Below are 72,089 nucleotides of genomic sequence, written 5' to 3'. Positions count from 1 at the left end.
TTTCAATATATTTGATTTTCTGTTTATTTGGGATAATACTCAGTCTATTTTATCAAAGATGGTTTACATATTTAGGTATTTAAAATTTCGGGGTCAAATAAAAGGTTTCAAAAAGATATTCAATTCAGTGTTAAAGTGTCTGTTTATTTTGACCCAGTGGCTCTTTAAATAAAGCAAAGTTAGTTCTCTCTACTGGGATCTCTCTCAGCTGACACAGTAAAGCTTCTAATTAAATAAATCTCTTTGGCACTCTTTAATTTGTTTTACTTGATATTCTCCCAGGATGCTCATTCTCTGACCGTCCATGGACTGGAGTGCACAGGATAATTTCTTTCTTATGTATTAGTAGCATGATAGGATGCTTTTAACTGAGCCATCATTCCACTGGCGGCCATCCAACACTGATTCTAACTATCGCCTTCTCTATTATGACTGCTGCCTAGGGTCGATTTATAGGCTAAGCTCCTGTCACAATTTCCTAAAATTACCTTTAGTTGTAGGTTTCTTTATCCAAACAAGAGGTAGCCCATGAAAGAGTTGTAATAAATATTCTGATAACAAAAACAAGTTATCAAAAAATATATTCTAGAGCATTAATTTCCACCAGACATCTAAGCACACCCCAACCTTGCTCTTGTAAACATTAAATCTAGTTAAAACCAAAATACTCCTCCCTCAAGTTAACACCTCTCTGCCCTCTCTTCCTTTCCCAACCCAAACCATCAGAGTTACTTTCTTTTAGTCTGAAATGCTTTTCTTAGCTTTTCATAGTTACGCTAAAGTAATAAAATATTTACCTATTTGTGATTGACTAAGATCACTTAGCTCGCTGTTCTCCAGGTTCATCATGTTATGAGATGTTTCACAGACCCTTTGGTATTCTATAAAATTTTATAGTACTCCACTAGGTGTATGTAAGCAAGTATTTATCCATTATTCCACAGATGGATTTTAAGTTACTTTACTCACTTTTCTTCTTGTGTTATGTGGTGAATATGGGCACGCAGATCTCTGCTGAGGCCACAGCTCTTGTTACTTTGGGATGTATACCAACTATATATACCAAAGGATTGCTGGATCCTATGATAATTCCATCACCAACCTTTTTTAGAAATTTCCTACTGCATTACACATGCATGTTCCCTGTGAATCCATTAAGGCCTGAGAACTCTTGAAGTTCATGGGAGAGCCCTGATGACATATTTGGCTACATGGTGAGCTGCTAAGCTCAGGGTCAGGGATTTGAATGCACATGTTTCTGTGAAGGAGAAAGATGAGATTGTCATCAACCATAAAGATAAACTCTCAGAAGCTCAAAGGAGTCTTTCATCTCTCACTCTACAGGATCACTATGGGACAAAATTAACAGGATGTCAGTGAGGTTTTGAATTTAAGGTGAAGTAAGTTGATTCTGAGATAATTCCAGGTTTTATAGGAGGCAAAGTCTAGGACAAGCATATTTCACTCTTATGGCACACTTTTCCTTCAAGATTCCAAATGTGATTGTCAATTTATACTATAAGTATATTGGTTTCAATCTAAAATTCCTCCTATAGAAAAAATGTTTTTTCCTATTATCAAGTACATAGAGATTTGTAAGAGTTTAAAATTATCTTCAACTTTATATTTAGTACTGGGCAATGTACACAAATGTAAATAAAAGTATTGCTCTAGTTTTCCATTTACATTTATTAAAAATGTATGTTGAGAATGTTGTCACATGAGGGCCAGGAATGGCAAAACTGAGCTACAGTAGGTACACATCTAAATGTAACTATGTTTACAGGAATTCTAAAGTCTCATAGTTTTAACAGGGTTATATTTTGCATACATAGATATGTTCTGAAACACAGATGTATATAAACATTATTCTGGGATCCTAGAATGACTGCTAGCAAGTTCTATCAGTGAAACAATTGTCTCAGTCTCTTTAGGGCACTCTATAAAGAAGGTTCTGCTGACAACCGTGTTGCCAAAGGGCACATCTGGTCCAGTTAAATTCAAAGCATTGGCTTTAGTCAGATGATTATGATCATAATGTTTGGGGATTCCAAAATGGCGTTCCTCATAGACTTTTCTCACATAACACAGGAAAATATGGGGGCTTTACATGAAAGTGTTTCAAATGGCATTGGTGAGACAAAGTCCAGGAACATTGTGCCAACTAAATACTTATTCATGACAATGAACTCACTCATTATTCAATGGGAGCACAATCTCTTACAAAAATTCCATTGGGGAAAATTACCTCATTCACCCTCCATCCATAACCCTAATCCTTCTGAGTTCTTATTTTCCCATAAACTCAATGATTGTTTGAAAGGAATATGATTTCAGAATCCCACAGGGTGCCTAAATTGCTATTTTGGGGGTTAGTGTAAATATATCAAGAAAATTGTTTCATATTTTGATATGTTTAAAAAGTTCTTTAGGAGTATGTAGCAAAATATTTGTACTTACTCTCTTATGTTTTCACTTTTAACATACAATTGTATAAAGTATATCGTGATCATTAATCTATCATATTTCAATCATTTTATATGTTCTCGATATATATAGATTTATCTATCCACTTATCATCTATCTATCTACCCATCTATCATCTATCCATCTATCTATCTATCTATCTATCTATCTATCTATCTATCTATCTATCTATCTATCTATCTATCATCTGTTCCTCCATGAATCTGTGGGAGAGGGAAACTCCTTAATATTATAATAAGATAGAGTGATGGTTGATGTTGATTGAAAGAAAGATATTAGGAATTATAATATCATAAATTAAAGGTGAGCAATGAGTTTCTGTTGAGAATGGTGTCACATGAGGGTCAGGTATGGCAAAACTGAGCTACAGTAGGTAGGTACACATCTCAGACGTAACTATGTTTACAGGAATTCTAAATCTCATAGTTTTCACAGGGTTATATTGTGCATACATAGATATGTTTGGAAACATGAATGAAAAACTAAAATCAAATGATAATAATGCATGGGTTAAAGACAGCAAACAAAATAGGTGGATCATATGCTTTAAAATAAATATCGGGTACAGTCCTTGAGGAGAATATGCATATTTTTATTAATATGTAATCCTAGAGCAGGAAAATCTTTGAGTGGTATGGTATAGTAGTTAAAACATTTCTAAAAATAAGCAATATATATTTTTAAGACGTGTCCTTACTACAATTTTGTAGCAAGAAACACTTTCCTCAAATTTAAAAACAACTGCTTTTGAGTTAATTCCAACGTATAATGACCCTGGAGGACTGAGTACATTTGCCCCTGTGTGTTTCTGAGGCTTTCAATCTATACCACAGCCTCATCTTTTTCCTAAGAAGTGACTGGAGAGTCCAACGTACTGATTTAACAGTTAGTAGCCCAATGTGTAACCCACTATGCCACTAAAAACTTTGAATATAGAGCACAAGTGTGTAACAACACATCCATTTTGTCACATTAAAAATAAGCAAACATGAAAAGTATAGCAATATATATAATTTTTAAATGGTGGGGATAATTATGAATGTAATTTCAGAGAAAGTGTTACATTTTCTTATAATTAGACCATTATTAAGTGTGATAGATGGTGAAAAATGCTAATAGACAAATGGACCAAATAAGGAAACACAATGTAAATAGAGAGCAGCATAACGTGAAAATTTTCAAAATGAATGAAATTTTAAACCACAGATAATTAAATTTATTTAAATATAGGCATCATCTTGGGAAAACATGCCTACTTTACACAGTGCTTGGAAATGTCAGAAGTATCTCAAGTCCAGTGGGGAGGAATTGGACACTACCGACTAATATGGCAATTGTGCCGTGGCTTTAAGGACTCAAATGGTTTGCGCCCCATCACTAATCTAATGATATGCGAACCAAACCCAATCTACAGCGCAGCTGAGCAATAGTCTATTGGTCTCCTCTGTCATAAATACGGTCAAGAAAACCCAGTAAAGCAGTCTTATGCTATAACCTGACCTCATCATAAATAAAATCAATATGAACCCAGGATTTTTTAGTTCAAAAATTAATAAAGCAACCCATCTGAAATTCTTCAATACATCTATATTCAGCATTGTTTGCTATTGTAAAATATTATAAGTAATCCAAATGTGATTCATTATGTGGGTTTTCTTTCTATGATTTCATGAATTATAATTTTAATAATTGCATCATACATCTTTACTTTCACAGTTATCTACATGATGCATTCAAAATACTCTTTAAAAGTCTATCCAAACCCCTTTGAGTAAAGGATCAGGTACAATGACAGGAACTCACTGAGTCTTAGCCAGAAATGGAAGTTCTGATGCAGTTTACAATGTTGAAAACTATATGAGCATACCCCCTCAAAACAGAATAAAAGGCTGGCTGTGTGGAGCATTTGTAGCATGCGCTTTTCCCAAGAGGTGAGCACTGAGCAACTTGCTCTGAGTTAGTGCTACCACGGTTTTTGCCAGAGATGATTCACTCTGGTCACTGAGAATTTCTCCCTGAAAGAGTTTTGCTTGAATCTTGTTGTGTGTGTGTGTGTGTGTGTGTGTGTGTGTGTGTGTGTGTGTGTGTGTGTGTGTGTGATTTAAGAGAGTAGCATGCAGCTGAGAAATTTTATTTCCTGCTTGGGAAAAATGCTGCAGAAACTGTTGTTAGGTTGAACACAGCTTACAAGGACAGCGCTGTGGAAAAAACTCAAGTTTAGGAGTGGTTTTCTCATTTCGCAAAAGGTGAATTGTTGCTTGATGGCAAACATTTTCTGGACATAAACCTATTTCCATAATGGACCAATATGTTGACTCCTAGTCCATTTGTAGTTCATTCCACCAAGTCAGACTGTTAATCATGCTTTCTATTGAGAAATTCTGAAAATATTGCATAACAGTGTGTGACTTAAAAGAGCCTGATTTGTGGCAGACAGGAGGCTGATTTTGCCACCATGGAAATGCACCTGTTCATGTGGCCATCTCTGTGGGCCTGCTTTTGGCATAAACCGGCCTCCTCCTCTTGCCCCAAGCCCCATACTCATCTGACTTCATTCCATATGACTCCTTTTTTTTTTTCTACAAAAGAAGAGGGGCATGAAAAGACAGCAATTTGACAATGTAGCTGAGGCAAGAAAGAAATGAGGGAGCTGCTGCCAGTCGTCCAAACAAATGAGTTTGAAAATTGTTTCCAAGAATGGAATCACAGATTTGACAAATATATTTAATTTAATGGAAAGTACTTTGAAAGTGATAAGGTGGAATCTAAAAAATATTGAATACATAGCCTTGAAAAAAGGAAAATCTGGTTTGGCGGTACACACACTAGTATGTGACTATACTTTTAAATGTGATATATCGTAAGTATATTGGTTTGTTTCCTCAGAATAAATAGAAATAAATTAACGTTTATCAAAATACCTCAAAGGAGTTAAAAGTGAAGTTAATAAATTGGAAAAGTGTTTCAAGATAAAGAGTTTCAATATCTCTAATATAAATTAGAATATTAATGATCTGAGAATAAAGGTACTTAATTCAAAAGAAAACAGATCAAATGATACCTGAAGATACTTTATACATGAGTGAATTCATATTCTTATAAAAATAGGTCCTACCCAAACAACAACAAATACGCAAATGGAAAGTACACTATATCTTACAACAACTTAAGGAGTAAAAAGCATAAGGTATATTGAGTGGCTGCCAAAGAGTGAAACAACACCGAAATTTTCAAGCTTTGTTGTTGTTGTTTCCATCAAGTGCCATTGAGTCATGTCCAACACAAAACAACCTCGTGCACAACAGAAGGAAACGCTGCCTAGTCCTGTGCCATCCTCCCCACTGTTCCCATGGTGAGCCCGCTATTGCAGTCACCATGCCAACCCTTCTCATAGATGCCTTTTCTTTTTGCTGCCTCTCTACATGATCTCCTTCTCCAAGCCTTGCTCTGTCCTGACGATATATCCAAAGCATGTAACATTACTATAAAAAATGTAAATGAATGCATCTGCAATCAAATATTTAAGCTCTCAATAAATGCCCAAAATTTTACGTTTAAATATGTCCCTGACACCCACTCAGCAAACATTTAAAACCCATTGCCACTGACTCAATTGTTCCTTCGATCCACCTTTTTCTAAAAAAAATTATAAATCATTTTATTGAGGGCTCTTACAGGTCTTCTAACAATTCATATATCAATTGTATCAAATACATTTGTAATATGTAGCCATAATCATTTTCAAAATATTTTTCTTCTACTTGAACACTGGTATCAACTCCTCTTTTTACTTTCCCTCCCTCCCGCTCCCACCCTCCGACTCTTGGGAACCCTTGATAAATTACAAATTATTATTTTCATGTCTTCCACAATATGCTGTCTCCCTTCGCCAATGTTTCTGTTGTTTGCTCCCCTGACGAGGGTGTTATAGGTTGATCATTGAAACCAGTCCCCCTTTCTCCCCATTCCCCCCATCTCCCCTCTACCCTACTGGTATCTCTACTCCCATTACTATTTATGAGAGGTTTCTCTGTCCTGGATTCCATGTGTCTAGGAGAGCTCTTATCTGTACCAGTGGCATGCTCTCATATAGTCTGATTTAAGGTAGAATTGGAGTCATATAAATGGAGAGAAAGCATTAAAGAATTAAAGGATGGTTGTGTGTTTCACTGGTGCTATACTCCACCCTGGCTTACTCGAACTTTTCTTGTGACACTTCTGTGAGGTGATGTCCAATTGTCTACAGATGGGCTTTGGGTCTCTACTCTGACTACAGATACACTTTGGGTATCTACTCAGCCCCCTCATTCTCATTGATATGATTGTTTATTTTGAGTTTTCTGATGCCTGATACCTGATCCCATCCACATCTCATGATCACACAGGCTGGTGTGCTTTGTCCATGTGGGCTATGTTGCATTCTTGTTATATGGCTGCTTGCTTTACTTCAAGCCTTTAAGACCCCAGATGCCATATCTTCTATTAGCCAGACACCATCAGCTTTCTTTATCCCATTGCTTATGTACCCATTTTCTCTTAAGCCAGAGGTTTTCAACCTCCTAATGCCACAACACTTTAATACAGTTCCTCATGTTGTGGTGATCCCAACCATAAAATTATTTTCATTGCTCCTATATAACTGTAATTTTTCTACTGTTATGAATAATCATGTAAATATCTGATATGCAGGATGCATTTTCATTGTTACAAATAGAACATAATTAAAGACTAGTGATTAAACACAAAACAATATATAATTATATATTGTGAAATATTTATTTTCAATTACAAATAAATGAAATTTTGTCTTGAAGCATGGTGGAGCATGGATAACTGTCTTCAGCCTGGGTATTCCTATGTGGGCGTATCTGCATGTGGGCAGACCCACCTGGAGACAGATTGAGGAGTCATGTATTGGTTTCTAAGATCATCATAAATAGGTGTCTCCTGATGGTTTATGGCAACCCCTATGAAAGTGTCATTTCACCCCCAAAGGTGTTGCATCCCACACGTTGAGAACCACTGTCCTAAGCAATAGTGGAGGGAAGGTGAGGATTTGGTGGCTTTTCCCGTATGCTCCTTGTGCTTTTTAAACTTACCTCAGTGGACTCGCATTGTGCTTACCTTTTGCTTCTGTCATTCTTCACTAACATAATTTCCTCCAACTCTTCTCATGAGAAAATGTGTTTCAGGCATTCATCACTGATTTTTAGGGGTGTGTAGTACTCCATGGAATGTATGTAACAGTGTTTTTAAGTCCATTCGTCCATTGATGGAAAAGAAGTTGTTTCCAATTCTTTGTGATTGTGAACTGTGCCACAATGAATATTGGAGTGCAGATGTCTGGTCGTGGTCTGCTTCTTAGTTCTTCTGAGTATATATACAATACGGGGATTGCTGGGGCATACAGTAGCTCAGTTCCAATTTTTTTAGGTATTGCCAAATATGTTTCCATAATGACTGCACATACCAACAGGTCCACCAGCAGAGGAGGAAAGTTCCTTTCTCAGCATAACCCTTCAAACCCTTGCTGCCTTCTGATTTTTTGAATTGGGCCATCTTTGAGGGTATGAGGTAGTATCTCATAGTTGTTTTAAGTAGCATTTCCCTTATGGTTAATAATCAAAACCAATTTCTGATATGTTTATTGGCCATTTGAATTTCCACCCTTGTGAAACTTCTGTTCAAATCTTTTGCCCACCTCCTCAGTGATCTTTTTTTTTCTTACTGTATATAAGGCCTTTGTCTGCTATGGCATTGCTAAAGATACATTCCAGTCTGTGGGTTTGCTTATTACTCCCTGGGCAATGTCTTTGGATGCACAAAGGGTTTGTTTTGTTGTTGTTTTAATCTTCAGTATATGCCAAATATCAATTTGTACTTCCTCTGTGTTTCTGTCCTTCTTTATTTCTCATAGCCTATGCATTCCCTGTGCCTAAGTTACCAGTTTTAACCTAGTTCTTTCACTGATGACCCTTATAATTTAGGGTTTTAGCTTGCGGTCTTTGATCCACCTTGATTTTTTATTGTGAATGGAGTAAGATAAGGGTCTTGCTTCATTTTTCTGCAGGTAGATAATCGTTTTTTCCCCGAAACCACTTGTTGAAGAGGGTATCTGCTTCCCATTTGATTTTTTTGGAGCGTTTTTCAAAGATCAATTGTCTGGATAGTGGTGATTTCTTTTCTGGGTTTTCAGGTTTTTTCCCCCCATTGGTCAGAGAATCTTTCATGACATCAGTACCATGCTGTTTTGTCGCTGTGGCTGTATAATAGGTATTAAAGTCAGGTAAAGCAAGCCCTCTGATTTACCCCTTCTTCTTGAGTTCTCTGCAGGTTCTGAGATGCTTCCCTATTCATGTGAAGTTGGTCATTCTTTGAAGAAAGATATTGGTATTTGTATTGGGATAGCATTAAACTTACCATATATACTCATGTGTAAGTTGAGTTTTTCAGCACATTTTTATGCAGTTTTTGTGGTAAAATTAAGTGTCTTGGCTGATATAGCGTCGGCTTATACTCTGGTATATATGGTATGTATACAGTACCTTGGGTAGGACTGACATCTTTAGTATATTGTCTTCCAATCCTTCAGCATAGGGTATTATTTCACGCAGGGAGGTCAGTTTAGGTTTCCTATGGCAGTTTTTTGTAATTTTCCTTGTGCTCTTTGAATGTTATTCTGACTACACTTGGTCAGCAAGGATTTTTTTTTTGTAGAGGTGGGTTTCTTTTAACATATTCTTTCAGTTTTTCCTTTTAAGAGAAGAATCCTACATTTCTGTCTATCTTAATAGATAATTTGGTGGGTAGAAGATTCTTAGGTTTGTATTGTTTTCTTTCAACTTTCAAAAGATATTACTCCATTCTTTCCTCTTCTTTATTCTGTCTATTGATAAGTGTCAGCATATTCATATTTGGATACATTTATGTGACTCTCTTTTTCCCCCTAATTTCTCTTATTGTTTTATTCTTTCCCTCAAAGTTATATAGGTGGACTATTATATCCCTTGACAAATTCTTCATGGGATTCAGTCTAGCTGGTATTTTCTCTGCTTCCTGAATGCCTACCTGAATCTCATTCATTAGCTGGGGGAGTTTTCCTCTAAGAATCCCCTCACTATTTTTGTCATTGACTTCGATGTGTCTTGTTCTGGTAATCCAATAATTGTAATGCTGCGCCTATTCATAGCATGAGACATTGTTCTCAGGTTTTCTTCAATCTTTCTCAATATCTTCTTTGACTCTCTTTCCCATTTGTTGAAGGCTGCCTTGTTATCCTCAAGGTCACTTGTAGTATTCTCTACTTATTCTTTCCTGATTGTGAGCTCTGTTAACTTATAATATGCTTTTGTTACCACATCCCTAACTCTTGTACTTCAGTTTGTTGCGTGCCCTTTATCTCCTCTATGGTATCACCGTTTTCTTGTATTGATTCCCTCATATCCTGTATAAAACTAATTAGCAATCTGATGATTTCCTTCTGGGATAGATCAACTCCTGCTTCTTCTATGCATGTTGTTAGGTTCAGAATGTCCTCTGACGTTGTGTTTTATTTCTCCTGCATTATCTTTGAAGTTGTTGTGTCACATTGCTCTCAGAGTGTTATTTTGGAGGAGCTTAACATCATTTTCTGCATTGTCAAAGAGCCATGAGTTTCTTTTTGGGAGGCTTTTAGGGATACTTCCTCAAGTTGCCTTTAGCCAATTGTGCTGGAGACCGGCTACCACTCTATTCGTCTGGGACATTCCTCTCAATATGGCCTCCTGGAATTCTACTATTTGGAGGGTGTTTTGGATGGCTCTATCAGGGGACAATGGCCAGCTATGTGGACCACATGTGTGACACTTTGTAGACCATTTGGGTGAGGAGGAGTAGTGGTTTGGTGGTGAGCTTCAGAGGGAGGCTGGGGGTCGGGGGGAGGAAACTGAGGCTGGTACTGGCCCAGGGATGGCTCACAATGTGCATGTATGTCCAGGGGCAGCCTGCTAGCAGTTCTGTTAGGTGTTGGGTCGCACCATGTGGAATGTATGGACTGGAATGTTCCTGTGGAGGTTTGGTACAGTTGAGGACTATCAGGGCACTGTGTGTGTGTGTGTGCGTGCATGTGTGTGTGTGTGTGTGTGTGTGTGTGTGTGTTGGGGGGGAGATGGAATTTGTTCAGGCGTTCAAAGGAGTCATGGGTCCAAGAATGACCCAGTAAGGGGGGGTGTAGGGATCTAGCTTTGGCCTGCAGTGGGTTTTCATGACCCAGATAAACCCTGGGGGAGGTCCAGGGCCAAATGCAGCGAGTGGGGAAGCGGGAGAATCATGAGTGGCCTGGTGGAAGAGCCACAGGTCCAGATCATTCCCACAAGGGAACTGCAAACCCAGGACAATCCTGTGCAGAAGCCCCAAGGCTGGGGCTAATATCAATCCTAAAAAGTAGAGTGGAACTTTTCTGTGGGGCTGCTGAGGCTATAATCATTATGAGAGCAGACTGCCGAATCGCTCCCTTATGGTGTGATTGCTGTGTCTGAACCACCAACCATTCAGCTGATAGATGAATATTTCACCCAATGTGCTGACAAGCCTTGTTTTAAGTCCTTACATAGGTACTAGATCACCTTGACACCTGTCAAATTAAATCCTCACGTAATTGTCAAAAATATCCTTGGTCACTCTGCAAGCCTGGAACCAAATTAACTCCTATAGTTAAATTTTTAGCCAAACATTAGGGAGATCTATAAGTGTAACAATAACATGAGTGGGTCACACACACCTTAGAATAACCATTTGCTCAAGATCAAAGAGGCAGCATTTTCTGAAGAACCATGTTCAGAAGTGTGAGGAAGAAGGAAGGATGGAAATCAGGAGCACAAAGAGCAAGTGGGACAAGTGATGTTCTATATGGCGTCCAAATTTGCTAGATACTAAAAATCTCATGAATAATGAGAACATTGTCAACATAGTTGTGGCAGTAGATTCCCATGTAACGATTGCGAGGCTAAAGCAGGCCAGGCAGGTTTTCTTTTGTTGCAGTTACGGTCATTGTTAGTCAGAGCAGACACTGCGGCACTTCACAACAAGAATTTCCGAATGCAGAGCTGACGACTTACTATGTCGAACTTCACCCAATTCATGAAAAAATTTAAAAGAGAGAGAGAAAAGGACAGTAATTACCTTGTGCCTTTTCCCCTCTTGTGTCTTTTTCTGTACATTTATTTAGGATATGAACATTTTCTTATGAACATATGTATTTACAATATGCAAACGAAATTAATGGATTGGCCTATTAACCAAATAACAGATTCTATTTTTTTAAGAGTGTTGGATTTATAGACCAATGATTCTCAAGGGCAATCTTCATCCATCATCAATATAATTCACTGGTTGAAAATTGCCAAATATGACTTTTGAAAAATATGTTAGTGTGTATGCAGGCTAGTATATATACATATGTACATGCAACACACAGACATGCACACACATATATCTATAATCTTTCTATAGATATTGCTTAACTGTCAAGATACCAGATATACAAAATGTGAATATATATGTATATATATGTGTGTGTGTATATACATTTATATATATAAACACTTTGGTTTGTTAGGTTTATTGAATTTTTAGAATAATTTTTCCAGAAATTATTTCTTTTCATCATTTATAATCTAATGTTTCTTCCTATTTCATGCTTTAACTACAACCCTTCCTCTGTTTTATCCAATTCTGTTTCTATATATATGCTCTACAATAATTCTTTATTAGTGAAAAAAGATTTATTTTAGATTTTGTATTGTTTGGATTTAATATTTACATTGTATCATTCTATATTTCATCAAGTGAAGTAAAATGTAAAATTGCTAACACAATCCATTCCAAACATTCTTTTTCCACATGGACTCTGTGACATCCTATACCCTTTACCACCGCCAACCCACCATGGTACCCAACGGCCTTGGACCCTCCTATTCTACTGCTCTCCCTACAGGTTTTTATGAAATCACTAAGGTAACTTTTTTTTCTGTGGAAGAATAGCATATTGATACCTGAAGCATATAACATGTATTGATATAGTTTTATGTCTATATATAAGAGGATGCTTTCCTAAGAGGAAGTGTAAAATATTTTACCATTATACTTCACATTATTTTTAAGTTCAGTTCCATGACTATAAAAATGTATTGAGGTTTTCTTTCTTTCTTTTTTCTCATTCAACTGCCCATTGGGTCCTATAAGTCAGAATGGACTCTTCAACACCTCACCACAATATTCCAAACTTGTAGCCTAATAAAGACTGAAATGGATTTCCAAATTTCCCTGACACCACATACCTGCCTAACATCTCACAGCCTGCACATGTGTTCCATACACAAACACCGATAAGCCCCATAGGGTACAAATAAATCTCTGTGTTTATGGCTCTGAAAATGAAGGGAGCTAATTTAGATCATTAGCAATATTGCAGTGTTGAATAAGACCAATTCTGAGAAACATTATCAATGATTCATTTCCCTTGTGGCAGGCTCACTTCCTAGACACAGAATGATAATTGAAAATGGAAGCTCTGATTTTCTCATTTTTCCTTTTCTGCAAAAATTAGACTAACTCCTGTCTGGTAGAGTTTTGAATACTTTGAAATGATTTTCCCTTTGCTTGTTGTCTCTCATCTCTCTCATTGCTCCACAATCCCCAGTGGAAGAGTGGGAATGAAAGGACGTCTCAGTGTCTCTCTGACCCCACTCCACATCGAATAATAGCTTCAGGGGGCACCCTAATCCTGCCTGTAAAATTCCCGGACATTATCTTTTTGTTAATATTTTTACATGTGTGCTATTCTTCTCTGAGTTCTAATCATTTCTATTAGATTTTTCAGAATTTTTGATACGCACATATTCTGAGAAGTGTGGTTATACCTCTTGTTTCCTTTGATTTTTGTGCAGAGCAGGATTTTCTCTGATTTTGTAGGTTTGTTTTTATCACAAATGCTCCACCTGCTCTTTCTTGTTCTGAAAGGGGGTAATTTCTGCACTTCCTTCCCCACTGGAAGCAACATATATACATGTAAATGTGGGTGTAACCTGCTTCTCTTACTAATGGATCTAACTCTTGAAAGCAGATGAAATCCTTAGCTCAAGCTTTTAAAACCATATGTCATAGTGATAGATATGATTTTTTGGAGTTTGTTTCTCTTCAACTATGACAATTTTCAATACAAGCTTAAAATCCTGAAAAGCAATAGGTATTAAAAGCAACATAAAGGCAGACACAACATAAGCAAGTACTACTAACACCTGTATTATTCACATGAGTGCTGATTTGTTTCCTATTCTTGATTACATGAATAACACAGGTTCAGTGTAACAGCACCAAAAAGTTGGAAACATGAAAGTAATAAAATAAAACCTTATATCTTAAATATTATATAATTACCATTTGGTGAAATATTCCCCTTCATTATATTCAATGTATGTGCCTGTGTGTATGCTGTTTACAAGAAATATTCATGCTACTGTTTTAGTTGTTGTTATTCTTGTTGTTGTTAGGTGTTATTGAGTCAATTCAAACTGAGAGGGAACCCTATATTTATATTTTTAAATGAATTACTTCACCCAGCCTCTATCTCTAGAAAACAAAAAAATGCAAAACAAAGGAAATTGAAAGTTCCTCCATATACTCACTATTAGCTTGCTATATGAAAATATTTATTAATAATATATCTTTGCACAACATATGACAATATTATAGAAGAAACTCTATTCTGGCATGCATAAAAAAGTATGCCTAATATTCAAATGTCATTGGTTTATCATCATAAATTATTAAATTAGTCATCACGGAAAGGTCCTATGCTTTCCCAAAGGAATGGTTCCTTTGGAGAATTCTGTGAGGCCAAAATGTTCACACAGTTTGAAATAAAGTATCTTTCCCACCTGGTTTTAAAAGTAGGTGTCATATAATTGTATGACCAATCATGGGAATAATGACATGACTTTCAATGAGTACTTTTGCAGATTTTTTATCATAACTGACTAAATTGCCCTGAAAAGCTGCTATTGAGGGAGACCATAAAATTATAGAATTACTGATAGAATGAGTTGCTATTGGTTGATACATGTATATACTTAAAAATATCCATCTGCTGAAATTTATTTGCATAACAACTTTCTGAGGGCCATTATGACATCCTTATTCCTTAGACTGTATATGACGGGGTTCAGCAATGGAGTGAGTATTGTGTAGAAAAGGGACAGGACCTTGTCGGTTTCCTCTGTGTGACTGCTCTTAGGTCTTAAGTAGGTGATACTTCCAGATCCAAGGAATAAAACCACCACCATGACATGAGAGGAGCAGGTGGAGAAGGCTTTGGAGCGACTTGCAGCGGACGGCAACTTCAGGATGGTGGAGATGATTTTACTGTAGGAGCCAAGGATCAACAGAAACGGAACGATGACAAACAACACGGCTACTATGTAGACCAACATCTCATTGACAGAGGTGTCCACACAAGCCAGCTTAAGGAGTGGGGGGATGTCACAGAAGAAGTGGTTGATTTCCTTAGAGCCACAAAAAGGCAGAGAGAAAATCTGATATGTCTGCCCCATCTGAAATGGAATGCAAGTTATCCAGGAGCCAATCACCAGCTGGACACAGAGCCTGTGGTTCATGATGAGAGGGTAGTGCAGAGGGTGGCAAATGGCCACATAGCGGTCATAGGCCATGACTGACAGAAGTAAACACTCAGTGCCTGCAAGCTCAAGGACGAAGAACATCTGTGTAGCACAGGCAACTAAGGGAATTCTCCTTCTCTGGGTCCCCAGATCCCTCAGCATTCTGGGCAGGGTTACGGATACATAGCACATTTCAAGGAAAGAAAAATTTGACAGGAAAAAATACATTGGACTCTGAAGAGCAGGATCCAGCTTGGTTATTAAAAAGATGATGCCGTTGCTCATCAAGATAAGAATGTAGATGCTTAAAAACAACCCAAAGAGAAACCACCGTAGATGGGGCTTATCGGCAAAACCCAAGAGAACAAATTCCAACGATGCTGTTACATTTGCTTCTTGCGGTTTATCCTGTGATTCATCCTGGAAAAGATACATTTATATGTGCATTTCCCTTGACCTACTTTCGTGGATCTCTGCCTCTTCTCTTATTTGAAGCTTCAGGATTGAATTTCTTGATTTTTGTGAATATTTGCATGTTAAGAGTGATACTATTTATGTACGTCCCCCATCTTCCTGTTGAATTTCAGGAAACTGTGCTGTCATATACATTGGAAGAGCATTTCTCTATGTTCAGTGCAGGCCTGAGAAAGTAAAGCTAAACAATATTCTGCAGAGACACTAGAACAACTCTTAATTGCCTTCCTCTTTGCCACTCGATGACACTTTGAATGCATTATACCTCCTCACAATGCTTTTGTTGAGACTGTGTTTTATCAGTCAAACCTTTGAGACTCAATGACATTAATTTTTACTCACATTCATTTTCAACTGCCCTTGTGAGTGTTTCACTCTCCCTTTAATTCATCATTTTGGGCACAGACACTCCTATTGACACGTCAGTTTAAGTAGCTGAGAAAGGAAATTGGGAAATATTTCACTTTATGTAGGGAAATAAAGAAAATATATATTGGTAGGGTATATAATGGACAAGGCAAGAGATTTTCATTCAGAGAAAAATATATACTGGACGATTGATTCAGTGGTGAAAAATAAAAGTTTTCACTTCAAAAACAGGAGTAGCAAATAGGTCACCTCTTTCAGGTGTTAAAGAGCAAGGATGTTACTATGAAGACAAAGTTGCTCCTGGCCAAGCCATGGTACTTTCAACACTTATGTATGTGAAAGATAGACATTGAATATGAAAGACTGAAGGTAAATAGATGCATCTGAATCATGGTGTTGAAAAAGAATGTTGACAGCAACATAGACTGCAATAAGAACAAACATTTTTCTTGTGTGATGTCAGCCACCCATACAGTAAAGTTGAAACCTAACGATTATAGTTTTAACATAGGTAAGTTGTAACTGAGAAAGAAATATAGGGCAACTTTAAGCTGGTAATTTTAAAATGTAGATTAGCTGGACTATTTCCCAGGAAAACAGGTTTAAAACTAACCAAGGAGGTCTGACATCTGAGAGATCCCTAAAGGAAAGTCATCACCCCACTGCCATTGACATTATCCTGTGCATAGAGCATTTCCTTCTATAGGAGTTATGAAGCTTTGTGAATATGTTTTTTATAAATCATTTTACTGGGGACTTGTATAACTCTCATCACAATCCATCCATCCACCCATTGTATATTCAAGTACCTTTGTACACACATTGACCTCATCATTCCCCAAACATTTGCTTTCTACTTGAGCCCTTGGAATCAGCTCCTGATTCCCACCCCCACGTTCCTGATGGACAGTGCTTTGCTCTATTAAACACAAGGGTGCTATAGGTCTAAACCAGCTGGATGGCATGTAACATAACAACATGTGAATGTGTTTGGGACAGGAGGAAGAAAGACACTGGTTGGTTGTGACATCATACTGATTATGTTTGGTGAACCCACTATTGTTTTTGTTGCCATCAGTGTAAGAATAAAGTTTTAGGGAATAGTGTCTAAACTCACTTTTCTTTAGATAAAAGATATTGAGACTAAGACTAAGCGTGGATACTTTTACTTACTGTGCATAGGTTTTATCCCTGAATGTCAGTACCTTTGTTATTCTCATTCACTTTTTTTTTAAAATTGGACTCAGCTATTAATGTTCAGTTTGCTGCTAAGCACATATTTACCGTTCTTAAGGTTAATATTTTTGACTGATATAAAATCACTTATCTGTCCATTTCCTACTAGTTACTGTTTGGTTGTGGTCCTAGGACTTTCCTTGATTTCATATTTTGTTTAGGCAAGGTTGCATGTGGTGGAGTTTTTGAGGTCTTAATTTGACAATTTTTGGGGGGTGGGCTGCTGTTCTCTTTCTTTATCCCCAGAATAAGGACAAGCCAGTGAAGCTCCATAAGTACACATCTCAAGGAGGCATTCAAGGTACTTGCACAGTCATGAAATAGAATGCCTCCTTAAATGTCAGACCAGGGAAGCCTCTTGTCTAACCCTGTCTTTCCCATCTCCATGCTAATGGATTTATACTTTGCCCACTATGTAGAGTGGAAGTGTGGGGTCATTGTTTTAAAATGAAAAGCTAAATGCCTAGCTACTGAGTCAATTGAGACTCTATAGGACCAAGGGCATAATAGGGTTTCACAGGCTATATGTCCTTTTAGGGTTGCCAACCCCACATATATCTCCTGAAGATCCGCTGATGATTTTGAGCGACTCACCATTTGATCTTTTGATTAGCAGATTAGAGTTTAGTCACCAAACCATGGAGATTTCTGCCATGGTTAAAGAACAATACTTTCCTGATGGACTCTTTCTGAATTATAGCTCCAAGAACATAACATGTGATGATTTTACATAAGTGAATCCTCCTGTATCACGGTTTTTTCATCTGGAAAATCACAAGCACACCTATATATTTACTATTGTTTTATGATTTAAATCATTTAATAGATGCAAAACACTGTGAAGAAGTCCTGGCATTGTGGTCATTCGGATTGCTAACTATTATTGTTGTTGTTATTGCTTTTACCAGTTACTTATTATGATTATCAATAATGGTGCACACAATGTGGTACCCTAACTTTTGTTCTAAATTGCAATATAAGAATTTATATAATCATAATGAAAGTACTATGTCTTAAAAGTTAGATATTTAAGACTCCCACAGGGACTGATGAGTGAAATTTTTATGTATTACCTTATAAAAGACATTTAAAAAACTCATTGCGAAGTTTCATCAGTCAGTTCCAAGTTCTAGCGACCCCAAGTACAACAGAATGAATTACATCCTCACCATTGTTTCATTTGAACTTCTTGTTGCAGCCACTGTGTCAATTCATCTCATCAAGAGTCTTCTCTTTTTAGTGCCTCCCTGCATTACCAAGTATGATGTCCTTCTCCATAGATCGGTTCTTCCTGCTAAAGAGTCCAATGTTCATGAGATGCAAGAAGGAATCTAGTCAACCCCCCTCTTAGGGGACATTCTGGTAGTACGTATTCCAAAATAGAGGTGCATGTTCTTTAGACTGTCCATGGTATAGTCAACATTCTTCTCCAATACCGTAATCTAAAAGCATCAATGAATTGTTCTTTGACTTCCGCATGGACTGTCCTGCTTTTCCATGCAGGTGAGGGGATTGAAAATCAAGACACAAAGTTGAGGTGGATTTCAGTCTTCAAAACATCTTTACTTTTTAATACTTTAAAGAAAACTTTTGCAGAAGATTAACTTAAATGAATGTGCTACTCTTTTTGCCTGTCATGTCCATACTTTTGAATAAAGATCCAATTACAACAAATCCATTAAAACTTCCATATTTTCTCTTCAAAATTTTGCTTATTAGTTCTGCTTTTGTGGTTCTTATGAATGAATAACTTTTTCACAGTCTCCAATTTACCTAGATTTTAACCTTGCTTGTACTTTTTAATGTATAACACAAAATAAACCTGCAGTCTAGACACATAATAATATGAATTTTGAAGCTTAAAAGATTATTTTTAGCATACATTGTCTTAAAAATTATTTCATATAAAATAAAAATTTCTAGAATCCCACAGTGATTTTGTTTTGGTCTCATGGATTGAAATATCATTGAAATACTTTTTATCACTTTGAAAATATCAGAACTAAAATATAGAAATTTAACTTGCTAAAAATAAGTAATGATTTGCCACAAAGTTTTTGCAGGGAATTCAGTTCCCTTATTATATAATTAAGTATTAGAAAATAGTAATTCTTCTAATTTTCATTGTTTTTAAATAATTTAATATCACTATTTAAAAGCACTGTTTAAGGGAAATTCCTTGAAGTTAATCAGAAAGATATAGGAAATGGTTTAACAATGTAGCATAATTGTTACTCAGTATTAATTATTAATTCTTATAACATCATGAACTGCATTTGAATATGAACATTAAAAGGCTCATATTTACCTTTACTCTCTGGGAAAATGGTAGCCCAGGCAAAACAATGTTTAAAGCCCCCGGCTGCTAAGCCAAACTTCTCTGGTTCCAATAACTCACTCCGCAGGACAAAGTAAGGCAGTCTGCTTCAGTAAAGATTTTCAGCTTTGGAAACCCTATGAGGTGAATTTATTTTTTTCCTATAAAGTTGATATAAGTTAGAATAAACTCAACCAATTTCAATATATTTGATTTTCTGTTTATTTGGGATAATACTCAGTCTATTTTATCAAAGATGGTTTACATATTTAGGTATTTAAAATTTCGGGGTCAAATAAAAGGTTTCAAAAAGATATTCAATTCAGTGTTAAAGTGTCTGTTTATTTTGACCCAGTGGCTCTTTAAATAAAGCAAAGTTAGTTCTCTCTACTGGGATCTCTCTCAGCTGACACAGTAAAGCTTCTAATTAAATAAATCTCTTTGGCACTCTTTAATTTGTTTTACTTGATATTCTCCCAGGATGCTCATTCTCTGACCGTCCATGGACTGGAGTGCACGGGATAATTTCTTTCTTATGTATTAGTAGCATGATAGGATGCTTTTAACTGAGCCATCATTCCACTGGCGGCCATCCAACACTGATTCTAACTATTACCTTCTCTATTATGACTGCTGCCTAGGGTTGATTTATAGGCTAAGCTCCTGTCACGATTTCCTAAAATTACCCTTAGTTGTAGGTTTCTTTATCCAAACAAGAGGTAGCCCATGAAAGAGTTGTAATAAATATTCTGATAACAAAAACAAGTTATCAAAAAATATATTCTAGAGCATTAATTTCCACCAGACATCTAAGCACACCCCAACCTTGCTCTTGTAAATATTAAATCTAGTTAAAACCAAAATACTCCTCCCTCAAGTTAACACCTCTCTGCCCTCTCTTCCTTTCCCAACCCAAACCATCAGAGTAACTTTCTTTTAGTCTGACATGCTTTTCTTAGCTTTTCATAGTTACGCTAAAGTAATAAAATATTTACCTATTTGTGATTGACTAAGATCACTTAGCTCGCTGTTCTCCAGGTTCATCATGTTATGAGATGTTTCACAGATCCTTTGGTATTCTATAAAATTTTATAGTACTCCACTAGGTGTATGTAAGCAAGTATTTATCCATTATTCCACAGATGGATTTTAAGTTACTTTACTCACTTTTCTTGTTGTGTTATGTGGTGAATATGGGCACGCAGATCTCTGCTGAGGCCACAGCTCTTGTTACTTTGGGATGTATACCAACTATATATACCAAAGGATTGCTGGATCCTATGATATTTCCATCACCAACCTTTTTTAGAAATTTCCTACTGCATTACACATGCATGTTCCCTGTGAATCCATTAAGGCCTGAGAACTCTTGAAGTTCATGGGAGAGCCCTGATGACATATTTGGCTACATGGTGAGCTGCTAAACTCAGGGTCAGGGATTTGAATGCACATGTTTCTGTGAAGGAGAAAGATGAGATTGTCATCAACCATAAAGATTAAACTCTCAGAAGCTCAAAGGAGTCTGTCATCTCTCACTCCACAGGATCACTATGGGACAAAATTAACAGGATGTCAGTGAGGTTTTGAATTTAAGGTGAAGTAAGTTGATTCTGAGATAATTCCAGGTTTTATAGGAGGCAAAGTCTAGGACAAGCATATTTCACTCTTATGGCACACTTTCCCTTCAAGATTCCAAATGTGATTGTCAATTTATACTATAAGTATATTGGTTTCAATCTAAAATTCCTCCTATAGAAAAAAAGTTTTTTCCTATTATCAAGTACATAGAGATTTGTAAGAGTTTAAAATTATCTTCAACTTTATATTTAGTACTGGGCAATGTACACAAATGTAAATAAAAGTATTGCTCTAGTTTTCCATTTACATTTATTAAAAATGTATGTTGAGAATGTTGTCACATGAGGGCCAGGAATGGCAAAACTGAGTTACAGTAGGTACACATCTAAATGTAACTATGTTTACAGGAATTCTAAAGTCTCATAATTTTAACAGGGTTATATTTTGCATACATAGATATGTTCTGAAACACGGATGTATATAAACATTATTCTGGGATCCTAGAATGACTGCTAGCAAGTTCTATCAGTGAAACAATTGTCTCAGTCTCTTTAGGGCACTCTATAAAGAAGGTTCTGTTGAAAACTGTGTTGCCAAAGGGCACTTCTAGTCCGGTTAAATTCAAAGCATTGACTTTAGTCAGATGATTATGATCATAATGTTTGGGGATTCCAAAATGGCGTTCCTGATAGACTTTTCTCACGGGACACAGGAAAATATGGGGGCTTTACATGAAAGTGTTTCAAATGGCATTGGTGAGACAAAGTCCAGGAACATTGTGCCAACTAAATACTTATTCATGACAATGAACTCACTCATTATTCAATGGGAGCACAATGTCTTACAAAAATTCCATTGGGGAAAATTACCTCATTCACCCTCCATCCATAACACTAATCCTTCTGAGTTCTTATTTTCCCATAAACTCAATGATTGTTTGAAAGGAATATGATTTCAGAATCCCACAGGGTGCCTAAATTGCTATTTTGGGGGTTAGTGTAAATATATCAAGAAAATTGTTTCATATTTTGATATGTTTAAAAAGTTCTTTAGGAGTATGTAGCAAAATATTTGTACTTACTCTCTTATGTTTTCACTTTTAACATACAATTGTATAAAGTATATCGTGATCATTAATCTATCATGTTTCAATCATTTTATATGTTCTCGATATATATAGATTTATCTATCCACTTATCATCTATCTATCTACCCATCTATCATCTATCTATCTATCTATCTATCTATCTATCTATCTATCTATCATCTGTTCCTCCATGAATCTGTGGGAGAGGGAAACTCCTTAATATTATAATAAGATAGAGTGATGGTTGATGTTAATTGAAAGAAAGATATTAGGAATTATAATATCATAAATTAAAGGTGAGCAATGAGTTTCTGTTGAGAATGGTGTCACATGAGGGTCAGGTATGGCAAAACTGAGCTACAGTAGGTAGGTACACATCTCAGACGTAACTATGTTTACAGGAATTCTAAATCTCATAGTTTTCACAGGGTTATATTGTGCATACATAGATATGTTTGGAAACATGAATGAAAAACTAAAATCAAATGATAATAATGCATGGGTTAAAGACAGCAAACAAAATAGGTGGATCATATGCTTTAAAATAAATATCGGGTACAGTCCTTGAGGAGAATATGCATATTTTTATTAATATGTAATCCTAGAGCAGGAAAATCTTTGAGTGGTATGGTATAGTAGTTAAAACATTTCTAAAAATAAGCAATATATATTTTTAAGACATGTCCTTACTACAATTTTGTAGCAAGAAACACTTTCCTCAAATTTAAAAACAACTGCTTTTGAGTTAATTCCAACGTATAATGACCCTGGAGGACTGAGTACATTTGCCCCTGTGTGTTTCTGAGGCTTTCAATCTATACCACAGCCTCATCTTTTTCCTAAGAAGTGACTGGAGAGTCCAACGTACTGATTTAACAGTTAGTAGCCCAATGTGTAACCCACTATGCCACTAAAAACTTTGAATATAGAGCACAAGTGTGTAACAACACATCCATTTTGTCACATTAAAAATAAGCAAACATGAAAAGTATAGCAATATATATAATTTTTAAATGGTGGGGATAATTATGAATGTAATTTCAGAGAAAGTGTTACATTTTCTTATAATTAGACCATTATTAAGTGTGATAGATGGTGAAAAATGCTAATAGACAAATGGACCAAATAAGGAAACACAATGTAAATAGAGAGCAGCATAACGTGAAAATTTTCAAAATGAATGAAATTTTAAACCACAGATAATTAAATTTATTTAAATATAGGCATCATCTTGGGAAAACATGCCTACTTTACACAGTGCTTGGAAATGTCAGAAGTATCTCAAGTCCAGTGGGGAGGAATTGGACACTACCGACTAATATGGCAATTGTGCCGTGGCTTTAAGGACTCAAATGGTTTGCGCCCCATCACTAATCTAATGATATGCGAACCAAACCCAATCTACAGCGCAGCTGAGCAATAGTCTATTGGTCTCCTCTGTCATAAATACGGTCAAGAAAACCCAGTAAAGCAGTCTTATGCTATAACCTGACCTCATCATAAATAAAATCAATATGAACCCAGGATTTTTTAGTTCAAAAATTAATAAAGCAACCCATCTGAAATTCTTCAATACATCTATATTCAGCATTGTTTGTTATTGTAAAATATTATAAGTAATCCAAATGTGATTCATTATGTGGGTTTTCTTTCTATGATTTCATGAATTATAATTTTAATAATTGCATCATACATCTTTACTTTCACAGTTATCTACATGATGCATTCAAAATACTCTTTAAAAGTCTATCCAAACCCCTTTGAGTAAAGGATCAGGTACAATGACAGGAACTCACTGAGTCTTAGCCAGAAATGGAAGTTCTGATGCAGTTTACAATGTTGAAAACTATATGAGCATACCCCCTCAAAACAGAATAAAAGGCTGGCTGTGTGGAGCATTTGTAGCATGCGCTTTTTCCCAAGAGGTGAGCACTGAGCAACTTGCTCTGAGTTAGTGCTACCACAGTTTTTGCCAGAGATGATTCACTCTGGTCACAGAGAATTTCTCCCTGAAAGAGTTTTGCTTGAATCTTGGTGTGTGTGTGTGTGTGTGTGTGTGTGTGTGTGTGTGTGTGTGTGTGTGATTTAAGAGAGTAGCATGCAGCTGAGAAATTTTATTTCCTGCTTGGGAAAAATGCTGCAGAAACTGTTGTTAGGTTGAACACAGCTTACAAGGACAGCGCTGTGGAAAAAACTCAAGTTTAGGAGTGGTTTTCTCATTTCGCAAAAGGTGAATTGTTGCTTGATGGCAAACATTTTCTGGACATAAACCTATTTCCATAATGGACCAATATGTTGACTCCTAGTCCATTTGTAGTTCATTCCACCAAGTCAGACTGTTAATCATGTTTTCTATTGAGAAATTCTGAAAATATTGCATAACAGTGTGTGACAAAAAAGACCCTGATTTGTGGCAGACAGGAGGCTGATTTTGCCACCATGGAAATGCACCTGTTCATGTGGCCATCTCTGTGGGCCTGCTTTTGGCATAAACCGGCCTCCTCCTCTTGCCCCAAGCCCCATACTCATCTGACTTCATTCCATATGACTCCTTTTTTTTTTTCTACAAAAGAAGAGGGGCATGAAAAGACAGCAATTTGACAATGTAGCTGAGGCAAGAAAGAAATGAGGGAGCTGCTGTCAGCCGTCCAAACAAATGAGTTTGAAAATTGTTTCCAAGAATGGAATCACAGATTTGACAAATGTATTAAATTTAATGGAAAGTACTTTGAAAGTGATAAGGTGGAATCTAAAAAATATTGAATACATAGCCTTGAAAAAAGGAAAATCTGGTTTGGCGGTACACACACTAGTATGTGACTATACTTTTAAATGTGATATATCGTAAGTATATTGGTTTGTTTCCTCAGAATAAATAGAAATAAATTAACGTTTATCAAAATACCTCAAAGGAGTTAAAAGTGAAGTTAATAAATTGGAAAAGTGTTTCAAGATAAAGAGTTTCAATATCTCTAATATAAATTAGAATATTAATGATCTGAGAATAAAGGTACTTAATTCAAAAGAAAACAGATCAAATGATACCTGAAGATACTTTATAAATGAGTGAATTCATATTCTTATAAAAATATGTCCTACCCAATCAACAACAAATACGCAAATGGAAAGTACACTATATCTTACAACAACTTAAGGAGTAAAAAGCATAAGGTATATTGAGTGGCTGCCAAAGAGTGAAACAACACCGAAATTTTCAAGCATTGTTCTTGTTGTTTCCATCAAGTGCCATTGAGTCATGTCCAACACAAAACAACCTCATGCACAACAGAAGGAAACGCTGCCTAGTCCTGTGCCATCCTCCCCACTGTTCCCATGGTGAGCCCGCTATTGCAGTCACCATGCCAACCCTTCTCATAGATGCCTTTTCTTTTTGCTGCCTCTCTACATGATCTCCTTCTCCAAGCCTTGCTCTGTCCTGACGATATATCCAAAGCATGTAACATTACTATAAAAAATGTAAATGAATGCATCTACAATCAAATATTTAAGCTCTCAATAAATGCCCAATAATTTTACGTTTAAATATGTCCCTGACACCCACTCAGCAAACATTTAAAACCCATTGCCACTGACTCAATTGTTCCTGCGATCCACCTTTTTCTAAAAAAAATTATAAATCATTTTATTGAGGGCCCTTACAGGTCTTCTAACAATTCATATATCAATTGTATCAAATACATTTGTAATATGTAGCCATAATCATTTTCAAAATATTTTTCTTCTACTTGAACACTGGTATCAACTCCTCTTTTTACTTTCCCTCCCTCCCGCTCCCACCCTCCGACTCTTGGGAACCCTTGATAAATTACAAATTATTATTTTCATGTCTTCCACAATATGCTGTCTCCCTTCGCCAATGTTTCTGTTGTTTGCTCCCCTGACGAGGGTGTTATAGGTTGATCATTGACACCAGTCCCCCTTTCTCCCCATTCCCCCCATCTCCCCTCTACCCTACTGGTATCTCTACTCCCATTACTATTTATGAGAAGTTTCTCTGTCCTGGATTCCATGTGTCTAGCAGAGCTCTTATCTGTACCAGTGGCATGCTCTCATATAGTCTGATTTAAGGTAGAATTGGAGTCATATAAATGGAGAGAAAGCATTAAAGAATTAAAGGATGGTTGTGTGTTTCACTGGTGCTATACTCCACCCTGGCTTACTCGAACTTTTCTTGTGACACTTCTGTGAGGTGATGTCCAATTGTCTACAGATGGGCTTTGGATCTCTACTCTGACTACAGATACACTTTGGGTATCTACTCAGCCCCCTCATTCTCATTGATATGATTGTTTATTTTGAGTTTTCTGATGCCTGATACCTGATCCCATCCACATCTCATGATCACACAGGCTGGTGTGCTTTGTCCATGTGGGCTATGTTGCATTCTTGTTATATGGCTGCTTGCTTTACTTCAAGCCTTTAAGACCCCAGATGCCATATCTTCTATTAGCCGGACACCATCAGCTTTCTTTATCCCATTGCTTATGTACCCATTTTCTCTTAAGCCAGAGGTTTTCAACCTCCTAATGCCAAAACACTTTAATACAGTTCCTCATGTTGTGGTGATCCCAACCATAAAATTATTTTCATTGCTCCTATATAACTGTAATTTTTCTACTGTTATGAATAATCATGTAAATATCTGATATGCAGGATGCATTTTCATTGTTACAAATAGAACATAATTAAAGACTAGTGATTAAACACAAACAATATATAATTATATATTGTGAAATATTTATTTTCAATTACAAATAAATGAAATTTTGTCTTGAAGCATGGTGGAGCATGGATAACTGTCTTCAGCCTGGGTATTCCTATGTGGGCGTATCTGCATGTGGGCAGACCCACCTGGAGACAGATTGAGGAGTCATGTATTGGTTTCTAAGATCATCATAAATAGGTGTCTCCTGATGGTTTATGGCAACCCCTATGAAAGTGTCATTTCTCCCCCAAAGGTGTTGCATCCCACAAGTTGAGAACCACTGTCCTAAGCAATAGTGGAGGGAAGGTGAAGATTTGGTGGCTTCTCCCGTATGCTCCTTGTGCTTTTTAAACTTACCTCAGTGGACTCGCATTGTGCTTACATTTTGCTTCTGTCATTCTTCACTAACATAATTTCCTCCAACTCTTCTCAAGAGAAAATGTGTTTCAGGCATTCATCACTGATTTTTAGGGGTGTGTAGTACTCCATGGAATGTATGTAACAGTGTTTTTAAGTCCATTCGTCCATTGATGGAAAAGAAGTTGTTTCCAATTCTTTGTGATTGTGAACTGTGCCACAATGAATATTTTAGTGCAGATGTCTGGTCGTGGTCTGCTTCTTAGTTCTTCTGAGTATATATACAATACGGGGATTGCTGGGGCATACAGTAGCTCAGTTCCAATTTTTTTAGGTATTGCCAAATATGTTTCCATAATGACTGCACATACCAACAGGTCCACCAGCAGAGGAGGAAAGTTCCTTTCTCAGCATAACCCTTCAAACCCTTGCTGCCTTCTGATTTTTTGAATTGGGCCATCTTTGAGGATATGAGGTAGTATCTCATAGTTGTTTTAAGTAGCATTTCCCTTATGGTTAATAATCAAAACCAATTTCTGATATGTTTATTGGCCATTTGAATTTCCACCCTTGTGAAACTTCTGTTCAAATCTTTTGCCCACCTCCTCAGTGATCTTTTTTTTTCTTACTGTATATAAGGCCTTTGTCTGCTATGGCATTGCTAAAGATACATTCCAGTCTGTGGGTTTGCTTATTACTCCCTGGGCAATGTCTTTGGATGTACAAAGGGTTTGTTTTGTTGTTGTTTTAATCTTCAGTATATGCCAAATATCAATTTGAACTTCCTCTGTGTTTCTGTCCTTCTCTATTTCTCATAGCCTATGCATTCCCTGTGCCTAAGTTACCAGTTTTAACCTAGTTCTTTCACTGATGACCCTTATAATTTAGGGTTTTAGCTTGCGGTCTTTGATCCACCTTGATTTTTTATTGTGAATGGAGTAAGATAAGGGTCTTGCTTCATTTTTCTGCAGGTAGATAATCGTTTTTTCCCCGAAACCACTTGTTGAAGAGGGTATCTGCTTCCCATTTGATTTTTTTGGAGCGTTTTTCAAAGATCAATTGTCTGGATAGTGGTGATTTCTTTTCTGGGTTTTCAGGTTTTTTTCCCCCATTGGTCAGAGTATCTGTCATGATATCAGTACCATGCTGTTTTGTCGCTGTGGCTGTATAATAGGTTTTAAAGTCAGGTAAAGCAAGCCCTCTGATTTACCCCTTCTTCTTGAGTTCTCTGCAGGTTCTGAGATGCTTCCCTATTCATGTGAAGTTGGTCATTCTTTGAAGAAAGATATTGGTATTTGTATTGGGATAGCATTAAACTTACCATATATACTCATGTGTAAGTTGAGTTTTTCAGCACATTTTTATGCAGTTTTTGTGGTAAAATTAAGTGTCTTGGCTGATATCAGCGTCGGCTTATACTCCGGTATATATGGTATGTATACAGTACCTTGGGTAGGACTGACATCTTTAGTATATTGTCTTCCAATCCTTCAGCATAGGGTATTATTTCACGCAGGGAGGTCAGTTTAGGTTTCCTATGGCAGTTTTTTGTAATTTTCCTTGTGCTCTTTGAATGTTATTCTGACTACACTTGGTCAGCAAGGATTTTTTTTTGTAGAGGTGGGTTTCTTTTAACATATTCTTTCAGTTTTTCATTTTAAGAGAAGAATCCTACATTTCAGTCTATCTTAATAGATAATTTGGTGGGTAGAAGATTCTTAGGTTTGTATTGTTTTCTTTCAACTTTCAAAAGATATTACTCCATTCTTTCCTCTTCTTTAGTCTGTCTATTGATAAGTGTCAGCATATTCATATTTGGATACATTTATGTGACTCTCTTTTTCCCCCTAATTTCTCTTATTATTTTATTCTTTCCCTCAAAGTTAGATAGTTGGACTATTATATCCCTTGACAAATTCTTCATGGGATTCAGTCTAGCTGGTATTTTCTCTGCTTCCTGAATGCCTACCTGAATCTCATTCATTAGCTGGGGGAGTTTTCCTCTAAGAATCCCCTCACTATTTTTGTCATTGACTTCGATGTGTCTTGTTCTGGTAATCCAATAATTGTAATGCTGCGCCTATTCATAGCATGAGACATTGTTCTCAGGTTTTCTTCAATCTTTCTCAATATCTTCTTTGACTCTCTTTCCCATTTGTTGAAGGCTGCCTTGTTATCCTCAAGGTCACTTGTAGTATTCTCTACTTATTCTTTCCTGATTGTGAGCTCTGTTAACTTATAATATGCTTTTGTTACCACATCCCTAACTCTTGTACTTCACTTTGTTGCGTGGCCTTTATCTCCTCTATGGTATCACCATTTTCTTGTATTGATTCCCTCATATCCTGTATAAAACTAATTAGCAATCTGATGATTTCCTTCTGGGATAGATCAACTCCTGCTTCTTCCATGCATGTTGTTAGGTTCAGAATGTCCTCTGACGTTGTGTTTTATTTCTCCTGCATTATCTTTGAAGTTGTTGTGTCACATTGCTCTCAGAGTGTTATTTTGGAGGAGTTTAACATCATTTTCTGCATTGTCAAAGAGCCCTGAGTTTCTTTTTGGGAGGCTTTTAGGGATACTTCCTCAAGCTGTCTTTATCCAATTTTGCTGGAGACCAGCTACCACTCTATTCTGCTGGGACATTCCTCTCACTCTAGCCTCCTGGAATTCCACTATTTGGAAGGTAGTTTGCATGGCTCTCTCAGGGGACAATGGCCAGCTATGTGGACCACATGTGTGCCACTTTTTAGGCCATTTGGGTGAGGAGGAGCAGTGGTTTTGTGGTGAGCTTCAGAGGGAGGGAGCGGGGTAGTGGGGGAGGAAACTGAGGCTGGCACTGACCCAGGGATGGCTCACAATGTGCATGTATGTCCAGGGCAGCCTGCTAGCAGTTCTGTTAAGTGTTGGGTCACACCACGTGGAATTTAAGGGGTTGGGATGTTCCTGTGGAGGTTTGGTAGGGTAGAGGACTATCAGGAGAGAGAGAGAGAGAGAGAGAGAGAGAGAGAGAGAGAGAGAGAGAGAGAGAGAGAGAGAGAGAGAGAGAGAGAGAGAGAGAGAGAGTGTTAGGAGGGGAATGGAATTTGTTCAGGCCTTCAAAGGAGTCATGGGTTCCGAGAATGACCCAGTGGAGGTGGGGTAGGGATCTAGCTTTGGCCTGCAGTGGGTTTGCAGGACCCAGATGAATCCTGGGGGAAGTCCAGGGTCAAATGCACCGAGTGGGGAAGCAGGAGAATCATGAGTGGCCTGGTCGAAGAGCCACAGGTCCAGATCATTCCCACAAGGGAACTGCCAACCCAGGACAATCCTGTGGAGGAGCCCCAAGGCTGGAGCTAATATCAACCCTATGAAATAGAGTGGAACTTTTCTGTAGTGATGCTGAGGCTTTAATCATTATTGGAGCAGACTGCCGAATCGCTCTCTTATGGTGTGATTGCTGTGTCTGAACCACCAACCATTCAGCTGATAGATGAATATTTCACCCAATGTGCTGCCAAGCCTTCTTTTACATCCTTACATAAGTACTAGATCACCTTAGTACCTGCCAAATTAAATCACCACGTAATTGTCGAATATAACCCTTAATCACTCTGCAAGCCTGGAGCCAAATTAACTCCTATAGTTAAATTTATAGCCAAATATTAGGGAGATCTATAAGTGGAACAATAACATGAGTGGGTCACACACACCTTGGAATAACCATTTGCTCAAGATCAAAGAAGCAGCATTTTCTGAAGAACCGTGTTCAGAAGTGTGAGGAAGAAGGAAGGATGGAAATCAGGAGCACAAAGAGCAAGTGGGACAAGTGATGTTTTATATGGCGTCCAAATTTGCTAGATACTAAAAATCTCATGAATAATGAGAACATTGTCAACATAGTTGTGGCAGTAGATTCACATGTAATGATTGCGAGGCTAAAGCAGGCCGGGCACGGTTTTCTTTTGTTGCAGTTAGTGTCATTGTGAGTCAGAGTAGACACTGAGGCACTTCACAACAAGAATTTCCGAATGCAGAGTTGATGACTTACTATGTCGAACTTCACCCAATTCATGAAAAAATTTAAAAGAGAGAGAGAAAAGGACAGTAATTACCTTGTGCCTTTTTCCCTCTTGTGTCTTTTTCTGTACACATATTTAGGATATGAACATTTTCTTATGATCATATGTATTTGCAATATGAAACGAAATAAATGGATTGTACTGTTGCCGAAATAACAGATTCTTGTTTTTAAGAGTGTTGGTTTTATAGACCAATGATTCTCAAGGGCAATCTTTAACCATCATCAATATAATTCACTGTTTGAAAATTGCCAAATATGACTTTTGAAAAATATGTTAGTGTGTATGCAGGCTAGTATATATACATATGTACATGCAACACACAGACATGCACACACATATATCTATAATCTTTCTCTAGATATTTGCTTAACTGTCAAGATACCAGATATATAAAATGTGAATATATATGTATATATATGTGTGTGTGTGTATATACATTTATATATATAAACACTTTGGTTTGTTAGGTTTATTGATTTTTTGGAATAATTTTTCCAGAAATTATTTCTTTTCATCATTTATAGTCTAATTTTTCTTCTTGTTTCATGCTTTAACTACAAACCTTCCTCTGTTTTATCCAATTCAGTTTCTATATATATGCTCTACAATAATTCTTTATTAGTGAAAAAAGATTTATTTTAGATATTGTATTGTTTTGATTTAATATTTACATTGTATCATTCTATATTTCATCAAGTGAAGTAAAATGTAAAATTGCTAACACAATCCATTCCAAACATTCTTTTTCCACCTGGACTCTGTGACATCCTATACCCTTTACCACCACCAACCCACCATGGTACCCAACGCCCTTGGACCCTCCTATTCTACTGCTCTCCCTACAGGTTTTTATGCAATCACTAAGGTAACTTGTTTTTTTCTGCATAAGAATAGCATATTGATCTCTGAAGCATATAACATGTATTGATATAGTTTTATGTCTATATGTAAGAGGATGCTTTCCTAAGAGGAAGTGTAAAATATTTTACCTTTATACTTCACATATATTTTTAAGTTCAGTTCCATGACTATAAGGATATATTGAAGTTTTCTTTCTTTCTTTTTTCTCATTCAGCTGCCCATTGGGTCCTGTAAGTTAGAATGGACTCTTCAACACCTCACAACAATATGCCAAACTTGCAGCCTAATAAAGACTGAAATGGATTTCCAAATTTCCCTGACACCACATACCTGCCTAACATCTCACAGCCTGCACATGTGTTCCATACCCAAACACCAATAAGCCCCCATAGGGTACACATAAATCTCTGTGTTTATGGCTCTGAAAATGAAGGGAGCTAATTTAGATCATTAGCAATATTGCAGTGTTGAATAAGACCAATTCTGAGAAACATTATCAATGATTCATTTCCCTTGTGGCAGGCTCACTTCCTCGACACAGAATGATAATTGAAAATGGAAGCTCTGATTTTCTCATTTTTCCTTTTCTGCAAAAATTAGTTAGACTAACTCCTGTCTGGTAGAGTTTTGAATACTTTGAAATGATTTTCCCTTTGCTTGTTGTCTCTCATCTCTCTCATTGCTCCACAATCCCCAGTGGAAAAGTGGGAATGAAAGGACGTCTCAGTGTCTCTCTGACCCCACTGCACATCGAATAATAGCTTCAAGGGGCACCCTAATCCTGCCTGTAAATTTCCCGGACGTTATCTTTTTGTTATTATATGTACATGTGTGCTATTCTTCTCTGAGTTCTAATAATTTCTATTATATTTTTCAGAGTTTTTGTTATGCGCATTATCTGAGAAATGTGGTTATACCTCGTTTCCTTTGCTTTTGGACAGAGCAGTATTTTCTCTGATTTTGTAGGGTTGTTTTTATCACAAATGCTCCACCTGCTCTTTCTTGTTCTGAAAGGGGTAATTCCTTCCCCACTAGAAGCAACGTTTATACATGTAGATGTGGCTATAACCTTCTTCTTTTACTAATGGATCAAACTCTTCAAAGCAGATGAAATCCTTAGCTCAAGCTTTTAAAACCATATGTCATAGTGATAGATATGATTTTTTGGATTTTGTTTCTCTTCATCTATGAAAATTTTCAATACAAGCTTAAAATCCTGAAAAGCAATAGGTATTAAAAGCAATATAAAGGCAGACACAGCATAAGCAAGTATTACTAACACCTGCATTATTCACATGAGTACTGATTTATTGTTTCCTATTCTTGATTACATGAATAACACAGGTTCAGTGTAATAGCACCAAATATTTGGAAACATTAAAGTAATAAAATAAAACATTATATCTTAAATATTATATAATTAACATTTGGTGAAATATTCCCCTTCATTATATTCAATGTATGTGCTGTGTGTGTGTGCTGTTTACAAAAATATTCATTCTACTGTTTTAGTTGTTATTTTCTTGTTGTTAGGTGTTATTGAGTCAATTCAAACTGAGAGGGAACCCTATATTTTTATTTTTAAATGAATTACTTTTCTCATAATTTGTTCACCCAGCCTCTATCTCTAGAAAACAAAAAAATGCAAAACAAAGGAAAATGAAAGGTCCTCCATATACTCACTATTAGCTTGCTTTATGAAAATATTTATTAATAATATATCCTTTCTCAACAACATATGACAATATTATAGAAGAAACTCTAATCTGTCATGCATAAAAAGTATGCCTAATATTCAAATGGCATTGGTTTATCATCATAAATTATTAAATTAGTCATCACGGAAAGGTCCTATGCTTTCCCAAAGGAATGGTTCCTTTGGATAATTCTGTGAGGCCAAAATGTGCACACAGTTTGAAATAATGCATCTTTCCCACCTGGTTTTAAGTGTAGGTGTCATATAATTGTATGACCAATCATGGGAATAATGACATGACTTTCAATGAGTTCTTTTGCAGATTATTTATCATAACTGACTAAATTGCCCTGAAAAGCTGCTATTGTGGGAGGTCATAAAATCATAGAATTACTAATAGAATGACTTGCTATTGTCTGATACACGTATATACTTACAAATATCCATCTGTTGAAATTTATTTGCATAACAATTTTCTCAGGGCCATTATGACATCCTTATTTCTTAGACTATATAATATGGGGTTAAACATTGGTGTGAGAATAGTATAGAAAAGGGAAAGAACTTTGCCTGTTTCCTCTGAGTGACTGCTCTTGGGTCTTAAGTAGGTAATAATAGTTGATCCAAAGAATAAAACCACCACCATGACATGAGAAGAGCAGGTGGAGAAGGCTTTGGAACTACTTGCAGCAGATGGCAACTTCAGAATGGTGGAGATGATTTTACTGTAGGAGCCAAGGATCAACAGAAATGGAACTATTCCAAATAACACGGCTACTATGTATTGAAATATCTCATTGACAAAGGTGTCCACGCAAGCCAGCTTGAGTACTGGGGGGATGTCACAGAAGAAGTGGTTGATTTCCTTAGAGCCACAGAAAGGCAGAGAGAAAATTTGGTATGTCTGTCCTATCATAACTGGGATTGAAGCCATCCAGGAGCCAGTCACCAGCTGGATACACAGCCTGTGGTTCATGATGAGAGGGTAGTGCAGGGGGTGACAAATGGCCACATAGCGGTCATAGGCCATCACTGACAAAAGTAAACACTCTGTGCCTCCAAACATAAGGACAAGACACATCTGTGCAGCACAGGCAACTAAGGGAATTCTCCTTCTCTGGGTCCCCAGATCCATCAGCATTCTGGGCAGAGTTACGGAAACATAGCACATTTCCAGGAAAGAAAAATTTGCAAGGAAAAAATACATTGGGCTCTGGAGAGCAGGATCCAGTTTGGTTAATAGAAAGATGGTGCCATTGCTCATCAGGATAATGATGTAGATGCTTAAAAACAACCCAAAGAGAAACCACCGTAGATGGGGCGTATCGGCAAAACCCAAGAGAACAAATTCCACCGATCTAGTTAGATTTTCTTCTGGTGGTTTATCTTGATGATTCATCCTGAAAAACATAAATTTTCATCTGTGTTTCCCTTTCTTTCCTGGATTTCATCATCACTACCATTTTTTGAACTTTAAGAACGATAATGTCCTTGTTTGTCTCAAAACCGCCTATTCAGTCTCAGTTTACCATCCCCACAAATTCGTTGTAAGCTCCTTTCACTGTCCACTTGGAGCACATCCCAATGGGAATCAAGCTGTCCCTTTCTTAGGACTGTGCTGGAACTGGATGGAAATATTGACTGCTACACGTGGGCCCTCTTCTTTGTCATCTTATCCCCCTTTAAATTAATTTACATGTTTTTAATCCTAAAGGACATAATGCTTGGTAAATATAGGGTAGGAAAAACGAAAAAGACTTAGACAAGATGGGTTGCCTGAATGGCTACATGGATGGGCTCAAATGTAGGAACTATTGTGAGGATGGTACAGGACCAGGCCAAGCTTCTTTCTATTGTGTACACATTTGCTATGAGCCAGAACCTACTCAATAGCCCTAACAATGCCTTAGTCCTAATGATCTTTGCTATGCATTTGCTCAGTAAAGCTTTTCAAGCAATATGTCATAAACTGTCTTCTAAATACACTTTCAATTGGTTATCTCTCTAGATTGCTATGAGTCAGAATTAATTTGATGTTATTGTGGTTTTAAAATATTTTATTTCAATGCTTCATTCTCATATCAGTGGATTATTTTAAATTTATAGTTGCTTTTTATATTAAATACTTCTCACGAGATTTTGAAAGAGAATATTTTATTTTATTTTGGGAGATAAACTGTTTGACTTAGTAGCAATGATTCAGAATCCAGTAATAAATGTAGGCTCCCTGAGAAACCAGGGGCAGAATGGATGGCATTTGTTACCTGTGTGTATGTGTATGGGACAGGAAGAAGAAAAATGTCACTTGTTATGTTTTACTTTCTATGAAGGATACACCCTCCATTATTTTGCAATTCCTCAAAGAACAACACCTTGGACACCTGCTGTTTTCCCTTTACATATAAGGATATTGAGACTGAAATACTGCATGCAATTCAACCTATTCTACATAGGTTTAGTGTCTGTACTGAAGGTCAGTACTTTAAAAAAACACTCACTGGAGTACTTTGACCTCTACAATCTATTATCTGATTGATAGTAAGTAGTTATTTCAATTTGTGTGTGTTGGCATTGTTGCTCTTTTAAGGTTAACTTCTTTGTTTGTGAAACTTGAATACAATGATCATAGTAAAATGTATTATTACTTTATCACTTTCCTATTTATTAATTTTTGCTGAGATTTTTTAATTATAGTTATGGTGATGATAGTATGTTCTATAAGCATTTAGCCCTGGGGTTTAACAGACTGATGCTTAAAACAGGAATTTGATATAGTGCTTTTGAGTTCCTTTGTTATCAGAACAGGGGAAAAGACTAGTCAGTCAGTTTCTAAGGTACAAAATTTAAGGAGGAAATGCCATCCTTTCACTTGGACAACCCTGAGAGCGAGTAGTTCCTTAAATTTTGCATCCCAAATGCCTTTAGTCTAACCTTTCTTATCACCTCTCTAAACTAAAGGGTTTTCACCTCACTGCAAGCAGATCCATATTAGGGGCTGTGGTTTCAAAACAACAGCAGAACCAGTACTGGGGACTCAATTTTCTATAATAATATCTCTAGAGAACGTAGTGAAGTTGACCTGGTGGGTTATGCATTGGGCTGCTAATGGCAAGGTCAACAGTTTGAAACCATCAATTACACTGTAGGAGAAAGATGGGACCTTCTATACCAGAAAAGAGCTATAGTCTTGCAAACCCACAGGGACAGGTCTATCCTGTCCTGTTGGGTTGATATGAGTCAGAATTGACTGGATGGCAGTGAATTGTGTTCTGTCTGTTTGATTTTTTGTGTTATAGGCCATAGAGGGATTGTCCTATATGTTTTCCACGCTGTAAATATTTCCAAAGTAGACTACAACATCTTTCTCCTATGGACAGCTAGTGAGCATTAAGACATCTGACCGTTTGGTTATAAACTTAATGCTTAATCACCATGTTACTAAATACAGGGTTAAAAATAGTATACGCTTATTACACTGAAATTGAATATAAACTCCAACAGAACCCTGCATTGTGCTGACATTATGTAAGTTAATTACTCTTCCTAAATGTCACATTTTGTTCATCTGGAAAATGGGCAACAACTAAATCACACTTTTTCTTTCTTTTTTTATAATTTAGTTTTCTTATGTAAATTAAATCATTCAATAAAAGTAAAACAACTTGAAAAAGGTCTATCATTTATAAAAGATTCATTATAATCATCTATTATCACTATAGTCATCATTATCAAGAGTTAATTATTATCATCCAGTTATTGAAAAAAATTAAATTGTTATTTAGAAATTTAATCCATATTTTATACAACATGAACAACACTATCTCTCTACTTTATTATCACTGGATTATTGTGGAAATGAAATGAGATTGTGAAAGCAATCATTAAATTCTTACAAACAAAAAAATAAAAAAACACATCAACATTCATGTTGTGATTTCTTTAGATATGTTTTCATTATTTGTGTTTTTATCATTAACTTTACTCTGTGGACTGTTATATGTATTGTACTCACTGCTCAGGACTCAGAATTATAAATAGTTTGACAGCCTTTGTATGAATTTTCTTTTCCCACTTATTAAGAAGTATATCAATTATATACTCAAATTTAATTCTGAGGTAAAATAAAGGTATAGACATTATTTAAACAAAGGGACCACTCTTAAAATGGAAAAATAATTAGTACTTACAATTGTAAACAACAGTAAAATATTTGTAGATTACTTTAAATGACAGCATTTTGGGGAAAAATATTCTTGTTAGTTACAGTTGAATCAACTTATCTCAAAGCAAACCCATGAATACCCAAATAACATCACCTGGTCCTGTGGCATCCTCAAAATCATTGCTACATTTCAGCCCAATTTTTCAGCCACTATGGATGCCAATCTGTCTTGTCTCTCATCTTTACTACTGTAACCATCATGATGTTCTTCTCCAAGGACTGGTCTCTCCAGAAGACATTTTCAACATATGTAAGACACAGTCTCACCATCCCCCCTTCCCAAGCCCATTATATTTTTATGCAAGACTTATTCGGTTTTTCTGGAAGTTCATGGCATATTCAATATTCTTTGCCAACATAATTCAAAGGCATCTGTTCATCTTTTGTCTTCTTATCTCCTTGTTGAGCTTTCACATGCTGACAAGATAACTGAAAACACAATCATGGCTTGGGCGCAGGCATTTCAGTCTTAAGTAAGTGATATCTTTACTTTTTCATAATTTAAAGAAAACTATGGCAACAGATTTACCCAAAACAATATGTTACTCGATTTCTTCTGGGTGGGTTGAGTATGACTCTCATTAAAATGAAATCTTTGAAAATGTCTGTATGTTCTCTTTCTATTGTGATGTGGCTCATTGGTCCAGTTGTGAGGATTTTTGCCAAGGACGCATTTCTTTTTCAACATCAATGTATCCGAACCCTAGTTACATTTGTATTTTGTATGCCAGTTAGGAGAAAAAAACCACAGAAATAATTTGAAAAAATGTGACTTTAAATTTTTAATGGGTTTTCTCTGTTCTGTGTCACAACATAATGTTGTTTTAAAAACAGCAGTTTTAAAATTTTCAGTCATTCCAAAGAATTTAATGTCACTCTTTAAAATCATCATTTAGGATAAATTACATTTAAAACAGTCAAACCTCTAGATTTGCAACTTTAATTATGCAGTGCATGTTACTCAAGAATAAATACCCATTTTAATAATATCGAACTGATTTTTAATATTAACATTAAAAAGGTCATATTTACCTTTCTTATTTGGAAAAGCAGGCTCTCAGGTGACATAGTGCTTAAAACACTCAGCTGTTCATGAAAATATCAGAGGTTCGAAGCTGCCAGGTGATCTTCATGAGAGACACAGGGTGCTTCTGAAAATCTATTTCGTCTTAGAAACTCAGAGCGGCAGCTCTGCTCATTTCTTCATAGTTTCTTGAATTATAATCCACCCATTGGCATCAAATTTTAGTTTGCTGTATTTCAGATACTACTGTTTCTTCTCCAATTATGAAAAATTTAAGTATTTAAATTACTTTGGTGTAAATATATTGCTGCATCAAAGATATTCTATCACCTTTAAAACAATCAGCTCATTTTTAACCCGAGTGCTATTTATTAAAAATAATTCCTATGGGGATCTCTTCCACATGACACAATACTGTTTCTAATTAAGCAACTCTCATTGGCACTCTCTGATTTGTCCTGTTCACTTATTTCCCCTAAATAACTCACTTTACATAGAACACTTTCAGACTGCAGCCTCTGCGTGGATCTAGTGGTACAGATATTTTATTTCTTAGATTGAGAAGGATCCCAGCAGGAGGCCTGCTGCTGTTACGGGAATACTTTGGGCTGCTACCTGAAAAGTTACCAGTTCAAAACTAGTTTCTCCTTGGGAGAAAGAGGAGACGTGATACTCCTATAAAGAGTTAGTCTCAGGAACCAATTGGGGAAGTTCTACCCTGTTCTATGGAGTTGCTGTGAATTTAAATCACTTCCATTGCAATGAGAGAGGGAGGGGGGGCAGGGTGGGGAGGATTTCATATTTACAAGTCAATAGATAATTCATGCTAAATGTTTCAGAGGTTAAGTTGACTTCAAGCTTCTTCATAAGAAAAATTCTAACTTTTCTTTTAAGACTTTCTGTACATAGGTGGAGAACTGATGCCATCTTATAACAAGACTAGAACATTTCAAATACATCTTTCAATCTAACAACACCGTGTGAAGTATACCTTGACCTAAATATTTGGCAGAACACACACGATCCTAAATAAAGACAGCATGCACTTTCTCTATCTCTGGTTATCTAACGCTACATTAAAATATCTTGATTTTATATGGATGAGCAGATGGAAGATTGGTATATGGAATAAGTCCTGTTTCTCAAAAAAACTTGAGCTGATAGGGAAAACCTGGTGTTGTTTTTGTAGTCAGCAGAAACAAATGTAACATTTGAGACACCAAAATGCGTGCTGGCCAGTATTGTCAATTTATCTCTTCAAGGGTCTTCCTCTTTTTTTCTGCCAACGTAGTTTGCCAAGTAGGAGGTTCTTTTCCAGGGATGGGTCTCTTGGATGGCATGTGCAAAGCATGTGAGATGAAGACTAGGTATCATAGCTTCCAAGAAGCAGTCTGGCCGTGCTCCATGTATTCTATTGGAGGTCCATGGTCGTTTGAACGTTCTTCCCCAGCACCATCATTTGAATATGCTGATTTTTCTTTGGTCTTTTTAACTCAATGTCCAATTTTCAAAGGCATTATGAGGCAATTATGAGGCAATGTGACTTCTCTACTCCCATCAAGAATTACACTCTCAAAAATGCCATGACTTGGGTCAGGTACCCTTAGTCCTTAAAGAAACATCCTTGCTTTTCAAGACTTTAAAGAGACCATGTGTAGCAGATTTCCCAATCTAATGCTCTGTTTGATCTCTTGACTGTTGCTTCTATGAGCATTGCTTACGAATTGAGGCAAGAGGAAAAACTTGACAACTTCTATTTTGTCTCCATTGATCATGATTTTATCTACTGGTCTAGTTGAGAGGATTTTTGTTTCCTTTACATTAAATTGTAATACTTGTTTAAGGCTACAATCCATATACCTCATCAGATATATAATTGTATATATACATTTCATAGGAAGAAGAAGATTATCTACTGTTATGTTCTATACATAATTTTCCAGGTTAAGATCCATAGTTATGAAGTTGTATTCATTGTTTATTTTCTACATCAAATTAGCATAGCTTTAATACATACTACTCTTCTTCCCCTCAGTTGTCCGCTTGACCTGCATCCTGAAGTCCCTACATGGATACAAAAATGCATATAAACAGGAACACAAATAAGTAAATTCATAGCTCTTTCAGTTTTGAAGATGAAATAACTGAGCAGTATAATGATTTTTTATGAAATTATATCAAGTAAAATAATTAAGACCAATATAATACTGACAAACATATATAAAAAGTGACACTAGTCGATTCACAATAATTTTTAATTCAAGTAAGCAATTTACAAGTAAATAATCTAAAGCAACCCCTCACTTTCAGTAAAAATCAGATGAAAACTTTTCTTCTCATCACTAGCTTTTAAAATAGGATGGATGTCAACATCTGAGTGTTTTGTTGATTAGCAGAGCCTAGCAACTTCAAGCTTTATTCAATTTCTACCTTTAATTGAATTACCTTTTGTTTTTATTTTCTCATTTTTCTTTTTCATTCTCTGATTCTAATAATCCTCATTAGATTGTTTTAATATAAGCACATACATTCAAGTTTTTAATGGCACCTGAGTTATAGCTCCCTCCCTTTTTAAAATCTCATATTCTGTCATTTAAAATTAACCCTCAAATAGAAAACTCGAGTAATCCACACTAATACAGAATTGATCGCATCTAGGACATCCCATATGAATGCAGAGACTTCTTTTGTAATCTGTTCTACAATTTAATGGACATGATATTATACAGTATCTCTCAGACCTGATGTATTACTGACTGACTGAATTTTGCCTCATTCTATTTTAAGTTTACACAATTTCCACTCATTGCAATATTTAAACATTATTATCCAGGTGCCTCTTTTTACATCAAATATTTGATAAACCATGAATTTCTATTATCAGCAGTGAATAGTTTTATGTCTCCTCCCTGTCACCTTAGCTTAATAATACCACAGTGATCAAATTAGCAAACTTCCTATCTTAACAAAAGCGCTTTCTTCTCAATACATAAGCCCAAACTTGCCATTCAAATACTTTGAAAACATATTATAAAGTATTTGAATAACATGTGCGATTTACAATTAGCTGCTAATGGAAAGGTTGGAGTATTGAACTCATCCAGTGACTCCATGGAAGAAGGACCCTTGGTATCTGTTTCCATAAATATTAGTACCAAGGAATATTATGATCATGATTCTAGTCTGTAACACAGTGTCATCATGAGTCACACACTGATTTAATATAGTGAGCAGCAACAATAATAACAACTTGGTGCATAAAAAAAGTGCCACCAGGACATCTTTGTTGCTCAAAGTGTATATGATGAGGTTTAACCATGAATCACAATGGTATAGAAAAGGGAGAGAAATCTGTCTTTTCTAGAAGAATGAATCTGGGTGGAAAATACATAATGATTCTTGATTGAAAGCATAAACCCACACCATAAAATAAGATGAACAGGTAGAGAATACGTCAGATCTACTTCAGCTGATGGCAACTTCTGGATGGTGGAAATGATTCTACTGTAGGACCCAAGTATCAACAGAAATGAACCAGTGATAAACATCACAAAGACAATATAGACCAGCATCTCATTCACAAAGGTGTCCCCAAAGGCCAACTTGAATATGGGAGAATGTCAAAGAAGAAATGGTTAATTTGTTTAGATGCACAAAATTGAAGGGTGAAAACCTGATATATGTCTGCCCTATCAGCATTGGGATTCCAGTGACCCAGGGTTTAGGCACCAGTTGGACATAGATCCTGTACTTCATGATAATGCAAAGGGTTACAAACCACAGAGAGGTCAAAGCCTATGACCATCAGGAGCAAACACTGTGCCTCCAAGTGTAAAGAGAAAGTACATTTGTGTAGCACAGTCACACAAACAAATGTTTACTTCCTGAGACCAAAGGTTCATGAGAATTCATAAGGGACATTGATGGGCACATAACACATTTCCAGGAAGGAAAAAACTACAAAGAGAAAAAAATGCATGGCAGTCTGGCTAGCTCTTTTAACCTGGTTATGAGAATAATTATTCCACTCCTCATCAAGGTAATCACATAAACAAAGGGAAACATCATAAAAAGAAACATTTGTAGATTAGGAATATCAGAGAATCCCAAAAGAAAATTCCACCAATGTAATGATATTTACATCAGGTGTTTTGTTATTGTTGTTTGGGGGGAGCGTTTCATCTGTGGAAATGTGCAAATTAACTATTTTATCTTTCTCCAGTCTTATAGAGTAGATAGGTATGTAAAAGGAGCACATGAATTTTCTAATCCCAAAAAATTCCAACAGAATTTTCAGTTCAAAAGGTACTACTTATCACCAGCATTCTCTACTCATGAACCACTCGACATGATTAATATTAATGGAAATTTTGCATTTGAATGCATGTGATGGGCTCTTGATTTTGCATTTTTATTAGTTTGTCTGTTTGTGGGTGTGTTACAGTGAATGCGTTTTTCTCAGCATCCTGAGACAGAAATATTTACATGCCTCTTTGTTTCCTGGTAGATTTCTCAATACTAAGCTTTAAATTATATTTTCCAATAAAACCTCAATTCTTCATAATGCATTTTGTAAATACAATGTGTATCTTCTTTTCCTTGAATAGCAACTGTTCTTTCTCTTTGTGTGTCTATAATTTAGCTGGAATTGTATTTCTGCATTTCAGCTATATCTATTTATCAAAATAAAACAGACATTATTTGATTAGGCATTGCTTCAATGCATTTAATTTACCATGTATTAATGATAATATTCCAGAAATTCTACCTAGTTTATTTTTCATTAAGTGCCATAATACTTGCCATCAGTTTTTAAATGATCATTTTCAATAATATATCTGAGTTCAAGTACATAGAAAACAGAATTGGAGAGATATACATTGCTATTAAATATAATTATTAGATCATTTTCCCAAAAATAAAGGGTATAAAATACTCATTTTAAGTAGAAACCACATGAGCATGTATATTTTTGTAGTTATATCTGTGACAAGACATACAGTGATTCGGGCAATAAATTTTACACTTATTGACAACTCCATGAATAATTCAAAACTAAAGAGGAAAGGGAATTAACAGCAATTTCTGGGAAAAGAAAATGAACTGGTTTTAGCTGAGTTATTGTTATGTAGGTCAAGTGCTTACCATAGCCTTTTCTCATTCATTCCTCAATTATTTTTCTCAGATTAAGTAGTAATATTCTCATTTTTGTTTTCATAATTCATGTGCATACTTGAATTTCAAATCCCTGTTCAAGTTTTTTTTCTAGTCATGGTTTGACTAGATTTGTATTATTATGGGTTTAGGTGACTTAAGAAAATATTGAATTATTCAAAGTTATTTTGATATTTCTAAAATATGGACCTATATATCTACCTTACAGAATTGTTGTGAGAATCCATGAGAAATTGCAAAGAGTTAACCTAAAATATATTTAAGACTTTGATACCGTGTGTAATTATGTTCACCTTCATGAATGGAGCATCTCCAGGACACAGCATCATCAAGCTAAACAATCAAAGGTAAGTAAATATAAAATTCTTTTACTCATCAATTCAATGACTTCTGTGCATTTTCAGAGATTATCTTAATTATCAGTGAGATTTCATGTGTTATTCTAAATTGTATCACCCACTGACATTTATTATTGCTTTTAGGAGAATTAATGGCCATGTCTTAACTCCTCCTGACTCCAAAATTTCATTTGACAAAGAAACGATTTTTCATAATACATAGTGGTTCCCTATAGGACCTGACAGAATATTGGACACATGTTATTTATTTTTTCTATTATTAGTTTTAAATCATTTATTATTTTTAAAAATCATTTTATTGGGGCATCAAACAACTCTTATAACAGTCCATGCATAAATTATATCAAGCACACATTTTCTTTCTACAGGAGCCCTTAGTATCTGCTCTTCATTTTTCCGTCTCCCCCACCCTACATCCCTCATGAGCACTTGATAATTTGTAAATTATTGTTTTTCATGTCTTATACTGACCAATGTCTCCCTTCACTCACTTTTCTGCTACACATGCTTTTTTAAACGATTCTTCTGAATAGTTAAATGCAAAATACTGAAATATCTTTATACATTATCCATGTTAAAATGGAGAGCTAACAATAAGAAGTCCTAATTAAAGTTATGACTTCATAAGATAAAGCTCAAGAAAATACCTACTCCAATGTACAGAAAATGTACAAGCTATTTCATTAAAAAGAACCAGATCAAGAAATGTAATTTTTATCTGTCATTTTTTGTTATGTGCCTTATTTCAAAATGTTTCTGATTTTTTTCCTACCAGGTGGCACATGTTAATCCTGAATCCTCTGTTAACTCTAACTGGTTAGAGTCTAACAAGAACTATCTCACATTCAGTGATCTCTCATTATCTCTCGAGAAAATTAACTCAAAGGTGCTTAGTACTGCTTTTGAGTTATCATGTACTTTGCTGTGAATAAATATATGTTTGTAGGAGAAATTCCATATTTGTGATATTTTATTATCACTATTCTTATTCTGCCATTCTAAATCAGAAAATATTTTTAGAAAATTAAATGTGATAAAACCCCAGATTGTCTCTCATTAAAATGGTATGCATCTTACTGTATAGTGAGGGATGGAAACATACATAAATAAAGGTAGACTAAATTTTTACTTATTGAAAGTAATTTATTCCAAATAAAACATTCATTATTATGTTTATCCCTAAAGGTGCTGGCTTAATATTAGGTTTTATGACTTTCAAACTGTTTTAGTATCAATTTTGTTTTGAGTTTTCACACAGGTTAGCAAGAAATACAAATTTGAAAATTTGAATGAATGAATTTCAGGTTTTTAAAATATATATATTTAATTAAAAATTTTTCTTCTTTATTTGTTTTTAAAATCACATTATCAGAGGCTCATTAAACTCTTATCACCGTCCACACATCCATCCCTGGTGTCAAGGAGATTTTTACATTTGTTGCCATCATCATTCTCAAAACAATTTTCTTTCTACTTGAGCCCTTGGTATCGACTTCTCATTTTTCTCCTCCCTTCCCAGACCCCTCCTGTCTTACCCTGCCTGAAGTCTCCCTTCACCCATTTATATGTTGACTGCCCCCCCAAAAGGGGGTTATATATAGATCCTGTGATCAGTTCCCCCTTTCTACCCCATCTCTCTCCACACACCTGTCACACCCCACCTCCGGTATAGCCACTCTCAACTCTGGTCCTGAGGGATTCATCTTTCCTGCATTCCCGGTGTTTCCAGTTCCTATTTGTACCAGTGTGCATCCTCTGGTTTAGCCGGATTTGAAATGTAGAATTGGGATCATGATAGTGAGGGGAAGGAAACATTATAAGAACGAGACTAAAGTTTTATGTTTCATCATTGCTACACTGTACCCTGACTGGCTTGTCTCATCCCCACGACCCTTTTGTAAGGGGATGTCCAGTTGCCTATAGATGGACTTTGGGTCCCCACTCCACACTGCCCCTCATTCACAATGATATAATTTTTTATTCTTTGATGCCTGATACCTGATCCCATCAACACCTCGTGATCACACAGGTTGGTGTGATTCTTCCATGTAGGCTTTGTTGCTTCTCAGCTAGATGGCCGCTTGTTTATCTTCAAGCCCTTATGACCCCAGATGCTATCTCTTTTGATAGCCAGGCACCATCAGCTTTCTTCATCACATTTGCTTATGCACTCACTTTGTCTTCAGTGATCATGTCGGGAAGGTGAGCATCATGGAATGCCAGTTTAATAGAACAAAGTGTTCTTGTATTGAGGGGGTACTTGAGTGTAGGCCCAATGTCCATCTGCTACCTTATACTAAACCTATAAACATATCTATTTCCCCATCATCATAGATAGATGGATAGATAGATAGATAGATAGATATACTATGTCTGTATTTAGACCTCTATAAATGTCCTTTGCCTCTATTTCCTATTACTTTCCTCTTGTCCCACTATAATGCTCAGCCTTCATTTGCATTTCAGTAATTCCTCTTGTTTACATTACCTTTGATCAAGCCTTACCAGGCCTCCTACAGCCTCCTCACCAGTGATTTTGGATGACTTGTTGTTCCCTTGTTCCTGGGTTTGAAGTCGGCAATTCAGTTTAAAGTCATTTTTATAGGTTGAGTATTTTTGTTCTCAGAGTTTCTAGCATCTTAAAATCAGTACAGGATACAAAACCTAAACCAAACTCATAACCATTGAGGCTATTCTGAATCACCGGGACCTTATAGAATAGAGAACTGTGCCCTAGGGTTTCTGAGAGTGTGCATTTTACAAGAGAAGATAACCTCTTATATCTCCTCTCATAATTATAGAATGATAACACAGAAATCATATAATAATTGTCATGCATAATCTGCTAAATTTGGATTTCTTCCCTTAGTAGGACAGTTTGGTTTTAAATATTATATATGTTTCCTTAGTAAGAGTCTCCCTTCATAACAGGAACTAACACATCCATTAGAACATATGTACTTAAAACAAAAAAAGATCTATTTTAATAAACATATCTTACCTATTTAATAGCTATATTTTCTTTCTCATATGTCACCTCACAATTTAAATTCATGTCTCCACTTGCAAAGCCATTATAATTTATTTTCCAAGAAACTCTGACTAAAGCTCTACTGACCTATGTCCCCTTGGAATTCAGATTCTCATTCCAACCAGATCTTGGCAGAGAGCAAGAATGCTCTACAGAGCAATACCATGGAAGTGCCCAGTATAATCCACTAGGGACAGTCACAGTCAAAGGTATGTATGCAATGATCTTTGTCCATTTCCAATACTTGTGCCTTGGAATACAGCAACACTAGGTTTATCTCATCATTATTAGCACATGCTTTATTTATTCAGATTTCTCTTTACCAAAACAAAAAACCTAACCAATTCTTCTTTGGAGAACTAATCAGTGTTTGCCATATTTAAAATAATGCCTTTAGACTTTGGTAAACATACGCATTTTCAACCTGAAATTCTAGGTATCAATTGGGGGAAAAAATCTAAAACATACACATTCAGTTCTAACAAACTTTTATAATATGTTTACATTTTTATTAGACATACTGAGATATCTTTACTCCTTCCAATATCATACTCAAACTCGAAAACACATCCCATTTAATTCATGGATTTTTATTATTGCTTTTAATCTTTATCTTATACCAACTCTCCATAGTTTTCTGTTAGAGCTATCCTTAATAAGATGTTGAAGCATGCCCTATATATTTCCTGAACTTTAATTGTAATTTTTCCCTTAAATCATCCATCAATTTACAATGGAATAGGAAAGAAAATATAGAAATTAAACAATATTATATTGCTAATTTGTTTTCAATAAAATTCACAATGGCAATTAATTGGAGAAATGATAAGCTTCAATAAATTGTATAGAAATGATTATATCTCTGTTTAAATATTGAATTTATACCTATACCCCATATCTTCATAAAAATAAAATTTAAAAATAGCAAAATTAAGATCATCGATCTAAATAAAAAGACATATATCTGAAGTTTCTAAAAAACACATAAGAAATAAGTCTTTGTGTCTTGGTGTTGAGCCACATTTCCTAAGAAAGTGTAGATACACTTATTTCATTTATATGTCACTTGATATCTATTACTTCCTTTTTCCTCTATTTCACATTATTTCAATCCTGTGGGAAATTACAATCGTGTTACTCTATTTTAGCTGAAGATAGAAGGATATCTATGCCATGTTCATGAAGCTAGTTGAATACTGTTAGCTTCAGTTACAGTTTTATAATAATTTCCACAATCTCGTTTTGATTCCAATGCATTTACAGATAAGATGTGGAAATAGGGGTATTTTTTGTATCAAATTCAAATTTTAAATTTCATAAAACATAGACTTATGCATGTTATTTTATTTGAGATAAGATAAAGAAGAGAAGTAACATAGAAGAGCGGTATTATTTTGACAATGTAGTCCTTTTTTAAGGTTCATTGCATTTTACATAAAAGAAAGATAAATTTTAAAGTCAGTCATTATTTCTTCTTTGGTTTCTTATTGAGATAATTTGTATTGGAACCAAACTCAACAGGGGACTTCAAGTATAATTTCCTTGAATTTATTGAATTGATCTGTTTTAAAATGGATCAAAGTAAATCTTTCATCATAGTAACAATTGTTGAAGGCACTAATAGAATTATATAAGTATTTAGGCATTTTTGAAGTTCATATATTCTGACCAGTTATGAAAAATAATGCTCCAATGGTTTAGAAGGCAACACACCTAGGAAATACATATGCATTGTAAACTATCAAATATGTGACATGAACCAGATGTGCTTTAGGTAAGAAATGAGGATGTGCATGGAAATAAATTTTAGTACTTAAAGTCAAAATATTGGACCTCCATTATGTATTTGGCATCAAGCGCCTAATTCTGAATTTTCTGCACCTTTGGCAGAAGTCAATTTCCAACTGGGAATAAATGAGGTAGACTGCAGTTCCCAATCTCCACATGAACAATAAAATTTTCTGAAGTAGAACCACCAGGGAATTGTTCTTTTTATAAGTTTTCTCTGCATTGCTTCCTTGATGTTCACCAAAAAATAAGTTTTTCCTTAACACTTCATTTTTGTCTCCACTTGAGTAATGTGGAGAAATTTGGCAAGATTTGACATTGTTCTTTCCCTCTGTTTTAAAATCTATATTTCCATTATCTTTCTTCTGAGACAGATGGCCCTTTAAGTCACTTGGCAGTAGACTGATGGTACCAGGCATGTATTCTGTATTCCATTTGTCTCTTTATTCATTCACCACTAGGTTTCTGAATTCATTGACGATTCGGAGTCTATCCAGATGTTTACAGGGCTCGAAGGCACCTCTGCGGTGAAGTTTATGAGAAGTTGGGCTGCTTTCCAAAAGCTCCGAACTATCAGCTTCTCTGTGGGAGAAAAAATGAGGCTTTTGATTCCTTTAAAGATTTATCCTCTCAAAAACCCATGCGGTAGTTCTACTCGTTCCTACAGTGTCACCATAAGTTGTCATCAACTTGATGTTCTTAAGTTTGGTTTTAGTTTTGTGTCTGTAGAGAGGGAAATTGCAACAAATGTGTAGCAGAGGGTGGTTGGTGCTTTCTGGAACTTGCCGAAGCATAACAACTGCATGTATAGAGATGCCCATTTTGTGAATAATTCTAAACTCTCTATCGCATTCACTTTATAGAAATTCAGACACCTCTTGACAAAGTAAATTGGGCTTCAATGCAGGCTGAAGCACCATGAGGGCTGTGAGAGACCACACAGTTTCTTTCAAACTAAGAGAATCATTTATAGAGAAAGCAATTCGTTTCTGTATATGCGTGTTATGTGTGAATTATTGGTAATCCTTTCTCTTCCCTGTATCACAAATTAGTCATGTAGATTTCCTGTGACTTCTGGAGGTATGTGTCCCAAGGTTTAGTTAGAACATGACTAGAAGACTCTAACTAAGATTTTGAGATTCCAAGCACTTAGACCTGTGGAAGTGAATACACTAGTCTATGCTGGGTGATATGGTAGAGGTAAAAGAGGCAAGTAGCTCTTGGGGACAGGAGATATAAACTAAACAATAATCCACCTTATTGCTTGGAGTCAATGTCAATTCATAATGAATCAATAGGCAGGGTAGAATCGCCCCTATGGTTTTTCCAAACTGTAACCATTTATGCAAGTAGAAAGCCCTGTCTCTCTCTTGGGGAGCGGCTGGTGGTTTCCTACTTCAGACGTGGATTGCAGCCCCGGAGTAACCACTGTGCCACCAGCTGAAGAAGAAGGAAAGGTGCAGAGTCCCATTCTAGGATGGAGACCCTTTCGTAGGCAGTGTTCCATTTTGTTGTGCTTGGGATCGCTGTGAGTAGGAACTGACTGTATGGCACCTAACAATAACAACCATAACAACATCTCATGATGGTAGAGGTGCTCTACAATATCAGAAATTGGTTTTGTGTTTGTGTGGTTATAAAGTAGAGAAGAAGCAACGCTGTCTTGGATGGAATCATGATTTAATTCTGTAAAAATGGCCACTGTAAATCTTTTAGATTTATAATTGCCTTAAGTTGGGATTGACTTGTAGGGAACTAACACAAGAATATAAGCATAGGCTTGGGGTTTCCACAAAATATTCCTTGAGAATAGCTATTTCAGGGAGCAAGGAGCTAACATTTAAAATGTAATATACATATTATATATGCTTTCTTGTTTTATCTTCATACAGTGTAACATTATCCCTCTTTTACTGATGTAAAAATGAAAGCATAACTCAGATGCTATTCCACACTACCATTTAAAAATTGGAATTATCATGCCAACATATTTTTAATTCCAAGATATAAAAATATCCCAGGTATGAAGCACGGGGGATTATACACATGGACCTCTCTAGATGGAATGGACAGAAATTAGAGTGACTACATTTATGGGAAGATACTATGAAAATGCTCACTATCAGCAGCTAAAATCAGACCTGCAGTAGACTTTAGAACGGACTATCAGTTCATATATAAGTTCAAGTTGAAGCTGAAGAAAATTAAAACTAGCCCTCAATAAGCAAAAGATGACCTTCACTCTATCCCACCTAAATTTTAGAACATCTCAGGAAAATATTTTACATATTGAACACTGAAGATCTGATGAGCTGTGGGCGGACATCAAAACCATCATTCAAACAGAAAGCAAAATATCACTCATAAAGCGATAACGAAAGAAATATCAAGGTGACTGTGCGAAGAGGATCTGAAGCTTGCTTTTGTCATAGAGTAGCTAAGGCAAATATAAGAAAAGGTGAAGTCAAAGAACTGAGCAGAAATTGTCAAAGGGAAGCTCAAGAAGGCCGTCAAATATGATCATGAAATGAACAAAACCTCAAGTTGGAAAACCCAAAAGGAAAAACAGGCTGAGCAGATCCTAAGCTGACAGAAAGAAGAAAATAGTCATGCCTTTTCTAGGAATATTGAATGATTTTCTTGGTAAACTACTGCAAGAAGCATCAAAGGAAAATAGCAAGAATATGAAGAGAACTAGTAGACATCCAGCAACTTCAGGAGGTAGAATTGGAAGAAGAAACAATGTTACTGAAAGAGTAAGTCTAAGCTGTTCTGTGAACATGAGCCAAAAACAAAGCTCCAGAAAGTGATGAAATGTCAATTGAAATGTTTCAACAAGTTAATGAAACACTAGGAACACTCCCTTCTCCATGCCAAGAAATTTGGAAGACAGCTACTTGGCCAACTAACTGGAAGCAATGCATATTTGTACTCATTCCAAGAAAAAGTAACCAAATAATTTGAAATTTATAGAACTATATTATTAAAATCATATTCATATAAAATTTTGCTGAAGATCATCAAACAGTGATTACAGCAGTATGTTCATAGGGAACTTCCAGATGGTATTCAGAAGTGGATGTAGAACAAGGGATGTCATTTCTTATGTTAGATTGAATCTTAACTGGAAGTTAATACCATAAATATATTTTCTTGTGCTTTATTCACCACGCTAATACAGTTGACTGTGTTGTCAAAATCTGGATAACCTTGGGTACATTGGGAATACCAGAACACTACATTGTTTTCATAAAGAACCTGTACATGTGCAGGTGGGGAGCTCCTGCCTGTCCTTCGTATGTCTGTGGGATCCTACTACTGTCCTGGGGTCTAACGTGGCTGAAGGAACTTCCTCCCTCCTGCTGCAGAGCTGCATACAGGACAAGACAGCTATTCCGGTGATCTCCAACACCCAGTATCACTGTAGGATCCGCTGCCTGGCCTTTGCTAACAGAGTAATTGCCTAACAGAGTAATTCTGCCTAACAGGGTAATTCCGCCCAGCATCAGTGGGACCCTACACTAAACCTGCACACCACCCTGCTAACTTGAGGCATAGTTGGAACTCCCAGTCTAGTGGTCAAGCAATCAGGGCTCAGCTATCTCCTCACTTCCTAGTGTTTTGCTTCTTTTTTTATTCTCTCTCTTTCTTTCCCACCACAGTTGGTATCACCATACCCAGTTTTCCCCCCTCTCTTTTTCTTTCTTTTCTTTCATTTTCTTCTTCTCTCCCAATCTTTCCTTTCACTCACCACTGCTGGCTTCCATGCCACAAGCTTCCCCCTAGGGCAACTCTGCCCAAACTGCAGGGGAACTCCAGCCTGCCCTCTGTGGGAGCACTATATATCACACAAGGCAGCTGGGACAGTCCTCAACAGTGCTCCACACGGCTTAGGAAACCTCCGTCTGGCCTCTATGGTGATCTTGCTGACTAGGGCACTTCTGCCCAGCAACCGTGGGACCCTGCACCAAAAGAGCACACCAACCCACCACCTTGGGCCAGTGTTTAAACCCCTCCAACTCCATGTTCAGGTGATCAGGGATCAGCTATCTCTACTCTTTATTTTTTTCTTCTCTCTTTCCTACCACCGTCAGTCTCAGCAAGCACAGTAGTATCGTTTTCTTTTCTATTTCTTCTTTCAACTCTCTTTTTTTAATTCAAGCAATTAGAGATTATTAGAGATTATGCAGACTTTTCTCTCCAACCTCTATGCTATAAGGTTGGAAATCAACAAAAGGACAATGAAAACAAGGGAAAACAGTTTGAGGATTAATAACTCTCTATTGCAAAAAGATTTGGTATTGGCCCATATCAGAGATAAAATTGGGAAGTTTATAGAAACCAATGAGAATGAAAATAAAACATCCCACAACCTTTGGAACACAGCAAAGGCATTTATCAGAGGAAGTCTGATAGGAATGCATGAACACATGAAAAAGGAAGAGAGACTCGTGGTTCATATGCTGACACAAAACTTACACCAATTAGAGCAGAGTCAACAGAACAAGCCTACTAAAAGCAAAAGAAAAGTAATAATAAAAATCAGGGCTGAGATAAAGGAGAGGGAAAACAAGAAATATATGGAAAAAATTAATGCAGCTAAAAGGATTAACAGAATTGATAGACTGCCAGCAAACCTAACCAAAGAAAGAAAGGACACATTTCAATAGCAAGGATGAGGGATGAAACAGGGACATTATAACGGACCCTAATGAAATCAAAAGAAGAGTTACTTTTACTATGAAGGCCTGTGCTCTAACAAATTCAACATCTTGAAAGACATGGACAAATACTTGGTAAAACAATCCCTCCCTAAACTAACGCAGATGGACGTCAAGAGCCTTAAAAGACCCATAGGAATAGAAGAAATATGCAAGGTTATCAACAAATTACCAAAAAAAATATCCCTGGGCCCTATGGCTTCACGGGAGAATTATAACAAGCATTCAGGTAAGAACAGAGACCAATCCTACCCAAACTCTCCCAGAACATAGGAAAAGATGGAAAACTCCCAAACTCTTTCTTTGAAGGTAGTATAACTCTGACACCTAAAGCAGGCAAGGATCCCATAAGAATTGAGGACTACAGAACAATATCCGTAAAGAACATTGATGCAAAATCTTTAACAAAATATTGGCCAATAGTACACAAAAGCATATAAAAAATGCACCATGACGAAGTTGGATTCATATGAGGGATGCAATTATGGTTCAATATCCAAAGACCATTAGTATTATTCACCACATTGACATGAAAAATTAAAATTACCACGTGAAAATATTGATAGATGCAGAAAAAGCATTTGACAACATCCAACACCCATTCCTGTGGAAGATACTCAAGAAGCTAGGAATGGCAGGAAAATCCCTCCTTATTATGTAAGTTATATATTGAAAATCCCCAAAACTCCACAAGTGTACTGATGGAAGGACTAGAGGAATATGACAGAGTGTCAGGATACAAGATCAACAAACAGAAGTCTATCGTATACACTCTATCGTACACACATCAGAGAAGAATGCCGAGGAGGCAATTGGAAAGGTGGTGTCCTTTACAATAGCCAAGCACAAGTTGAACTATCTAGGGATAAACCTGACTAAAAAACAAAACATTGTTATGAGTAAAACTACAGAAGAGTATTACAAGAAGCCAGGAGAGACCTCAATAAATGGAAAAATACCCATGCTTGTGGATCAAAAGAATCAAAATAGTAAACATGTCAGTTCTTCCCAACGCACTCTATAAGTTTAATGCTATTCTGTATAAATACCATCGTCCTTCTTCAAATTATTGGAAAAACGATTACAAACATCATATGGAGAGGGTACAAGCCCAGAATTAGCATAGAACTCTTCAAGAAAAAGGACACATGGGAGGGCTTGCTCTACCTGACTTTCTCAATTATTATGCAGCCATCGTGGTCAAAACAGTGTGGTTCGGTTTAAGGACAGATATTCAGAAGAATAGAGCTGAAAACCCAGAAATAAACATCTTCAAATGGGAAGCAGATGCCCTCTTCAATAAGTTGATCTGGAAAAGTGTTCCTGCAGAAAAGGAAGACTCTTATCTCACTCCGTGCACCAGAATAAACGTAAGGTGGATCACAGATCTTGAGGTAAAATCTCCAACTACTAGGGTCATTAATGAGGGAATGGCGACAAACCTGAGAAGCTTGGTGCAAGGAATACATCGGCTATTGGAAATAGGGAAGGATACAGATACAGAGGAGTCACAAATTGACAAGTGGGAAATACTTAAGATAAAACACCTGTGTACATCAAAGGATTCGCCAACAGTGTAAGAATAGAACCCACAAACTGGGAAAACCTCTTTAGCAATGCCACATCAGACAAAGGCCTTACTACTAAAACCTATAGTACTTAGCAAGCTTACAATAAGCAAAAAACCTAACTGCCCACCAAGGAGCTTGGCAAAGGACCTGAACATAAGTTCCATAGGGGCAGAAATTTGAATGATCAATACACTTGTGAGAAAATATTCCTGGTTATTAGCGATAAGAGAAATGCTATTTTAAACAATTATGAGATACCACCTAAAACCCTCAAAGATAGCCCAATTTAGAAAATCAGAATGTAACAAATGTTGGAGGGGTGTGCTGATAGGAGCTCTTGTCCACTGTTGATGGGCCTGTAGGTATGTACAACCATTATGGAAATCAATTTGGCGATATCTAAAACAGATGGAAATCAAGCTCCCATATGACCCAGCAATCCTCCTACTGGGCATACACCCGGAAGAGGCAAGAAGCAAACCATGGTCAGACATCTGTGCTCCAATTGTCATTGTGCCACTGTTCACAATTGCAAGGAATTGGAAACAACCCAAACGAACTCATGAAGCACATTACCGCATGGGAAAACTGTGGGAAATCGTATGAAGTGAAGTAAGGCAAGCACAAAAGGACAAGCACAACATGAGTCCACTGAGGCAAGCTTTAAAAAAAATGGGGCACAGGGGAAAAGCTACTATATACATACATTCCTGCAGTGAGGTCCAGCTATTATGGCAAGGACCAAACCCAATCCAGGGATGCATATGGAAGCCATCGAAATAGGAGGGGGGAAGAAAGAGAGGGAAAAAAGGCATGGGTAAGGGGGGAGCAGGGCACTAACCCACTCAAGTGGAGGATATTATTTATATCTCCACAGGAGAGGGAGAGAGAGAGACCAGGCTTCAACCCGATGCACCTAGACATGAATACAACATACCAACATGTGCCAGGGAACCATTAGAGAGGTCTGCAGGGCTGGGCCCAATCCCAACTTTGTGGACACCGTCCCCCACTCCCACCTAGAAGAATGCACTTCAGAGGACAGCACTGAAGCTACTTCGTGGGGAGAGTGGTACATCACATTAGAGCACACAGGAGAAATGAAAAGGGATGGAGAGGGAAGGGAAAACATCCTGGTCCACTAAGCCCAGAGGATGATACTCCTGCTTGGAGTATGTACAATGTACAGAAAGGACCCTATGGCCGGCCCCACCATGAGACATGATGTCCCTCACTAAACCACAGCACTATGGGGGACAACACTGGAGATACAGTGCGGAATTGTGCACAAAGTGACCCATCACACTGGGACGAAACCCTAAGGACATGGAACATAGCAGCAAAGGGAGCAAAGTGATAAAATCCGTGAGGAACACCAAAATTAGACTTTGGAGAGAGAGTGTGGCACCCCAGCAGACTGTAGTGGAAACACTCATATGGGCCAGCAGACAGACCTGGAACTTTTTATAAGCTTTTCGATTTCTTGGAAGTGGCTTTCTTTTTGTTGTTGTTGTTATTGCTTTGTTGGTCTTGACTTCCTTTGTTGTTTTGTTTGACTTTGCCTGGGTTTAGCACTAATTAATGTCTTTGCATGTCTATCTGGATAAGACGTGTGGGATAAACAATTCAGAGATGAAAAGAATGTGACCAAAAAAACAGAACATAGAAAAGAAGAATGGGACCAATGGTTCCGGGGGATATGGGAGAAGGGGAGTTGGGCGAAAGGAAGTGGGTTGGGAACCAACCCAGGGACATGGGAACAGCAAGTGAATTAAAATTAGTGGATAGAGGGGTAAATGATGCCTAGCAGTGCTTGATCAAGGCCAATGCAGCATCGAGGCATTACTAAACACGAATGAAGCCCAAACATGATGGTGGGACAAGAGGAAAGTAAAAGGAATTAGAGGAAAGAACCAGGAAGCAAAGGACATTTATAGAAGTCTCATTTTTTATATAATGAAATGGGAATAGAAATAAGTACTCATATCTATATCTTATGAATTAGGCTGCAGAGGGACATTGGGCTTCAACTCAAGTACTACCTTAATGCAAAATCACTTTGTTTTAATGATCCAGTTCTGTGATGCTCACCTTCCTGACATGTTTGCTGAAGACAAAATGGGTGCATAAGAAAATGTGGTAAAGAAAGCTGATGGTTCCAGGCTATCCAAAGATATAGTGTCTGGTGTCTAAAAGGCTTGAAGATAAACAAGCAGCCATCTAGCTGAGAACTAGCAAAGCCCACATGGGAGAAGCACACGAGCCTGTGTGAGCATGAGGTGTCACTGGGATTAGGAATCAGGCATCTAAGGTCCAGAAGAAAATCACACCCAATGTGATTGAGGGAGGGCCATGGAGTGGAGATCCAAAGAACATCTATAGACAATTGGGCATCCCTTCACAGAGCGATCACAAGGAATAAAACAGAACAAAACAAAAACTTCACTCTCATCCAGTGTTTTCCAACTTTTAGAGACCCTCTAGGATAGGGTATAACTGTCTTTGTGGGTTTGGGAGATAGTAACCCTTTAGAGGACTAGGAAACCCCATCTTTCTGCTACAGAGTAGCTGGTGTTTTTGAACTACTGGCCTTGGAGTTCACGGCCCAACACATAACTGCTAGTGGCAATGAATTTCTATAAGAAATAAATATCTGGATTCTCCCTCAGATGAATGGAGAGGGGGGGGATGTTATTCTCACACAGTCCAGAGCTTACATTTAATGACTTTGTATAAAATTTGTTGTATTAGCTATTCAGATACCTTAGTTTTCTTACCCTCTTCCTTCTCTTTTTTATATAAACTTGCCTGCTTATAATATATTTTTGTTAATGAGGTGTTAAGGCTTCACTTATAATTATCATTTTAATTTATCAAAAATTACTTATATATCTGTTAAACCTAGATAATACTTGGGGCTCTAGATATATAAAGATGAAATGTGTGTGTGTGTGTGTGTGTGTGTGTGTGTGTGTGTGTGTAAAAATGTAAGCATTTTCCAAGAATCTTAAAAGTTGTCAACAATTTGGTATTTCAGAAACTTCAGTATCTCGGATTGAGTTGCGAACAAGACTGCTTTTTTCACCCTAAGAGTATATTAAAGAATAGAGTTAGTTCATTGTTTGAAAAGAAAAGCTAACTTGGTTTTATGATGAACTAAAATAAGTTTGAGATAACATTTTGAGAAAAATTAATATGTTTTAGAATTTTGGACAAAGAACCAAAATAAATCTGTTAAGCGTACAACAAATGGATTTGAGAAGCCACACATATAGATCAGAACATAATCCATTTTGATAGAAGTTTCCTCAGTGCCACCGTGACATCTTTGTTCCTCAGACAATAAATCATGGGGTTCAGCATTGGTGTCACAATGGTATAAAAAAGAGAAAGGCATTTCTCTATGCCCACTGAATGAGTGGACTTTGGTCTCATGTATGTAATTATTCCTGATCCAAAGAATAAAGCCACCACCAAGAGGTGGGAAGAACAGGTGGAGAAGGCCTTGGCCCGCCCTGTTGCTGATGGTAGCTTCTGGATGGTTGAAATTATTTTGACATAAGATCCAAGTATCAACATGAAAGGAACAGTGACAACCACTACTGCAATCACATAAATCAAAGTCTCAATCATCAAAGTGTCCCCACAAGCCAGTCTCAGTATTGGAGGTATATCACAGAAAAAGTGATCCAGCTGGTTAGGTCCACAGAAGGGCAGAGAGAAGATCAGGTAGGTGAATCCGATGTGTATTGGAACACCAGTGATCCAACAGCCAGCTGTTAGTTGAATACACAGCCGGGTATTCATGATGAGAGGGTACAGTAAGGGGTTACAAATGGCCACATACCTGTCATAAGCCATTGCTGTCAGAAGGAAGCACTCAGTGGCCCCAAAGACCAGAAAGAAATACATTTGAATAGAACATGCAAGGAAGGAGATTTTTCTATTCTGTGTGCAAAGATCTGCTAACAATTTGGGAAGAGTCGCGGACACATAACATATTTCCAGGAAGGAAAAATTTCCAAGGAAAAAGTACATGGGAGTCTGAAGGGAAGTATCAATCTTAGTTAATATGATAATGAGGCTGTTCCCAATCAGGATAATCATATAAATGATCAAAAACACCCCAAAAAGAAATCCTTGAAGGTCAGGAACACCAGAAAACCCAAGCAGGATGAATTCTACCAGTGTAGTGTGATTTCCTTCATCTTTCTGTCCTGTGAATTCCATGTGTGACCAAAATGAGTCCAAGATGGAGAAGTCACTTGAATCCGCTGGACCCAGCCACAAAACGGAGCATCTTCCATAGATGACTTAAACCTCGCCATCAAGAACCCATCCATGTTTGTTGATATCTTGATTTTGGGTGTAACATAATTCAAATCCAGTATCCTAAAATTCCAGGGTGTAAAAACACAAAATCATCTCAATCTCTATTCTTCTTGTTCATCATAATAAAACAAAGCCAAATAGACAACAAGAAATACTAGAGCATGCCAGATATCCTACAATCAGGACGAGGTCTGTTTTTGTTTACACGGGACATCCTCTAAGGAAAGAGTTCTTATTCCTGGATATCTGCTGTCTATTTAATTTTCAGTTGTATATTTTTTTCTCCTAGCATCTTCACAATTACCGATTTTCCCATATTCTTCTTCTAATTTTGCTTTGATGTTTCCCTAGTGAGCTGCATGCTATTTTTCTCTTTAATTTTTCTTCAATTTTCTCACAGTTTTACATTGCTTTAGACATCAGATGTTACATAGATATTCTGATACCTTTATTGAATATATATATACATATATATTAGATAAACCATATTTTTTCGTATATATATATATAATAGAGAACGTAACATTTTACAGAAAAATCATGTACCAATTCCCAATCATTCCTTTTGTATTTCATTTTTGTAGTGCATTTGTTTTCCATATTTTTACATTTTCAATTTTACATTTCAAAATTTGAAAGTTTTACATCACCTTCCTTGTACTTTTTTACCTCCAACTAAAAGTTATACGATATGAAAAATAAAAAACTTTAAAATAACTTAAAAATAAAGAATCGGACTTTAGTGTTCTGATCAAATTTCCTTTTTAACTTACATTGCATGTTTTATTTCCCCTAATCCAAGCAAAAGAAAAGAAGCCATGTTATATCCATTCCAAACTACTTTGTAGTCAGCTAATACTATGGGAATGTTTGTTAGAGCAATAGATAGTATGTACTTGCTTCCAAAGACTGGACTCAAAGGCATCTGTAAAGTGAATGGGAAGACAGTGTTCTGGCCTAATTGTTCCCATTCATGTTTTGGAAGAATACGTAAGGCAGTAAGTATATATAAAATGGTCCTGGTGGTACAGTGGGGTGTTTCACTGGTAACTACAAGGTCGGACATGCAAATCTATCAGCTGTTTCATGGGAGAAGGGTGAGAATCCCTTAAAGGTTTACAACCTTAGACACCCAATATAGGTTTCTATAGGTCTTAATTAAGTTGATGAATGTGGGTTTAGTTTTATGGTCCACTATCATCTATCTAGTTTTCACTGGATCCATAGTGATTTAATGAGTTACACTTTGGGCTGCTATCCATAAACTCAGCAGTTTGAAACCACCAACTGCTCCTCTAGAGTAAGATGAGGCTTTCGCTACTCCCATGGAAAATTATAGTCTCAGAAACCAACCACGCCACTTCAATTCTGTCCTATAGGTTTGCTACAAGCTGGAATCAACATGATTGCAATCAGTGAGTATCTATCTATCTATCTATCTATCTATCTATCTATCTATCTATCTATCTATCTATCTATCTATCTATCTCTGTCTCTCTCTCTGTGTATCTCTATCTATCTATCTATGTCTATATCTATCTATATATATAATTTAAGGGCTAGATGTGAATTCTGACATGTAAATCAAGTGTTAAGAGTAGACTGTACAGCCTATGCAGACAAAGTAGGTATTAGTTAAGTAGCATCTAACAGAACAGAGACTCAGACCTCAAGGTATAACAAAAGCATTCCATTATATTTATTTCTAATAAAACAGAACATAGTACTTTACAGGAAAGTAATGTTCTCCTTCCCTTCTTATCCCTAATTTTGTATTCCAACAAAATAAGTAGTAGTACTGACATGGGTAGGTACTTTATAAATATTTCCTGGTGGCCAATGGCATGAGTGAACATTTCTTACTAATCTCAAGAATCTCTTTCCATTTCACCTGAACTCAGTCTTTCACTTCCTGGGTAATTTTGAAAAGATGCTGTTATTATGATCATTAGAGCATCATTGTAATTATCATAGTTCTTTCTCTTCTCAAGCGTTGCACATCTATTTTCTTGTTCTGGAGTAGCCTTTCATGAGTTTAGGAGAGCAGAGAGTGTATATAACAGTCAGTGTTTTAATAGGACAATTAACTAAATATTAGCAGCCTTTATTCTACTCTGACCATAAACCACCGACAGCAATATGCAGAGAAAAAAATTTACTAAGCCACATTTTCTTTGATAAGCTCTTCTTTTCAATTAACTAAGTTCATTTTTCTTTGTCCATTCTCTTCTTGTATTAAGTAGACTCTGCTACCAAATTATAAGCAATTTCAGTTGTTTGAGACCCTTGCTGAAATAGAGGTTCTCTTCCATCAAAGAAGCTTCTTCCTTTTTGTCACTTTTTCTATTTTTATAGAGATTCATGGAGCTGAGAATCCTTGGGTTGTTAGGCAAATATTTGTTGACCCAGTAGCAACTCAGAAAGTAGACCTGGAAATCAGCTTTTGAAAAATCACAGCCCTGAACATTCTACCCTTCGCACATGGGTTCCTCTGGAATTGGACTCAGTGGAAAGCGAACAAAATCAGCAGCATCACGGTACTATGGTGAAGAGCGAAGAAGGCTGCTTAATCAAAACCCTCTTTTTCTTTTTTGTTGCTAGATTTTGGACTTTTACTGTGCCCTAAAAACCACATTAATAACTTTACGTATATATGTTTGTCTATCCTGACTCATGTAAGTATCGTTAACATTGGCTGTTTACATGAGGAGCCAGGCATAAAGAGGCACAGCAACTAGAGCAATGGAGGAAACTAAGGTCTGGCATCTCTGAGATCACACTCAGCAGTGTACTATTAACCACAGGACAATTTAAAGGATGTGTTGTTTTGAATGAAGTATGCAAATAAAGTTAATACTTTATAAAAAGAGGCTCCATGTCAATTTTCCATCATTTACCATTGTAATAATTAAAGACATTGTTAGTGGAACTGTTTGAAAAATTCAGCTTCAAAAGATTCATCTCATAAATGAATCTGATCAGATGAAAGTAGTTTCCTTGAAGGTTTTTCATTTCTGCGAGGAAGGGAAAAAAAGGAGGAGCTGATCCCAAGGACTCAATGGAAAGTAACAGTCTAGAACAGAATGATGGAATATATGTATGAATATGGTGGATACGATTGATGTATAGTTTGTAACAAGAGTTTATGAGTCCCCAATAAAATGATTAAAAAACAAAAAAACACAATAAAAAGAGCATGTTACAAATATGTTGCTCACCTTATTGTGTACTGGGAGGAAAATTCACAGCGTATTTCCTTTTTCTCTAAAGGAAAGTTTTAAGTAGCACAGCTCTTTAAGTTTAGATTATTCAAATAACAAATCCAGTCATTCATGTTTTCTCTCGAAACACATACTTCACTTTAAAATCAACTAGTGATCTTCAGGTGGAAATATTCTTCCTTGTGAGGCAGCCCTGATCCCCAAGCCGTATTGTACTTGTAAACTCAGTGATCTGGAGTTGTTGGTTTATTTGTGTTTTGGAAAACAATCAAGGCTGTGTGATTTGATTAGTGCTGCAATAATTGTTCTCTAAGGAATAGAGTGCTAACCTCCAGGCCACTCCTCATTTTCCTCCCATCTGCACCATCTTTAGAGAGTCAAACAATATTGAAAAATGTTCAGAAGACAGTCAGAACCTTAGGGTTATTTTGGGAAATGGAGTAACGCAGATCAGGGTGACTGTTACATCTGAGCACTTTACCTTTGAAATGGTTAGAAAGTCATTTCTTAACCTTCAACAATACAGCTTGGAAATTGCTAAGGTTATTAAGGTGTCAAGGGTTACTCTTCATGCTGTCAAAAGAAATGACCGTAAACTAAAGAAATTTGTATTTAAAAAAAAAAGTCTTAAATACAAAACATGCATTATTTTATGTAAGATAATGAATTAATGAATTCACCATTTTAACTATTATTGGAATCATTTAATTACATCTTTCTCTTTAAGATCCTTTGAACTATTTCAAAGGCACAGAAAACATTCTACCTAATAGTTTAGTCAAACTGTCATTCAAAAGTTCTTAAGCCTCTTTTAGAATCAGCTAATGCGGCACCACTTATGAAATTCTTCCCAAACTATAAAAGGAGTCCATTGCCATCCATTCCATTCCAATTCTTGGTTATCCTGCCGGAAAGAATAAAATAGCCCTCTCAGGGTTCCAAAATTGTAAACATTTATGGAAGCAGACTATCCAATCTTTCTCCCTTAGAGTGGATAGTGAGTTAAATCTTCAACCTTCATTTTTTTAGCCCAAAGTTCACTGTGACACCAGGGATCCTACATAACTAATTAGAGGGATAGTTTTATATACCAAATAAAATATATTTACTGAAGTACTGCACAGAACATAATAGCCTATATATTTCTCCAACTTACTTCTCCAGGCAGATATATTTATATATTTCTTTCTTTCTTAAGAGACTATACTCTTTATTCAAAAGTATAGCTCAAATGGCCATAGGACTAGTTCATGTCAAGAACACAGGGGAAGAAGCCACCTTACTTGTTAAGAGGATATGTTTCTCTAGATTTTCACGTCTACCCAGTCTGGTTGGCTGATCACACGATGACAAGAAATCATCAAAACCACCAGTAGAAATTTGCAAAGCCATTTACCATGAGTAATTGCTTAGAGTAGCCTCACACTAAGTCTGGGTAATCTCTTTAGGAGATGAGGGCTTCTCCTATAGTCAGTTTAGCTTAATGTAATGTGTTTATTGCTTTTGCTATAAAACCCCTGCATACAGTATCTAAGCACTTTTTTTTACTGCACAACATACTTGCCCATAGTCCTGATATAATACATGACAGCATATATTTTTTCACAGTTGATTAATACAGAAATGAAAGGCATATTTACATGATCCAAGCCATTCCTTGTATTACATGAGTAAGAGTTTAAACTTTACTTTTAAAAAATTAAACTTGGGAAGAGTTGGTTCCTATATTAAGGCATCTTGGTGACACAGTGGTTATACATTGGGCTGCATTGCTCAAAGTTTTAAGTTTGAAACCACCAGCTTCTCTGTGGGAGAGAGTAGGTTTCTACTCCCATAAAGAGTTACAGTCCCAGAGACCCACAGGGGAAGTTTTACCCTACCCGAAAGTGTCTCCCTGAGTTTGAATCAACCAGAGGAGGTGAGGTCTCCTATGTGGTGCACAGTAGAACTTCAAGAAAACAGAGGAGAGTTAAACAGATGCAAATTAAATATCAGAGATAAGAAGAGTCCCATTTTGTGTATGAGCATTTGCTTCAATTGTTCACTAAATCTAACTCCTGGGTTAGACTCTGTTATTCATAAAATGTATCAGGCTATTCTGATGAAGTGGGTTGGGTTGGGTTTTCTGGGGATTTCTTCGTAGACAAATGTATATATATGTTACAAGTACTATATGAATTTCTTTTCTGCATATATAATTTTATGTGTCTATAGATTAATTTTATTAATAAAATTATGTTACTGTTAATGAATTTCCAAGACTAAAATTTACTTTCACTTACTTAGTATATGAAAAATTATATAAATTAATCCATATAGTAAACACATTTTCATACACTGTATCTAACATTATTCTTCATTTTGTGGTTATGACAAGGAACAGTTTGATAAGACTCAGTTTCCATGGAATTTATATTCCAGTGAAGGTAGGTAGAAAATGCAACTGTAAAGAATTTTTTTTTAATTAAGGATATATAATGCATAACAAAATGCTATCCTGAAATGTAAGAGAAGCAGTAATCCAGAGTAAATGATTTGGCCATTCCAGATTCACATTCACCTATTTACCATTTTTCTCCTGGCTTGTTGCTATGGTACACATCAAAATGTTTCATGACTCTCTTATTTCTTACTGATTTTCCAATCGAGTGATGGACTCAGAACATGCGTGAATAGACTTCAAAAGTTCATGAAGTTATTCTAGTAGCTTTAATATAATTTTCCCCATTGCTTTTTGAAGCCACCTAGCATGATGCTAGATCCTTATGCACAAAGTCTGTGGCCCCACATCCTATCAAGTGGTCATCTTCACTTCAGAGAGAGTAATATTAATTTTAGCTTTGAATGGTATTGTGATTTCTCAAATGATGTGTTCTAAAGACCCCAAAATAATGTGTCTATGTTGGGAAACATGGGTATCTGGTTGGCAAAGTCTCAAGGTCCTAGCAATTGCACACAAGGAAAAGAAAAAAAAAGTTCTAGAATATTAAGATCACAAAATAAATGAGAAATCAGAAAATGTATTCAGAAGCTTTGAACTGTGACAGAGCACCTTTTGTTAGTTGTCATCAAGTAGATATGGCAAAAGGAATGAGCCCACGATCTAATTGTTAAGGTGTAAAACTGCAAAGGTGAAGACTTTAAGAGTTTAGATAGTGATGAAGTAGGTATCTGAGATATGAGATATGGTGATTTTCACAGACAGGCGAGGATGAGAATATGGATGCTGTCAATGCACTTTTACTTCCCTTTGCAGCACAGGCATACAATTCGCATATACCTACTGTTTACACACACACACACACACACTTCAATTTCAATGATAAATACACACACACACGTGTGTGTGTGTGTGTGTATGTGTTTCTGGGTGTTGCTAGGTGCCATCTAGTTGATCCTGATTCATAAAAACAATATGTGCAACAGAACAGAACACTGCCCGGTCCTGTGCCAGCCTCACAGCCGTGATTATGTTTGCACTGATCCAGGAAACCACAGTGTCGATCTATCTTATTAAAAGTCTTACTCGTTTCACTGCCCCACTAATTTAGCAAACATGATGCCCTAGTTGAGGGACTGATCTCTCCTTACAATATGTCAAAGTACATGAGATAAAGTCTGCGCCTTTCTGCCTCTAATGAGTCTGAATGTACTTTTTTCTCTTGTAGTCCTCCATACTTTCAATACTCATCTCTACCCACCAAATTGAAATACATTGATCCTTATTCATTCTTCTTATTCAATGTCCAATTTCACATGCAGAAAAGGTGATTGAAAAATGCCATGGCTTGGGTCAGGAACACCTCAGTCCTCAAAGTAACCTCCTTGCTTTTCAACACTTTAAGACATCTTGTGCAGCAGATTTACCCAATGTATTGAATTCTTCAATTTTTGACTTCTGCTTCTGTGAGCATTGATTGTGGATCCAAGTGAGATAAAATCCTTGCCAATACACACACACACACACATACACATACACGGGTACACCGCCAAAACAGAATTTGTTTTCAAAGTTATGTATTTAAATTTTCTTACAAAACAACCACATTACCTACAACTTACTCTCCATTACAATATATTTGTCAAATCTGCAATTTTATTCTTGGAAACATTTTTCAAATGCATTTGGTTGACTGGCTGACAGCACCTCCCTCGTTTTTTTTCTTACCTCTATTACATTGTCAAATGTCCGTTCATGTCTATGCTGTCCTTTCATGTACCTCTTTATTCGCAGAAACATAAATGAGTCACACAGAGCAAGGTCTCGTGAGTCAGGTGCATGGGCAATAAAGCATGCTGATTTTGGCAAGAACTGGTGCACGGAGATGGCTGCATGAGCAGGTGCATTGTCATGGTGTCTTGGTGGCAAAACCAGTGCCCCGTCTGTCACAAATCAGGCCTTTTGTTTCATACACTGTTACACAATCTTTTCAGAACCTCTAAGTAGAATGCTTGATTAAGAGTCTGACCTGGTAGAACAAAGTCCAAATGCACTATCCCTGTCACATAAAACAAAGAACACAAAGGAGTATTGAGTTTTGGGAGATAACCCCTCATATAGCAACAAACTATTTAAAATAATCAAATATGTCCATAAGTTTTTCTCTGAAGAGATGCCCACAATTTATTCTTAAATATAAATGTCAGGAAAAATACTTCAATAAGATTATATATTACAGTCAGACAACAAAGCTGTTGTCTAAAGAACCATCGCCAGGACCTGCATTACTCCATGTATTGATCAACCATATTGCTAAGACTTCCATAGTATAAATCGGATATGAACATACAACGATTTGTTTCAGAAACCAATAGTCTATTCACAGAGAGAGGCAGAATGCTGTGACCTTGTACGGGGATCCTTGGATGTTAGAAAAAGCGAATGCATTGGCAAGTAAGTGAGCCAGCTAATGCATAGTAAAGATGTTTACGTTGTCGCGCATGTTAGTGCATATACCTCTAAGTTTCCCACTATTCAGTATGAAACTGGCTTAAACACTAAAAGAAAAAATGATAATAAATATAGATAAAAAGATGATATAGAAATATAACAATATCAGATAAATGCATGTGTCTGAATCCTTCAAATACTTAAGCTCGGATAACTTGTATTACAAATAAACTTGTTGAATTTAAAAAAAACTGTTCAGCATCTATTAGCATGTGCATTTATTTTATATAAAAGTTTAAATAGTTTGAATTTATAATCCCTTATAACTGCATTACATATATAATGTGTCTTGATTTCATGACTGCTGCTTCCATGAGCATTGATTATATTTAGCAACATTTTGAGATAAAAATCACCTATTGTACAATGTATCCTTAAAACAAAATTGTGAAACCATCACTATGATCTAATTTATATCTAATTTAATCATCCTAAAAAGGAATTTCAAACCCATGTTCTATCACACTTCATTCTTTCTACCTCTCTCCCCTCCTCAGTCCTAGTCTCTTCAGCTAGCTTCTTTTGGACATAAAATTGAATCACAAATATATTTGTGTGTACGTGTGTGCTTGTATGAGTGGCTTCTCTCACTCAGCATAGAATTTTTTGGTAGGTGTTGGCATAATAGCTACACGTTGGCCTGCAACCCACAAGGTCAGCAGTTAGAAATCACCAGCCCCTCGTTAGGAGGAAGGCAGGATTTCTACTCTTAAAGAGTTAGTCTCTGAAACTCACAGTGGCTGCTACCGTACTCTTTAGGTCACTGAGAGTACTCACTCGATGGCCCTGAGTTTGTTTGTTTGATCCATTTGGGAGCATTTATCAGTACTTAATTCTTTCTCATTGCTTACAAACATTTTTCATTGATAATTCATACTTATGTATTTAACTGGTGAACAACTGACCTGTTTTTGCTCGTTTGATTAGTATGAACAATGCTGTTATGGTGGTTGCAGTCACAGCACAAGTTCCCAGGTTTCATGTGCAGCCATTGAAAGGAACAGGATGAGTGCAAACACAGGGCCATGGTGAGGCGGGCACAGGACTGGGCAGCATTTTGTTCTGTTGCAATTATAACTTCTATGAGTCAGAGCCAACTTGATGGCACCTACCAACACCCAGGCATGCACGTGCACACAAATGTGTGAGTGGATGTATATATTTGTGGTTGAAATGGAAACGTGTATGTGTGTGTGCGTGTGTAAAAAGTGGGCGTATGAGAATTGTATGCCTGAGCTGAAAAGGGAAGTAAAAGTAAAATGTGAATCTGGACAGGAAATATGAATTTGGAGTACTTTTTAGAAAACTTTTTATTTCAAATTAGGTCTACAGAGCAGATCATAGTTTTACATTCAGCAATTCACGCACATTCTGATTCAACTCATCCATTGCGATCCCTTAATTTCCATCACGTAGCCCACTATCTCCCTATGTCTCCTATTTCCACTCCTTCTTTCGTAACTTCTGAACATTTCCTTGGATAATTTCTGCCCTTTTAATCTAAAATGGCTGATATTTCTAATGCAGAATTAAATTCACTGGCAGAAATGAAGGGTAGGAGTCATAGACCTGGTGGTTCGTCCAGTCTCTATGTGATCAATAGGCCTAATCTCTTACAACTTTAAATTCTGTCCACATTTCCCCCAACTCTATCCAGGACCTTCTAGTATGTTTCTTCACAGAGCAGCTTTGTTGAGGAGAGACATCCAAAAAAACCCACTAAGAATAACAAAGTGCCCCCCACCACCCTTAAAGAAATCATATGGGCAGGAAACAGCCCCCAATACTCACAGAGAAACAATTTTAGTAATAAAACAATAGCAGTAGTATTGGATTATAATACAAGCATTGAACAAATACCCACGATTCCACATTTATGTAGATAGAAAGAAATTGAGATAAAATGCAAATAATTTATGAAAATTAGTTCAAATTATTTATGTAGCTATCCTAAATTTTCTCAGATAACACTGTCTTGACATTGAAAATCTATTGACTGTGCATATGGGGTTTTAATTTTGGACACTCAATTCCGAACCACTGATCTGTATGCCAGTCCTGATGCCAGCAACACAATGAGCCGAGTAACATAGCTTTAGCATTGACGTTTGAGCCTGGGAAGTATATGTTCTACTCCTCTTTGCTTTTTTTTCAAAATTAGGAAGGCTATTTAGCCTGGTGGTGTAGAGGTTATGCATTGAGCTATTAACTGCAAGGTCAGCAATTTAAAGCTACCAACCACTCCGCGGGAGAAAGACAAGGTGTTCTATTCCTGTAAAGATCTACAGTTTTGCAAACCAAAGGGGCCAGTCCTACCCTGCCCTATAGATGCACTATGAGTTTGAATTGACTCAGTGGCAGAGAGTTGAGAAGTATAGACTCAATAAATTTCAGAGCCAGCTTGTCAATACATAAATTTCAGAACCAGCTTGTAAATCTAGATAAAATTTAGCTGGTGATACAAAAAGTGTTTAATCCATAGAGTACTTAAGGAACAGCTTTACCTTAATAACATTAAGATTTAAGAAACAGCATAACCGGGAAGCAGGAGGATCACAGGCCTAGGGGTGAGAGTAGAGCAGACCCAAGATCAGAGTGCCAACAGCACCCAGGGGAAGGTGGGCCACATGGAGCCACACTTTGAGGCAAGCAGAGTTGCAGTGAGCAGGTAGGCAAACAGGCAGAGAGCAGTTCCCAGAGTCCTTCACTCTTATTCAAAACACCCACCCCTCAATGAGATTTACTCAAGCTATCATTTGATGACAGGTTTGACTACACCCCAAGTCAGAAGATCATAGTTGACATAAAATCATCCAATTACCACAGTAATGCATCTGTGTATTTTAATTTTCAATTTTGTTGAATATACTTAATAATTCATATTTAAATATAATTTTAATTCAATTTATAATCCTTTATATGAGAGTCAACAATTTTTTCTGTAAAGAAACAATTAATATTTTTGACTTTGTAAGCTATATATGATTTTTTTGCACTTCATTGGGAGCTCCTACAGATATCACAATCCATAGTTCAATTCTATCCAGCATAATTGTGCAATTGATGCCACTATCAGTTTCAAAACGTTCTCTTTCTCCTTGAACTCTTTGCTATCAGCTCCCATTTGTTATTATATTGAATTTTATTTATCCATTTATTTATCTATTTTTTGCTCTATCTTATGTCATCTGCTGTATCCATTCACTGCCATTCTGTTATATGATCACCTTTAGTGGGGTACGCAGTCATCATTGCTCTCAGTTCCCCTCTTGCCCCTCCACCCCTCCACCCCCCACTTTCCATATCCTCTGGGAATCATTGCTCCTGTTCAATCTCTTTGTTGAATAGTCTTCTTGGTATGTTTCTTATGACCCTTTAAAAGTGTCAAAAATAATTTTAAGCCCACGAGAAATATAAACACAGGCTGTAGACCAGAGCTTGTCTTCTAGTCGTAGTATCATATGACTGCTTAAAATCAATTACTGTGAGTGAAATGCAAACTATGACAAATTCTGAATAGAAAATAAAATTAGTGATTTTGGGGATGTCAAGAAGGTATTATACACATTTTAGAAAATAAAAAATAAATTTAGGAATTTTGTAATATTAGTAATATATATTACTTATCTAACCACTGCTGATCCATAAATAGAATTCCATACAAAGATATTCATAATCCTAACCAAATATAAAGTGGTATTTGATGCTTTAGCAAAAATATTCATTTTACGATAACTGAAGATCAGCCTGATGTGAGAGATTGGGGCTTTTAAGATGTTTTCCACAGAT

General features: G+C 36.5%; 3 protein-coding genes across 3 annotated transcripts; all 3 read right to left on the bottom strand.

Annotated features, from left to right (window-relative positions):
* Positions 1 to 14,618: 14,618 nt before the first annotated feature.
* LOC142446459 (olfactory receptor 10AG1-like) lies at positions 14,619 to 15,575 on the bottom strand. The gene has a single exon (XM_075548208.1). The coding sequence runs from the start codon at positions 15,573 to 15,575 to the stop codon at positions 14,619 to 14,621; it is 957 nt and encodes a 318-aa protein (XP_075404323.1).
* Positions 15,576 to 34,362: 18,787 nt separating this feature from the next.
* LOC142446458 (olfactory receptor 10AG1-like) lies at positions 34,363 to 35,304 on the bottom strand. Its single transcript, XM_075548207.1, has one exon. The coding sequence runs from the start codon at positions 35,302 to 35,304 to the stop codon at positions 34,363 to 34,365; it is 942 nt and encodes a 313-aa protein (XP_075404322.1).
* A 23,768-nt stretch (positions 35,305 to 59,072) lies between these two features.
* On the bottom strand, positions 59,073 to 60,047 carry LOC142446456 (olfactory receptor 10AG1-like). The gene has a single exon (XM_075548206.1). The coding sequence runs from the start codon at positions 60,024 to 60,026 to the stop codon at positions 59,073 to 59,075; it is 954 nt and encodes a 317-aa protein (XP_075404321.1). The 5' UTR covers positions 60,027 to 60,047.
* Positions 60,048 to 72,089: the final 12,042 nt, after the last annotated feature.

This window comes from Tenrec ecaudatus, chromosome 4 (genome assembly GCF_050624435.1).
Source record: "Tenrec ecaudatus isolate mTenEca1 chromosome 4, mTenEca1.hap1, whole genome shotgun sequence".
NCBI classification, from domain to species: Eukaryota; Metazoa; Chordata; class Mammalia; order Afrosoricida; family Tenrecidae; genus Tenrec; species Tenrec ecaudatus.
Note: the sequence above shows the minus strand (reverse complement) of the source record. Positions and strands in the feature narration are given on the sequence as shown.

Bases quoted from the DNA above. Each gene is read 5' to 3' on its own strand.
- LOC142446456 (XM_075548206.1), bottom strand. From the start codon at position 60,026: ATGGAATTCACAGGACAGAAAGATGAAGGAAATCACACTACACTGGTA.
- LOC142446458 (XM_075548207.1), bottom strand. From the start codon at position 35,304: ATGAATCATCAAGATAAACCACCAGAAGAAAATCTAACTAGATCGGTG.
- LOC142446459 (XM_075548208.1), bottom strand. From the start codon at position 15,575: ATGTATCTTTTCCAGGATGAATCACAGGATAAACCGCAAGAAGCAAAT.